General features: G+C 39.5%; 1 protein-coding gene and 2 long non-coding RNA genes across 3 annotated transcripts; 2 read left to right on the forward strand and 1 right to left on the reverse strand.

Annotated features, from left to right (window-relative positions):
• Positions 1 to 23088: 23088 nt before the first annotated feature.
• LOC122910344 lies at positions 23089 to 29545 on the reverse strand. Its single transcript, XR_006385212.1, has 3 exons — positions 29412 to 29545; positions 23764 to 23828; positions 23089 to 23212 (listed from the first exon to the last, which is right to left on the reverse strand). It is a non-coding gene; the product is annotated as an uncharacterized LOC122910344 (long non-coding RNA).
• LOC122910345 lies at positions 23525 to 29560 on the forward strand. Its single transcript, XR_006385213.1, has 3 exons — positions 23525 to 23588; positions 26010 to 26120; positions 29519 to 29560. It is a non-coding gene; the product is annotated as an uncharacterized LOC122910345 (long non-coding RNA).
• A 2495-nt stretch (positions 29561 to 32055) lies between these two features.
• ADAMTS1 (ADAM metallopeptidase with thrombospondin type 1 motif 1) lies at positions 32056 to 41096 on the forward strand. The gene is made up of 9 exons (XM_044251067.1): positions 32056 to 32920; positions 34539 to 34885; positions 35260 to 35392; positions 35790 to 35957; positions 36393 to 36679; positions 36898 to 37084; positions 37175 to 37350; positions 38463 to 38638; positions 39024 to 41096. Exons 1-9 carry the CDS (start codon positions 32233 to 32235, stop codon positions 39721 to 39723), a joined length of 2862 nt encoding a protein of 953 aa, XP_044107002.1. The 5' UTR covers positions 32056 to 32232; the 3' UTR covers positions 39724 to 41096.
• The last annotated feature ends 30993 nt before the right edge of the window (positions 41097 to 72089 follow it).

Raw genomic sequence — 72089 nt, forward strand, 5'->3', positions numbered from 1 at the left:
GCTGTCAGAGACCAAATTATAAGCAGCATGGGTAGGATCATAATCTTAAAATCTTAAACCTAACAGCCCAGGCATGTTAGTAGTTCCCTAGCCAAAGCAGCTCCTTACAAAAGACTGCCACTTACTGTTGGGGAGTTATGCTGACCAATAAAGATGGTCTTGAACAGATCTGATGCAATACAGTCAAATGGCCTCCAACTTCCAGAATTATATGGAAGATAGGAGTTAGCAATGGTTTTGTTTTACTGTTTCAAGTATCTATGTGTTCTCTGTATTTAGAGAGAATTCTGTGATCATAGAAATTTCTAAAGATAAATTCCACGTTGTGCTCCATTACCTTATGATCAAGAAGTACTGAAGGCTGCTTCATAGTGGACAAGAACCACTCCATTAGAAAGACCGTTTGAGGAGGGGCAAGAAAGATTTCTTCACGCCTTGTCTTCCCTTCTGTATGGAGAGGGTTCCATCAGCTCCCCTGACTTACGCTCCTTCCCACACAGCTTATCTAACTGGGGACTTCAGAAAAGGAGCCCAGGCTAGGAAACCAGCATCTTCTCTTTTTCTGTTGAGAAACAGCTGCCTGTATGTTCTACTTTACTTCTCAGTGGGTCAGCTGTATTTTTGGAGGTGGTGCCCAATCACGCATGTCCATGAGTAAGGTGAGTAAGGCTTCATATAACTCTATGTTGCTCCATATACAGAAGCCTACATCCTCTCAGATGCAAAAAAAACTAACATTCTCCAGTTTCAGCTTGAACTGTAATAAGGATGATATTTTTGTTCTCCATATGTTGGCTCATGCGTTGTATTTATTGTATTTATTAATTGATAAAGACGTTAAGTGGGAAGTAAGGTACACTTTGTTACATCCCCAAACAACCTCTAAAGGTAGCATATTGCTTTATATTATTCACTTAAATACATTTGTCATAAACATTTATAGTAGGCTTTTCTTCTACTGTTAACATACTACAACTACTACTTGAGAATACAGCGATACTGACACATCTTTGTCAGTTATTAGAATGTTCAGCTACCATAAATTTTTCATAGAAATTTATCATTGAATATTGAATAATATTTGAAATAAATATTTGCAAATTTAATTTGTAATATACATGCATTATATTCTTAATCTACTTGTATCATGACTTGGTTATTTATATAGAGGCAAAAAAGAGAAGCAAATAATAAAAATCAACTTTAACATAAAATTTTTTCCTGGCATTTTCTGTAACCCATAGACATGTAATAATGTATTCATTTGGATTCAGATAAGAGCATGTTCACTCGAAGTTTACGGTAGAGGCAAAACTTCAGAGAAAATCAAATTAGCCAGCAAATGTCAATGTTTTCTGATGGAAGAAAAAAAAAAACACTGGTCTTAAAAGATATTAAACACAGCTACAATTCAAATCAACTTCCAATGTCTCATGTTGGATGGAAAATAGAAGTCATTTCTTCAGTAAGTACAGTGTACAAGCTGCTAAGAAAATAATGTATACATTGAAACACAAAAATAACTGAAGTTTGTCAACCATCTCTCTCTCTTTTTTCCCCCCTCATTAAATTACATTTACTGGAAGGTCACGTAATGACTATCTGTTTTTTAGTGCCACCTTTTGGGAGGGTCTTGTTATTACATAACATCAAAGTCAAAAAACTAGAAATTCGTGTGTTAATTAAACTCTATCATATGAAGTTTACACTTTTTATTTTTTCCATTAACTGTACAGTTTATCAGTATAAGCAGATATGCAGTGTAATGAATATCGGCTCCGTTATATTCTGCAATGAAACAGGAACTGAAAGGTTTCCTTAGAGCCTTCTGACTGAAAGGGTTCAATCCCCATCTATCCCCGAAAACAAACCCGAGCACTTACATCCATATAAACTCTGATCCAAGCCATGTCTACTCTTCCCCTTGTAGGAAACTTAAAATTCAGTGGACAGCCGTGGACACTGAGGAACACTGTGTCATCAACTGACAGATACAGGCAGAGAAAACTCCATGACTTTTCTAGTGCCTCATGATTTGCAGGTGGTGGAGATAAAATCAAACCCAAGGCCATCACTGTACTTCTATGCATCACATTCACCCACTTCAAAGAAAATACTGACTCTAACAAACATCCTCTGGTACTCCTGTCCTGGTGGAGTGGGTTGAACTCCAAGAAAGGTGAGTAGACTGTTCTCAAAATTCCACAAACCAAATAACAGAAATGCTGGCTGACGTCTGGTATTTTTAAAATCACGGTTCTGAATCTGGCCAATGACAAAGACTGCTTTGCTCTAAGTTGGAAATGGGAAACATCGTTGACCGACCCAACCGTCCCTTCCACTGACTCCCCGAAGTAGTTCATGGAAGAGTCTGTTTGTTGTATTACCACCCATTCATCTAGACTCCCAGAGTCCTCTCCTATGACAAATTAGATCATTGAAAAATAAGAACCCTAAAAAATGTGAACTTAGTTGACATAGAAAATATTTCACAGATTTATAATATGATTTTCACAGCCTTCAGGTCAGTAAAAACCATGATCTCTTTACACGTGATTTTAGAGTGTGTTGTAAAATCATAGTAGTTTGCCACGTAAGTCTAACATTCTTTATACAAGTACTTCTTTTACATTTGACTCCTGGGGAGAAAAAAAAAAAAAACGGTTGCAAGTGCGTTTGTATCATTTAAATTATTATGACTTTAAAACAAAATTAGCCTAAATCTCTTTGCCTCCAGGCAAATGAAACTTTGTGCCCGATTATGGTAACTAAATAGTCTCAAGTACTGGATCCCATTTACTTGACCACTCTTTGCCGTTGACCTTTGTTCTGTTTTGTTTTCATTCCCAATTGTTCTACCTTATGCTAAGTTTACTTTTAGAAATTGTCTTAAATCTTGTCGGATGTAACTCAAGTGCAAAAATGAAGGAGTTAATTCAGGAATCCAACTCCAGCAAGGAGGTTGTTGTTACCAGAGCTTAGTATCATTTAGGAGAAGCATGGAAGAGCTAGCCGCTCCTGAGCCTTCCTAGACTTCATGGGTCTTAGCTGAGGCCATGGATAATCATGGCCCAGGGAGAGGTAAACCAAAAGAAAATGACAGCAAGTGCAAGCAAGGACCTGAGAGGTATGCACCCAACACAGTGGGATGATAGGCAAAAAGACTAGCAATCTGTTTAAACCGAGCTAAAGATTTTTAAGAGAAGGCTTATGAAGCCCCCTGAGTCTGAACAAAAAGCTGGGTTAGCAAGAGTTTAATTACCAATGAGAAGTCAGGGTGTCGTAGCAGAAGCAACACCGTGGTAGTCGAGTATTTACTTCATGATGAACTGCAGAGGTCGAGGTAACACTTGAGAAAGGGTCCAGTGCTTCCCTCCTGGACCCATCCCTTCTGAAAAATCACTGCCTCCGTGTGAGAAGTGAGGAATAAGATAAAGGAACAATATAAATCAATGAATTGTATAAATGAATATAATCGATGCAAGAAAGAGTACAGAATGGCATCATGTTCACTGGTTTTTCTAAACTTTGGATCTAGTTTCCATATGTCACATGGCATGAGGAGGCACAAATTTGCTTCGAAATGTAGCTTCAGGAAGTGTAGTCTTCACTACAGGAAGTGCAGTTTGTCTTCAGGAAGTGTAGTTTGTCTTCAGGAAGTGTAGTTTGCCCACTTTGGGTTTGTACATTGACAAAAATTAAAACCAATCAGCTATGTGCTATACACTAGAGTGGAGGAGAACATTGTTAAGGAATCCATGTAAGTGTCCACAAACATAGGAAAAACAAATTTTCAGATTTTTTTTTAAGATTTTTAAAATTTATTGGACAGACAGAGATCACAAGTAGGCAGAGAGGCAGGCAAAGAGAGAGAGGAGGGTTTGATCCCAGGACCCTGGGATTATGATCTGAGCCGAAGGCAGAGGCTTTAACCCACTGAGCCACCCTGGCGCCCCAACTTTTCAGATTCTAATTTGCTTTAAATTCAGTGTAGTATTTAAAAGTAAACACATTAGGGGCGCCTGGGTGGCTCAGTTCATTAAGTGAGGTCAGGATCTCAGGGTCCTGGGATCAAGCCCCAGGTCAGGCTCCCTGCTCAGCGGGTAGCCTGCTTCTCCCTCTTCCTCTGCCTGCTGCTCCCCTTGCTTGTCCTCTCTCTCCTCTGTCAAATAAATAAATAAAGAAATAAATTATATATATATATATATATATATATATATTTTATTTTTTAAAGATTTAATTTATTTATTTGGGAAAAAGCCAGAGATAGTGAGAGAGCATGGCGGGAAGGAAAGGGAGAAGAATGCTCCCCACTGAGCAGGGACACTGACAAGGGACTTGATTCTAGGACCATCATAAGCTTAGCCGAAGGCAGACACTTTACCAACTGAGCCACCGAGGTGCCCCCAAATAAAATATTTAAAATAAATAAATAAACACATTAGCCCATGCAAATCTCATTGTCTTCTCTTTGTTAGTACATCAAGAAACGATTGGTTCTAATAGTAGGAAAGAAATACAACAACTGTGATAAAGGATTATTTCTGTTCTATTTACAGATTCTACAAATCAGCTGGTTTGTTGTTTACTTAAGTAGAATCCTCATATAACGTTTACACACACCCCATAGATGTGTCTTCATATTTGAGAATTTCAATTTGTTGATTGTTCCTCTTTCACAAACTGGAAATATAGCCTCAGAAATTACTTGATTTTTACCAAGTTCATTCAAATTTGACTTGCTCATTGAACTCTAGGAAATTTATGAATTTAATGTTGCTTTTGTGTTTTATATATTTATATGTTAAAACCCTAAGGAATGTCCACAGTTATCTGTTCTGCCCATTTGACTCCCAGCAGAAGATCTGGTTGAAACTTAGAGACCTTTATCTGAAATTTATACCTGGACTCATCTAAAAGAAATGTTTTCTAATGTAGATTTATATCTTCTATAGGCAACTATATGTTTTATATTGCTCAAATAAGGAACATTTATGTTATATGACTTCTAATTATAAAATTACATGAAATGCAACCCGGTTTTCAGGAAACACAGTTTAAAACATTAGTTCAAAACTAAAAATGATATTCATTATTGTATACCACATATAATAAGCTTACATGATAGAAAAACTAAAAACTACCATCAGTCTATAAAAGCCTAAATATTAAATGAGGTACCTAGAAACTAAATTTCTAAGTGTTTTTTGATTTGTTTTGTTTTGTTTTTAGAGAGTGAGGGAGAGAGTGGGGAGGGGGAAAAGGAGAGGCAGAGGGCGAATCTTAAGCAGACTCTAATAGGTTTTATAAAACTTAGAAAAAAATTTAAAGTATGTCTCTGATTTTAGTCCTTTGGTACCTATAGTATAATTATTATTTTCATTTGCTCTCAGTTTTTATTAATTTACATGAGTCTATTGTAGAAGCATAAAATTATATGAAAATATTGAAATAATTTCTGAAAAAGTGGAATTTTTATTTTCACGTGTTTATTATGGTGTTTTTGCACACTATATAGAAGGAGGCAGTGAGATAGGGTAACTGGGTGATGGGCATTAAGGAGGGCAAATGATGGAATGCACACTGGGTGTTACACCTGATCCATCACTGAACTCTACCTGTGAAACTAATAATACATTATATTTAATTAATTATATTTAAATAAAATTAAATTTAAAGAAATAAAGATGGGTTTCCATGACCACAAACTATCTGGGTTAGGAAAAGGATGATTTATATAGAGATTATAGATGACATATCTGAGAAAGTGGAGAGAGAAAAAGAGGGAGAGAGAGAAAGACCTTAGCCATATAGCTTGGCTATATCTAAGGAATTGTGAATAGAGAGCTCTTAAAAAGACTTTCTGGAAACTGAATCTGGAACCACTACCTATGGACTTGTAACTGATGTCATAGTGGGTATAGCATGCAGGAATCAAGAGGTCATTAATCCATTGCACTCAGGAGTTGTCAATTATACCGAACAAGGTTTTCAAGCCAAAAAGTTTAGAAAAACTCAAAAACCAGAGGAATCATGCAAATACAGTTAAATGATTAGAAAACACGATCTTTATGATGTGAAATTATTTACTCTTAAGAAAGAATCAATCTTCAGTTTGAAGCTTGGCTACTACCCAAAGGACGCAATTACTACGTCCAATTCACCCATAACAGATGGAATTAATTGTAACAATGGAAAGATGTATGTGAGATAATAAAAGAATAACTCTTTCTGATTGTGGAAGTTATTAAACTGTTGAAAGTTCAACAGTGTTTTGGTCTTAGTAAATAAAATGAAATAGCAATTTTAACAGAATAGCATGTTTACCATGTCCTTGATTTTCTTTAGATTGCCACCACTCAACGCTTCCATCCTTTAACAATATGCCCACTTCTGGGTGTTTCTAAACTTCATACAAATAGAATGATACTGTATATATTCCACAATATTGTGGATATTGTGGGATATCCCACAATATCCACAATATTCCACAATATATGATATTGTATATATTCCACAATATATTTGTTTGATTGAAATTATATTTATAGAAACTAATCCATCTTATGGTGGGGTTTTTAGGTTTTGGCTTTTTGGGTTTTTTGTTTGTTTGCTTGTTTTTTCTTTTTTCTTTATAACAATCATATTTTCTGCCACCATAAGGTATTCCAAGCACATCTTATATTTCCCTTTCCTAGCCAACCACTTCACAAGGAGCCCTGGTTCCTTCTATTGCAAAATAATATTTAGGAATCAAGATCTGGGCTCCAAGTGTGCTTATTTCTAGTGGGTTGTCATTACTTTTAGACCTGCTTAGCATAGAATGCAAAGATATGTTTATGTGTACTAACCCATGCATACATACACATTCTATTTATTTTTATATCTACTTATTTGTGTATTGAAAACATAAGTAAAAATTTGATAGAAGATGAGATGTAAGTATACACATTGAGAATACTGAAAATATTAAGCATTATTCAAATATATATATCACAAGTTTATACAGATATTTCCAATTCCTATCCAACACCACAGGGTTCCCTCTTGCCTTTCCCCTTTGCCTGTTTGTAAGGTTTTCCTCAGACAATAAAAAAAAAAATGGGTTCCCATTTTCTACAATATACTTATTTATTCAATCATAATATAAATCATACTACATAAAGTGGTTTCATAATTACTAACCCATACCCCTATTAGAAACAAATTTACTCACTACAATGCATTATTTGTGTAATGCTTTTTTTTTTGTATTTTGTAATTTTTTTTGTATTTGTATTTTTTTTTTTGTATTTAGATTGTCTACTTATTTTTTGTGGTGTATAGTTCTATTGATTTTTAAAAAACGGGAAAAGTCATGTATCCACCATTATCATTGTGACACCAAACAGTTTCAACTCTCCCCAAATCCTCGAAGAGGATTGTTGTGAACATCTTCTTTCACTTCTTACCCTAGCAACTACGGATCTTGTTTTCCAGCCCTATAATTTTGCTTTTTCCGTAATAGCACGTAAATGGAATCAAGGAATACACAGTCTTTTGCAGTTGGCTTCTTCTACTTAGCAAAATACATGTAAGATTTACGTATATTAAATAAATTGATAGCTCTTTCCCTTATATTGCTAAATAAATATTCTATTTTATGATTGCACAACAGTGTCTTCATTCATTGGTTAAAGGACAGCAGAGTTGTTTTTAGTTTTGAGCAATAAAGAATAAGCTGTTGTCCACATTCATGGAAAGGTTTTTGTTACTCTAGGCTTTTATTTATCATGTGAAAATACTGAGGAAAAAGATTGTTGAGTTATGTGGTACATATATGTTTAAATTTATAAGAATAAAGAGTTCAGTGATAATCATTTAAATTATTAACACGGCATTAATGTAATTCAACGGGGAGAAGAATGCTCTTATCAGTGTGATGTCATGGTGGAGAAAGGATGGCTACAAATTTGTAGATATCCCTTCCACTGAGATAGTCAGTCTCCCTTCCCTTGAATCTGAGCTTCTTGTGACTTTTCTCCCCAAAAGAGTCTGAAGGAATTGACACTATACCGATTCTTAGACCATAAGTGGGCTAGCAGTTTTCACCTTGTTCTCTTGATGCCATGAGCTACCATGTAAGAAGGCCAACAACTCTGAGAATGAGACAATGAGAATCCCAAGGCACATTAAGAAGCCCTCATTGAGGACGAGCCACCATGTGAGGTAGAGAGCAAGAGAGAAAAAGGGTCAAGGAGACTGATCACCACACATTTGAGCAAAGAAGCCATTTTAGAAATAAATCCTTTAGCTCTGGTGCCTCGGCTAATAACAGAAATCAGAAATGAACCACCTTACCAAGGCCTCCCAGAATTCCTGATCCAAAAAGGTTTTAGGGGGAAAAATGTAAAAGTTGTCTCCTATTTCATTTTACATATTCAAACATTATTTTGAAATGGATTATGACTCTAAATGTAAAAGGCAAAGTTAGAAAACATGTAAGTAAAACGTTGGAGAAAATCTTTATGACCTAGGATTAGACAAAATTTCTTAAACAAGATTCAGAAAACACTAAACATAAAAGCAAAAGTTGATAAATAGTACTTCAATAAAATTATGAGTGCTTGGGTGGCTCACAATACAGGATTTGATACCAATACAGTATACAGGGACTTGACCCTGGGATCATGACCTGAGCTGAAGGCAAATGCTAAACTGACTTAGACATCTAGACATTCCTAACATGTATGTATATATTTTTAAAATTTTCATTACATATCTTTTTCCGATCTTCATTTTCAATCCATATATATTTTATGCTTCTTAATTAAGGCATAAAAACATGGAGATGTGTTTCAAAAAATATTTTAATTTTTATCCAGTTTTTGTGGTTAGTACAATGGAAACAATGGTCTTCTCTTACATTCTGTATCTTATCAGAAGCTCTCCATATTAATTTTTCTTATCAGATAAGATTTTCCTTTGCAGGCATGTGATATGTCCCTCTCTTCTTTCTTGTAAATTTTAGAATCAGTTTGTCAAATCCAATAGTAAACTTTTGAGGTTTTTATTTTAATTGCATTTCATTTATTGATCAATTCAAGTGCCAATTATTTTCTTTAAATAATGTTTTGCAATCCATAAATGTATTATATCTGTCCATTTGTCTTCTTTAACATCTTTCACTAAAATTTTATATTTGTAGGAGAATTGTTTGTTTGTTTGTTTGTTTGTTTACTTACTGGGGGAGAGAGATTGCAAGCAGGGGGAGGAACAGAGAGAGAGATACAAGACAAATCGGTGCTGAGCATGTAGCACAGAGCCTAATGAAGGGCTTGGTCCTATGACCTTGAGATCATGACCCTAGCAGAAACCAAGAGATGGTTGCTTTAACTGACTGAGCATCCAGGTGTCCCCAGACTTGAGAATCTCTTATGAAATTTACTCCTACATACATTTTGTTTCCAATATAATTAAAAATGGCGTATTTTATTTGATTTCATTCTGTTTATTAATATCAAAATGCAAATTAGTGTTGTATATTAACCTTATATGCAAAAATTTTACGTATTTTCTAGTTAAATCCAATTGCCTACAAATTATTTTTATTAGATCTTCTATAATGACCAACACATAATTTATGAGTAAGGATATCTTTCTTACTCTCCAAAAAGAATGTTTATTAAAAATGGCTATAGCAGTTCATATGTGTAATATTTCCAAATCTTCTGAATTAAGTATAATTGTTACTATAGAATTTTTATAGAAACCTTCGGTTAGGTCATAAAATTTCCTTCTATCCTTGGTTTCCTATGAATTTATTTACAGTGAATTGATGCTAAGTTATACTCACTATTTTCCTGTATCTTTTAATACAATTGTCACATTTTCCCCCTTCAAATTGTTAATGGTAGTAAATCGCATTCACTAGTTTTCTTGTATTAAACTTCTATTGCACTTGGACACCAGGGCAAACAGTATTTATCTTATTTTTTATACATTGCTCAGTCAGGTTCGCTAATTTTGGATAAACATTTTTGCATCATTGTCACAGAAAGATAGCCTGAAATCTTCCTCATTCACTCTTTTGGTCTAAAACTTACGCTATTCTTATTTAATGAGCTGGAATGTTGTCTCTTAGTATATACTCAAATCACAATTAAGTTGTTGACGAGCCTCCCAGTGCCCTCTCCCCAGAAAAAAATTCCATTTGGAATGATGTGCCTTTTTTCATGTACATATTTTAGATTTTCCTTAGAGTTTATTGCAGGCAAATTCTTTTAGGTTTTATCTTAAAATGTCACTATTTTGCCTCATTCTTGTCATATATCTAGTACACTATTCTGCACTGGTAGCTATTTTTTCTCTGTATATTAAAAGCATTATTGCATTTTCTCAGTATATTAAATATATTATTGTACTTTCTTTCACTGTTGCTGTTAATAAATCGTCTCGGAATAATTGTGGTTAACTCTAAAGGTTACTGTCTATCCTGTGGGCAGAGGTTTTTAAACTAGATCTTCTGGTCTTCTGAAGCTGTATTCTTCTGTTTTCTACCCTATGGGCTCTCATACATTCATGGAAATTTCTCCATTATTTCTCTCCAGTTCACAGATTTGCTCTTCATCTTTGTCTAATAAACTGATAAACTCATTTTATTTAAATTTCATGTGCATTTCTATGGACCCTTACTTATATCTTGTGTCTATTAATTCCAATATCTAATGTTTTTGCAGGTTTGATGCTGTAATTTGTTTGTCTGGTTTTTGTTTTAGTTTTGATTTGGTTTTTTTGTGTGTGTTTTTTTCCCCCTGCTGGTTCTCACTTAACATGGTTTGCTTAGTTTGTTTTATTTTGTTTTGCTTTGCATTGTTTTTATTTTTACTGTGAGCTCATATTACTGAAGATGTTATTTGAGCCCTGAGTTGAAATGTTTTTGTTTTTTGTTTTTTAATGAGAGAAGGCTTTTGTCCCACCAAGTCCCAAAGCCACGCTAATCAGGGACCACTGTACACTGAATATTTGTATGTTCAACATTGAGACCACCCAGGAAGTATGAATTCAGTCAGTAAAACTAAAGTCAGTTAGCTGTGGTTACTAAGTAGAAAAGAAAGATTTTATTCCTCTCCATATAGTATCAAAGTTCAAGGAATTAATTTTCTTATCCTCTTTCAACAGGTGAAGGTATGGTGTATAGAGATGCAGTTCCCTGTGAGCATCCCATCTTGTATATACTTAGGGTTTAGCTGTGTTGCCCACTTCCAAACAGTTGCAGAAAACAAACTTCATCCATACAGAAAACTCCTTTAAGGGAAACTGATACAGGGGTTTGTTTTCCTCTGTTCATTACCTGACTTCTAAGAATTCCTTACTTTCTTAACAATTCACAGATGCATTCATAAAGATTTTATTTTTAATATTTCCTCCCTCTCTCTTTAGTCGTTTTCAGCAGAAGGGGTCTTAAGGCAATCTAGTTCATAACACTGCCTGAAATAGAAATAAAATCCTGTTCACATTTAAATCCTATATTATAAATTGACACACCAACTCTCAGTTATTAACTCTTGTATTAAAAGTTCTTGTTAAAACTGAGGGTCACCGGGGGGAGCTGGGGAATAGGGAAAAATAGGTGATGAGGATTGAGGAACATACCTGAGATAGGCGTTGTATGGAAATGTTGAATCACTATATTGAACACCTGAAACTAATATTACCCTGTATGTTAACAACTGCAATTTAAATAAAAACTTAAAAAAAAAAGAACAGACCAACAATTCAAAAACTAAAAAAGTAAAGAGCTCTTGTCTACAACAATTGAACAGTAACTTAACAACTGTTGTTTTAAATTGTGAAAGATCAAGGAAAACATTAAAAAATCTGGCCCCAAGTAATTCCCTCATCATAAAAGAATTCATTTAAAATATCCCCCTCTTTGCCTCCCATCATGGGCAAGCATCATTTGTATATTAGTCTTAATAGTTTTCAGTTCAGTTCACCTGAAAGAAACATTTGTTGGCTAACTGTCTATAATTTTAAAGAAAGAAAGAAAAAGAAAGAAAGAAAGAAAGAAAGAGAAAGAAAGAAAGAAAGAAAGAAAGTTAGTTAGTTGCAGGGGAAGCTAATCCAATCCCTTCCTTTAAGGACTTTACCCTCCAGTGAGAAAATTGTGTAAGTAGCCAATTACCAAAATTTGATACATATAAAGAGTAACAAAAGAACTATGGATACAGTAACAAAAATAGAAGAAGGGTGCTTGTTATTACCTCAGTGTGTCTTTTGGGATGTGGGGGAAGAACTGGCATCATCCCGCATTTTTTCACCATGGAGTCGTCATAGAAGCATATTGAGAGTAAACAAAAATGCTCCAGCTCAGAAGAGGCTAAAGGGTGTTTGGGAATTCAGGAGCATCAAGTAGAACAGAGAAAGGTACAGAGATAGAAAGCAGCATTGTGTGTGCAGGAAACTACAAATAGTGTTTACCTTGGATTCAAATGGCAAGGAGGCCTGTGAGAGGTGAGATTGTACGCATTGCCATGGGTCATGGGAAGGAATGTGAATTTTATCTGCCACATGAGTAGGAAGCATTGTTTTAAGCAGCAAAGGAGCAAAACAATTTTGTAAAACAGGTATGTTAATTAGGAAATTTACAGAGGAAGGAATATGTGGGACATGCCTATGTGGTTTTTTCTTCATTCTTTATTGTATTTCTTTGTTTTTGGTTTAGCATTTTCTACAGATTCTTCTATGTATTTCTGTAGCATTTACTTATAATTATAATGGAAGTATATCATTTTATCACCTAGAAAATTGATTTTATACACACATACACATGCATACACACACACATACACCCATTAGAAGTTTTATATATATATGTATATCTACATACATATATATATATATATATATATATATATATATATATCCTATCTACCTATACATATCTATAGATGGATGGATAGACTGATATTTATATATAAAGTTTCTTTTATGCATGTGTACATATTTTTTTAAAGTATACAGTATAAACACACACACACTTCACAATGTTTTGTAAACTTTTTATTAGCTTAAAAAAGATACCATGAAAGGGACATCTGGGTGGCTCAGCTGGTTTAGTATCTGACCCTTAATTTCAGCTCAGGTCATGATCTTGGGGTTGACCACCACAGTGGGCTCCATGTTCAGTGGGGAGTCTGCTTGAGATTCGCTCTCTTCCTCTCTCACTGGCCTCTCCCCAACTCACACTCTCTTGAAAAAATAAATTAGTAAATAAGTAAATAAGATCTTTAAAAAAAGGTACCATAAAAATTTGCCAGATCTTTAAGATTTTTTTTTCCGCAATATTTTAATGCTACATAGCACGAACTCATATATCACTATTCTAATTTATTTAAAAGTACTTTTATTGGGATGCCTGGCTGGCTCAGTCAGTGGAGATTGTGACTCTCCATCTTGAGGTTGTGAGCTTGAGCCCCACATTGGTATATCTAAAAATAATTTTTTAATTGCTTCATCTAATTGTATTACTTAAAATAATTTTAAAATATTAAAACATAAAATAAAGTAAAAATAAAATTGCTTATATTGGAATACATTTTGATTTTTCATGATTGGTAAAAAAAAAAAAAACCACACAGGGAAACACTATTATATATAAATGCTTTAGCATACTTGTAGGTATCTCTTTAAATTACATAAATAAAAATAGAATATTTCCCAGCTAAAGGTAAAGAACATGTGGAAAACATTTGTGGCACTTTTCCAAATTGACCTCCAAAATGTTATGCACATTTCGCTACTCGAAGAGTGCCAGTTTCTTCATACTGTCTTCAGTACGGGAATGTAATTTGAGATTTAATTAACTTTATTTGGTTATTAATAAAGGGTTTCTTCATATTTATTCTGAGGTCAATTATGTTTCTTCTTTGGGTGAATTGCTTATGTCATTTTTTTCTAAAGATGTTATTTATTTATTTGACAGAGAGCACACAAGTAGGCAGAGAGGCAGGCAGAAAGAAAGGGGGAAGCAGGCTTCCCGCTAAGCAGAGAGCCCAAAGCGAGACTGGATCCCAGGACCCCTGGATCATGACCTGAGCTGAAGGCAGAGGTTTAACCCTCTGAGTCACCCAGGTACCCCTGTTTATGTCATTTTAATTTTTTTATTGCAACATCCAAATTTTAATAATCGTATATAAATGAGCTTTGTGTTCTAAAAACATGAATACTGGGACGCCTGGGTGGCGCAGTTGGTTGGACGACTGCCTCCGGCTCAGGGCATGATCCTGGAGTCCCGGGATCGAGTCCCACATCAGGCTCCCAGCTCCATGGGGAGTCTGCTTCGCTCTCTGACCTTCTCCTCGCTCATTCTCTCTCTCACTGTCTCTCTCTCTCAAATAAATAAAATAAAATCTTTAAAAAAAAAAAACATGAATACTTTGTCGTACATGGGTTAAAGAAAAAATATGATTCAGCTAATAAAGAATAGTGAGGCAGCCTTTATTCAGGTGACCATAGCGAGAAGTGTAGGGACCCCTGCAATCAGGTTTTGTGCTGGTGAGAGAGATGAGATTCTATTGCAAACACAGCAAGGAAAAGTAAGAATTAGCACCAAGCAGCCCTGTAGGGCTCCGTGGATGGAAAATTATCCAGAGGAAACAGCAGGGGTGAAAGGAGATTTGGCTTAACTGGCCCAGCAGGATTCATTGCTGAAGGCAGGGTGGTCAGACATCACCTAGGGCGTGGTGAGGAATGAGGAATCTGATCAGATATGGAGGATAGGGGATTTCTAGCTAAACTGACTTAGCAGGGTTCTTGCTAAAATTGGGCATTCCAGAGACAAACATGGAAGCCCCCAAATGAAAGATTAAATAGAATTCAGAGAAACTTGTGTAGAGTTTGGTCAAAGAGGGACCTTTGTCAATTTTTTTTTATATTATCTCAATTATGATCAATCTAATTTTTTCTTACATTTTTTGACATATGACAACTTTTTTTAAAGATATTATTTATTTTTTTGAGTGAGAGAGCACAAGCAGGGGAGGGGCAGAGAGAGAGGGGGAGGAGCAGACTACCCACTGAGCAGGGAGCCCAATGTGGGGCTGGATCCCAGGACCCTGGGATCATGACTGGAGCCAAAGGCAGACGCTTAAGCAACGGAGCCACCCAGGTGCTCCAACACATGGCAACTTTTAAGTTAAATCTATTGGTAAACAGGTATATATGTCCATGTTCTTATTCTCTTCTTATTTCAATTTTTAACTTTAGTTGTTAAAATTCCACTAGGATGTGCTTGGTATGTGGTATTAGAAAAACAACTTATTTCTTGACAATTTAGCAAATTTACTAAAGTGCAATAGTAATATAGTCTCTACTTGATCAAAATACCACTTTTGTCATAAACTGATTTTACAAGTAATCATAAGTTGTTCATAGACTTTTATTTTGTGGAATAACTATTCATGAACTAGTTGTTTGAACAAGAGTAGCATTATGACATTGAATGTCTACATTCTCCTTCATTGTTGTCAAAGACTACTTGCCTCTTCTTATCTATTAATTCTTATATACAAAATTCAAAATGATTTGTCATATTACAAAAGAAACATCATTTAGCCCCTTCCAAGGGTCAAAATGTTATTACTTTTTGTCCACATAATTAAAAAATAAAAGGGATGGGCACCAGGGTGGCCCAGTTGGTTAAGCATCTGCCTTCGGCTCCGGTCATGGTCCCAGGATCCTGGGATCAAGCCCCATATTGGACTCCTTGCTCAGCGGGAAGTCTGCTTCTCCCTCTGCCTCTGCCACTCCTCCTCCCATTGTGCTCTCTGTCTGGAACAGGTGTGTGCACTTGCTCTCTGTCTCTCTCTCAAATGAAAAAAAAAATCTTAAAAATAAGTAAATAAACAAATTAATAAATAAATAAAAATAAAAGGGGACAAAAGTCTATAGAGTGAAATATGTCTCCCATTTGCTCCCAAATATAGAAGTCTCCTCTGGAGAGACAATCAGTATTAATTGTTGTGTATCTTTAAGGTATATTTCACATATATATATTTCAAAATTCTAATCTATTTGCCTTTCTAGTGATGTGGGAAACAAAAGCAAAAGAAAAATCAAATTTTCTCACCTTTTACAGTCAGTCCATTGACAAGTCCTTGAAACAGGCAGAGTGACCCTCCTCTAGGAACTCAGCTGCCTCAGTGTTAATACTCTGCTAAGAACAAAAGGCAATCTTAGCCTATAAAGATCCTGAAAGTTTACTTTACCATATAAAATTCCTTTGGAAATGTCTTTTATCTCTATCCCCCAAGACACATGTTGGCAGTCATCCCCAAAACATAAGATTCACTGATATACATGTGAAGAGTCTCAAGACTAAGGTTTTATTAGACAGTAAGAAATGACCTTACTCAGCCAGTACCCAGCCCCCTCAAGGTCCTAGAAACCTTGCTTCCAAAATTACTTAGAGATTTACACTATCCCAAACCCCTCCCAACTTGAAAGTATATTAAGGGGCCACTCCTCAAGACTCCTTTTTCTGCCCACATGTCCTATCCTTGTGTTTTAATGAAACCACCTTTTTGCACCAAGGACATATCAATAATTATTTCTTGGCTGTCAGCTTTGAACCCCAACATCTTTTCTATATCACTACCATACAGGTTTTTTTTTTTCCTGTTTCTTAGAAAAGCATGGATTTCTGGGTTGAAATATTTATTTCCTTTTTCAGTCCAGGAAACGTGTCATTCAATTCTCTTCGGGAGTACATCGCTGCTGATGAGAATTTTGCTGTAACTTTGATATTTAATGCTCTGTATGTAATGTCTCTTTTTCATTATGTGCCTGCAGGATTTTCTCTCTCTCCCCCCCCCCTTTTTTTTTGGTGGTTTACGATGTATCTAGGGATTTTTTTTCATATTCTTATTATTTATCACTCTTGGAGTTTTCTGTGTTCCTTACATCCATGATTTTTTTTTTGTCTTTCATTAATTTGGGGAAATTCTTGGACATCTTTTTCTTCAAAGATGTCTTCTGCTTTATCCTCTTTCCCCTAATGGCAAGTGCACTTACTTGTATGTTAACAGTTAGAATATTATCCCACAGATCTTGGATGTTCTAGTGGTTTTTGTTTGTTATTTTAAAATATTTTCTTCCTATTTTAGTTTGAATAATTTATATTGGCCTATTTTCAATTTTAGGGACTCTCTCCTCAGCTCTTTCAGTTTACTGGTAAGTCCATCAATGAGTTTCTTTATATTGTTTTTTTATTTTTTTTTTAAGATTTTTTTTTTTTTTAAAATCAGAGAGAGAGGGGGGGAGAGAACGAGCACAGGCAGACAGAATGGCAGGCAGAGGCAGAGGGAGAAGCAGGCTCCCTGCTGAGCAAGGAGCCCGATGTGGGACTCGATCCCAGGACGCTGGGATCATGACCTGAGCCGAAGGCAGCGGCTTAACCAACTGAGCCACTCGGGCGTCCCAGAGTTTCTTTATATCTTATGCTGTGTTTTTATATCTTACATTTTCATTTTGCTTCTTTCCACATCTCTTTTGATGTGACACATAGTTTCATGCATGCTGCCTAGATTTATTCATAGTTGTTTTGAAGTCCTAGATACCTTAAAGAAGTGTCTTTCTGGGTCTGGCTCTGTTTACTCTTTTACCTCTTCATTTATTGCTCTTGTTTTTTTAGGGTGCATTTTCATTTTCCATTGAATGATGGTTATTGTGTACAGAAAAGTAGAAACCAAGGTAATTGGAATTTATTACAAGAAATGGATACACCTTTTTTTTTTTTTTGATTCAGTCATTGTATAGGGAAGAACAAGGGTCAAGCTACTTAGTTAGCTTCTGTTACCTTCAGTGCACCGTAGACTTCTACCTTGTGCTAAAAGTGGTGTGTAGGGTACTGAAGAGTTTCTATGTGTTAGGTCCATAATCAAAGGAGTGAGACTGATACAAAGCAAAGGTCAAGCAAAGCTTTATTTCATGCCAAGCATTGAGAATCAAACCAATTGTCAAACTGACCGGTGGGGGCTGCCTCTTACAGAGAGGAGACCCCTCCCTGTCTTACAGACTAACTTGTATAGAGGAAAGAGCATGTGGTTGGGCCTGGCCATACACAGGTGGCCAATGAGATTCCAGCACACAGAGAAAGCTGCATAGTCATGCTAGGTCACACATGGGTGGCCAATTGAATTACAATTTACCCTAGTAGATACTTGAACTATCCTATCACCTTGGTCAGAATTGGCGCCCAAAGGCGGGACACACACTCCTTGGTAGCTAGGGAGACAGTATGCACGCCCCACTGACTGGATGTCTCCACCTGGCCTGATCTGCCCTTGTATTTGGGCCTTGTTACTTGGGACTGGTTTCCCGAACTTGTTTTTAAGTAAGTTTCCTTGGGGGGTGGGCAGGGTCAGTTTAAGTTTTACTGCATAAACAACAAAATCACTGTTTAACCGGATGGAATTGTTCTGGCTAAATAGGCCCTTACGCTATAATGTTGCGCCTTCCATGGACACAGATATGATATTATTTGACCAAATCATTTTATATCTTTCAAGGGTTGTTCTAAATTTGTTACATTCCGGTGTGTCCGGGTGGCTCAGTTGGTTAAGTGTCTGCATTTGGCTCAGGTCATAATCTCAGGGTCCCAGGATCAAAACTCACACTGGGCTCCCTGCTCAGTGGGGAGCCTGCTTCTCCCCCTGTCCCTCCCCACTGCTTCTGCTCTCTCTCTCTCTCAAATAAATGAAATCTAAAGAAGAAGAAGAAGGAGGAGGAGGAGGAGGAGGAGGAGGAACACCAGAAATATTTCACGGACAACATCAATGATTACATAAACTCTGTCTTAGCTATGGAACACCAAGCAGGATGGTTAATCTCTCTGAGCTGTTGATAGTAATAGAATACCACATGGGGCTATTTTGAAGGCAGATGAGCTAATGCACAGGAAGTCTTTAGTGTAGTGCCTGGCAATCCAAAAGTTGTCTATACACATGAACTGTCTTCATTTCTACCACCACCACAATTGCTATCGTCATCATCGTCACATAGCCAAATCAATTTCATTCACTTATTTTTATATATGTTTATCTCGGATTATACAATATTTTGAATTATTTATGTCTTTGACTCCACCAAGGAGAAAAACTTACATTTGATCATGATTATTTTCTTAGTTATTTTTGATGATTTGGTGACTGTTCTGGGTCTGTACATGAATGTCTACTTCAGCATTTACCAGAGTGTGAAGGGAAAAAAAGAAGTCATGTTGAATAAGTGTTTGTTTATTTTCTTTAAAGATTTTACTTATTTATTTGAGAGACAGAGAGTTTGAGAGAGAGTAGGAGTGGGGTAAGGGGCAGAGGAAGAACCAGACTCCCCGCTGAGCAGGGAGCCTGATGTGGGGCTCAATCCCGGGATCCTGGGATCATGACCAGAGTTGAAGGCAGATGTTTAACTGACTGAGCCACTCAGGTGCTCCAGTAACTGTTTCATTTAAATGGCACTTAAGATACATGTTTAAAAATATAAAAGTGCCAATTCAGAAAATGGGCTCAAAACTGCAGTATTATCACAATTTATAAAAATAAGATTGAAGGCATATATTGATTTCTCTAATATATGTGTATATAATATCACACCAGGAATTAGTTGCAGGATAAAAATTAAATTATAGTTCACAAACTATTTTTGTTCCTTAGTAGAAGCATTTTCCTCTAATCTGAAAACAGATACAAAGGAATCTATTTTTCTTAGGAATATAAGATTCTCTTCATAGTTTCACTATTTTGTTCCACCATTAATAAGAATCATTAGGAAGGGGAGGAAATGCCATGTAAAGAACCCTAAAACTTATTCCTATTACTTTACCCAATCCTTTTTAAAAGAATAAATCACGTGTAAAGGAGAAAATATTAAAATATGAAAAATATTAAAAATTTTAATATTAAATTTAAGTCTTCAAGCTTAAAGGTTTGTTTTATTTTGTTTTACAGTGCTCCAGTCATTCTTTACACCAAATAATAACATTTTAGTATTTTAGTCTTATAGGCATCCATAATCTTTTTTGTTCAAAAAACAAAGAAACACTGATAACATTCCTAAATGATACCAAAGAAAAGTTTTGCAGAAATGCAGAAAGTTAAACAGTACAAATTACTCAGTAAACTTTCAAAATTAGATCTTAGCATAATTTTCTTTCTTTTTCCCTACTGCTAAATGAATCTAAACTGAATTTCTCAGTAACTAATCCCCTTTCTTCTGTGACTATCTGCGAGTTATCATACCAATTCTATGTTCCTTCTACACAAAATGATTAATAAGGATCATCTAGTGGAATGTAGAAACTAAGCCATACCAAACAAAACATGTTAGGCCAAAGGACAGAAAATAAATAGAGAAACTATTTCTAAAGTATATGACCCTTTTCATAAGAAGATAATTTTCCCATGTTCTTTACTTTAGAAGAGGCACAGCAGTGGTAGCACTATTCACATATGATGTATTTTTATGATGTTTCAAAACAATGAAAAGAAGAAAATTATATCGAAAACTCCTCTTTTGTGAAATCTTCACTGCCGCTGCCCCCTGCCCTTGGACAAGGCTATGCCTCCATCTTTATGCCATCCCCTCCACCTTATCTATATCTCCCGTGTAGCCCTAACTACACTGGGAGCAACATTCGTATAGGATACATTCGTATTTAAATTTAAAATAAATTGAATTAGCCAACATATAGCACATCGTTAGTTTCAGATGTAGAGTTCAACAATTCATCAGTTGCACAGAACACCCAGTGCTCATCACATTGTGCTCATCACATCACGTGGCCTCCTTGATGCCCATCCCCCAGAGAGCCCTCTCCCACCCACCCTCAGTTTGTTTCCTAGAGTTCAGAGTCTGTCATGGTTTTTCTCCCACTTTGATGACTTCCCATTCAGTTTTTCCTCCCTTCCCCTATGACCCCCTGTGCTGGTTCCTATATTCCACATATGAGTGAAACCATATAATTGTCTTTCTCTGATTGACTTACTTCACTCAGCATAATATCCTCAGTTCCATCCACATTGATGTAAATAGTAACGGCTGATAGTTGAGTAATACAGTCCATTGTATATCTACGCCACGTCTTTATCCATTCATCTGTTGATGAACATCTTGGCTCTTTCCATAGTTTGTCTATTATGGACATTGTTGCTATGAACACTGGGGGCAGGTACCCTCTCCAATCACTGCATTTGTATCTTGGGTTAAATACCCAGTAGTGCAATTACTGGGTATAGGGTAGCTTTAAAACAAACAAACAAACAAAAAAAAAAAAAAAAAGGAGGGCACTTCATGTAATGAGCACTGGGTGTTATATGCAACTGGTAAATCACGAAATTTTACCTCTGAAGCTAATTTTTTAAAAAGTGCTTTCTGTTGGGAATCACAAGTGAATCAACATTAAAATGTAACTTCCCACATTTACAAAATAATGGAGAAAACTTAGATGATTGCCTCAATAGGTTAATAAAATGCACAAAATAAATAAATGTATAAGATTCACAAAAGCAATCTTATACAGTCCTGTATAAGACTGAAATTTCAGGGTGCAGGGCAAATATCACAATGCCCGGTACAGCAACTGACACAGCAAATACGTGATAAACATTGTAAATTTAAAAAGGAGAACACAGAGAGAAAGATGGAAAAGTGGGAGGAGGGGAGGTAAGAAGATTGACAGAGTCGCACAGGAAAAACTTGATACAATTGTTAAAAAGCCATTTGAATTGGTAACAAAATTTCTTCTCCCATTTTTTTGGCCTGGATTTTATGCCTACAGAGAATGACTTGGAGCTTTCACCAGCCAATTAAAGCGAGTAATATTCCTGGAAATAGCAAGATGGCTATACTTGTTGTAATAGAATCAAACGTAAGATGTAAAAAGGGAACGAAAAGTACCAATATAAAATCCTAAATCTTCGGAAAGAAATGGCTGATGAGCTTAAGTGAGATTTTCACATTGTGCACTAACTTCTGATGTGCAAAGTACGTAAACAGAGAGATCTCTAATTTGACGCATTGCTGATGGGGGGAAAAGAATTTTTTTTTTTTTTTTCGGTCTTTTTGGCTTCATGATATGAGTTTTATACTGTCCCTAAAATCATCAAGTCTGTTCTTAGAATTCAGGTAAGAATTGCTTTACCTCATGGTACCTGGGCTCAAAAAGCAATGAGCGACAGTCTCAGTGTTCTGTCCATATCCAAAGACCCCAGCTACTCAGAAATGATATCTGGGTTAGAAGATTGATTCATTATGTTCTTTAAGGTTGTATGGTTTTGCCTTATACTTCCTGCTCATTCCATGTCATGTCACTAATCTCCTTGTGTTTTAATTTCTAATTTTCCAAAAGAGGAACAAACGCTTGACTTGTGCCTTCTCCCTCTCTGTAGGATGTTTCCGCATCACCCAGTGAGCTCGCCTGACCCGGGCACCTGTGTCTAACAGGTGTGTCTCTGCAGCTCTCTCGCAACGTTCTTTTGGGTTTCACCTACTTTCTTTTATTTGATTTCTAATTTTGAATGAGACATATATATAGTTTATGCAGTTTCCATGAGTGTGGATGAACATCAGTTTATCCATTAAATCCTCTGTCTTCAGCTCGGGTCATGATCCAAGGGTCCTGGGATGGAGCCCTGCATTGGGCTCTCTGCTTGGCGGGGAGCCTGCTTCCCCCTTTCTCTCTGCCTGCCTCTCTGCCTACTTGTGATCTCTGCGTGTCAAATAAATAAATAAATCTTAAAAAAAATTTAAAAATAAAATAAAATTAGGAAGGGCTGTTTGGCAGAGCTGTAGTAACATGGTTCAGTCTCTGTACCTGAGTATTCAATATATGTTAGAGATGAAGGTGGTGTGGATGGATTCCAGAAAACATTACATTTACCTACTCAGAATCCAGTGTGCTTATTTTAAAGTTACAAAGCCATAAAACTGAAGACTTTGTATTTCCTGACTTGGGGGTACAATATGGAAATTTGGAATCTATTTCTTCTTTCTGATATATAAATATATATATACAGATCCATACATAATATTTATATTTATACTTACATGATGCACATATACATATACGTCATTTTCAACCAGGTCATAGAATCTACAAGACGTAGCACTGAATCCTTTGGAAACTACATCCTTTTATGCCATCATATTCCCAAATTCTTTTATAGGTTTAATTCTGTAAGACAAAATCATCTTATTTGATGTCTTAATTCATTGCGTCCTCACACTGGTGACAAAAATACCATTAGCCCACAGTGGCTTCATAGAAAAAGAAAAAGCAGGTCTGGTTTTCTCATATGAACAACATTCTAATTATATCAAGATTTCATTGACCTAAAATTACTGAATAATTACCTCATCGAGGACACAACACATAATAAATTGCTTGCACGGCAGAGCTATACCATAAAACACATATACAGCAATTTGGATACCTACTGTCATTCTAAGTGCTAAAATTGCCTTTAAATTACAGAATAGTGGAGCTGGCACTGTCCAACCTGCCCATTTCACAGATTTAGAAGCTAAGTTCCAGAGAGTCTATGACTAAGGTGAGTGAGCAGGTGGTTGCACATCAGCAATCAGTTGCCCTGACTCCTCCTACCCAGTCCTCTTTCTTCTATACTCTCACCACCCTTAACAAGTTTTAACTAGAGTTGTCTGCATATTGTGCTTGTATTGATCAAGATTGTATCGATTGTATTAAAGGCTGAAAGAATAGATTACCTGACTCTGTCAGTCATTGGCTGTGTGAGCTTGGCCAAATCCCTTAACTTTTGCTGCCTCGGCATCTGTGAAGCAAAGATAATAAGAACAATGAAACTACATGTGAGGATTAATTAGCTTAAATATGTAAAATATACATGGCACACAGTGAACACTAAAGAAATGCCACACATTACTGTCAGGGAAAACCCAAGAAAATGGAATTCTTATATAATGTCATTCACAACTGGCTCCCTTCCCCTGCCTAGATTTTTTTGTTTTTTTTTTGTTTTGTTTTGTTTTGTTTTTTCTAGCATACTGGAGCTCTTGAGGAACAACATTAAAAAAAAAAAAAAAAGGCACAGCTTATCAAGGAACAGCAGGCAGCCCCTTTTCAGAAAACAGGGAATTGGAAATGGAATAGGAGTTAGCCAGGGGTGCCTGCGTGGCTCAGTGGGTTAAGCTTCCAACTTCTGATTTCAGCTCAGATCATGATCTCAGGGTAGTGAGATCAAGCCCCCGCATGGGACTCTGTCCTGGATGCAGAGCCCGCTTAAGATTCTCTCTTCCTCGCCCTCTGCCCCTCCCCCACCTCTAAAAAGAAAAAAAAAAAAAAAGAGTAGGGGTCACTTGTCTACACACGCATACACACAGCCCATTGGTGTTCTCCTAGCCCAATCTCCATAGATCTGATGGACAAAGACAAAGTTTCCTAGAATCATTACTATTAGCCTAGCCTAGAAATCTCAGACAGGCACCAGATGAGAGCCATCCCCACGGATAGGAATCCATTGTGGACAACCACCACCAATTCTCAGAGAGCAGGTGGGACTAATCTGTTTTTGGCTATCTCTTCTAGACCCCCAGGATTTCTTGTTAGCTAATTGCATATACTCCAACAGGCCACACCATTCACCTTAAAATAAATACAATTCTGCATTTGCACTGCAGATTTTGTGCATGATGGCAAAATTTTTCACAACGGTACAACAAACTCTTCCATAATGTCATACATATAACCAAATTGTCTTATAACTGTCTTAGCCAAATATAATTTGATAGTATTGCCGTTACTATTGCAGTGCTTTTGACTAGCATTGTTTCCACTTCTAGATTTTAGAAAAAAAAAAAATTGGGGACCATAATTTGTACAACCATCGTTTCTTCAAAAAAATTCCTCCAGGAAAGAAGAGCCTAGAAATGCAGGAGAGGGGGCAGATATTAATGAAGGAAAGCATCTTTCAGAGAAAGGCTGCTGAGAGCTTCAGGGTCTCTTGGCAACAAGAGGCTGCTCTGTGGTGTCAAAGAGGCGATACCTGCCTCTGACAATCTGGAGGGCTCAGGAGAATGTGGAGCGTCTAGATTCTCAGGCTCCATCTTAGGTCTTCATCTCGTGTCTCAGGGCCCCACATTTTTCTATGAGGACCCTGACTTCGGCATGAGGCAACTATCAGATGAGGCATTTCAGATTTTCAGCGGTGTCTGGGCTCTGGCTGCGGGCGATAAGGATGACTCAGGACATGCCTTAAACGTAAGAATCAGAAAAACAACCTCTCTTCTCAAAAACATTTTCAAGGCTTCTAGAGCAGGGGTTACCACTTTTTTTTTTTTTTTTTTGGTAAGGGGCCAGATAATGAAGATTTGGGGCTTGTGGGGGACATGGCCCCTTTCGCACTTGTTCAACTCCACCTTGTCATGCAGATGTAGGCAGAAACAACACCCAAACAAACAACGGTGGCTTCCTTCCAGTAAAATCTTATTTATAAAAATAGGTGGCCGGCCCACAGGCTAGAGTTGGCCAAACCCTGCTCTGAAGCAATTGTCAAAAGCCATCCAACCACATGCTCTTCTTAATTACTCTTTTCCTCATTCTCTCTAAAAGCCTGGCTCCAAAGACCTGCCACTTCAGACCACAGAGTCTTTGCCATTAGAATGCCACTGCCTGGCGCAGGCGACATCACCCCACCAATAGCAGCTGTCCCATCAGGGAGCAGGCCAGCTACAGCAGCTTCAGATACTCCTGGTTTGACATGAGTTGACATTCAGTGGAGCCCAGAAAGCAGCCTCAGGAAAGGGCTTGAGGGCATGTAGTCTTTGAGGAGGTCGGAAGGGCAGGTAAGCTAGCTTAGGAAGCAGGAGAAGGAGACAAGGAATAAGACGGAGAAGGGACAAAGCCAATGCAAGGGTGCATTAGGGACACTTGGAACTTGGTTCTATCAGGACCCTCTGAAGACACATGTACAATGGACCTTTATACTGTCTCCAAGGGAAAGAAGAGGACTACAGAGAGCAAGATAGAGTCGCTCATGTCAAGCAGAGACGCAAGCGCTGAAGCAGGTTCCAGCTAAGATCATTAATAGCGGAGACCCAGCGGCATGGTAAGACCATCCTTCCGCAGCTCAGACGGGCTCCAGATGAGAAACTGCCAGGACATGGGGTGCAGCTGGGAAATACCACCAGGTTACACCTGCCCAGAAGTGTTTAGAGCAGCAATGGCCAGAGTCGAGGGCTTGGAATAAAGGCCAGGAGAATGGGAGGTAGGCAGCAATCCTAGGACTTTGAAGATACGCAAATGTCAGTAATTGTGAGCTACTCGTTGCCATGGCAATGGTGAATTATCAGTAAACCACAGAACTTCATAATTAAGTCATTGGTAAAGGAACATTGGTAAGTCGTAAATCCTTCTTATAGGAAGGAAGATTATAAATCTTCAAATTTGCTCTTTGGAATCTCAAAAATTACTTCCAAAATATCTGGACAATTGATTTTCCAGTCTCTGCTTAAATAGCTTGGGGGGGGGGACAAAACAAAAAAGCTTCTATTTCATTGAGCTGATCAATAAATTATAAGCTAGGTGGGAATAGTTTAAATTTCTTATTCTGTGGTCTCATGTGCCTCCTACTGACTGAAATTGTCCACTTCTAGTTCCAGAATTTATTAAACTAGAGATACTACGCTAGTATTAATTGATTTTAAGTAATAAAATATTCTCGATACAATTTTAAGTTCCTGTGACATTTGGAAATCACTTATATTTGGGGAGGTCAAACATTTCATGAGGTACTGGCCCTTAGGAGTGATTTTAAATTTTATCCTTTGTCACCACCTGGTGGTAGAACATTTTCTCTTCTTCTTAGAATTTTGCGCTTGAAGTTCTTTTTTGTTGCCAAGGAAAATCTCTAAACCAAGAGTAAGTTTAGCAAGTATGAAACTTTAGCCTTGATAGTCAGGTATAAATGTATACTAACCATACTTACGCACTTAATAATAACATTTGCTTAGTGAATGATTTTTTGTCTTAGTAAGCTGCAATGTCTACGATTTTTCATTTGAATTGTAAAAAGCCCTTAAGTGTGACGAACGGAAGTTATCCACAGTATTATCTTATGACGTAGTTTCCCTTTTTTTTTTTTTCCTAAGCTTAATTGATTTTTGGTTTAAACTGATAGAGCTACATGATTAAGGACTTAGCTAAGGCATTTTATTACTGTTTTAAGTTTTATTAACTACACTTAAAGTTACAATATTTAAAGGATATTTTCCATGATACCAAAAGGCAAGAGGCAGTTGAGTAGAAATGTATTAAATAAGATTGCAAAGGTGTTAAAAACTTTAAGTTCCAGCCTTGAACTCTTTGGACAAACAGCTTGAACATCATTTGTTGTAGAACGTTGCCACCTCGTGGATAAAAAAAGAAGTACTGAAGGCCGTGGAGTTTTTAAGGTGGAAATTTTGTGTTGCCAGAAAGTTCCTAGTTAGAGTTTTAAATAAACTTAATCACTGGAAACAACAGTAATGACAGATCTGACAACATACTTACTTACCAAAGCAATTAATTGGTTAAAATTCCCAAAGGCATTTGATGAAAAAGTATGAGCCAGAGTTATTTCTAAGTCCCCAATTTGGCTACATCTTAGGCAAGAACTTAACCTCTGGGAGGCTCAATTCCACATCTGTCAAACAAGGCCAGTGGATTAGACAGGTCTTACTCTTTGGTTCTTGCAAATGCATGACTTTGAGGTCATAGCATTTAAGTCCAAATGCAATTTACAACAATTTTTCTGGTTTTTTTTCCTTAATATTTGTATTTCTGGGTATGTAACTGGCTTAAAATAAATGTTTTCTATCTATTTTCTCATTTACAATCAAATAAAATGTCCACTGGTCCAGTGTTACTTTGAGCCATATGTTTCCCCCCAAAAAACACTAATGTTAAACAGTTTTCTTTTTCTAATTGGTAAATCCTCCGGTTTGAAAATATGAAGAGCATTACATGTTTATGAAATATGTACATCGTTTCTGTACACAATGTTTACACTAGAACAACGCTAATAACTCATGTATTTTACCAGATTTCTTCATTTCATGGCCATTTCAATACTTAATTTGGTATAGACTTCTAGAGAATTATAAATTGAGTATTGTGTCTGTAGTATATAAATATATGAAACACATACAAACATGTAAAGTATAAATAAGAATGAATAACTTTATTTCTTGTACTTTAAAATGCACAAAACTTTTTCTTTTCTCTGTTAATAGAGGACACAGATGCTTTTAAAAGGCCAAACTATTAATTGTAAAAATATTTTTATGTCAAATATTTTAACTTTTATTAGGTCATCTCTACTAATAATAAAAACTGGTTAAGGTCTATAAATTAGAGCATATCAAGATTTATACTTCCATAAGCACATATGTATTCTATAAAGAGAAAACCAGAAATATGGTAGGGGGGAATTCAGCATGTGAGCACTGGGTACACGTTTAAATCGTTTAAATCAAGAAGGAAACTTTTTATGAGTGGGAGTACAAAACTGACTAACAAGGATCCAATATCATATGTCACTTTTTACTAGCACCATGTACAAATTTGATTCCTTTGGTCTTGTTTCTTCTCTAGTAAAGTATGTTTTTCAATTCACAATTTTGTTTATAAATATATGTACATATTCATGTCACTCCACAAACACCTAAACAGAGTGCTGGTCCTTAAAAACAAAGAAGTAAGTAGATTAAAAGTTCTACTGAGCATGGATGGACTTTTTCAAGCTTAGTAATTGGCAACTTCTACATCCATGCCTCTGTTGAAGCGATTAAAAAAGAATCATTTCCCAGAACTACAGGTGCACAACAGATTGGAGTCATTATGCAAAAGAACAGAAATCTGGAGAGAAACCCAGTGAATAAAAAAGCCATGTTCCTGGCCATTCTTTTGCCATTAGTTCTCTGTTTTTCTCAGCTCTATTTGTATATACAACATGAAATCTGCAAAAATTGTAACAGTTTTGAAGTAAACCATTCAAGATTAGAAATGTATGCCTTGAATTAAACAAACTTCCCATAAGAACCGCACTGGAGGCAGAAAGAGACTAAAGGCCCAACTTGCTCTAATATAATAACTAAATTTTACGTACGGGAGTTCAAAGTTGGGAATGTATTACATGATTTTTTTTTTTTTAACTACACTTTTTTCTGCTGGTTTTCTGAATTTCCCTGTCCCCATTCAAGCAAATCACATTGAACCTTACTGCTCTGGTAAGTTTTTCAGCCCCTAGACCACCGCAGGTATCTGAAATCTTCATCTCAAAACCAGTGGGATCACAATCTTCTGGTCACCATCTATTGTTTCCAGAACCCTCCTCTAAGCAAAGGGTTTGAAAACTTACCGATGGCTTTGCCCTCGTGTTTTCATGATTCCATAGTCAATATCTTGTAAGTGGAAAGTGATTATTTTCCCTCAAATGTTCTCCCAAGTGTCTTACCTTCTTTCTAGGTAAAATGAAAGAACAAATGAATTGAAATCATTAAAAGGCGGCACGTTTAAAAACTAAGAGGAGAGGAATGTAAAAATGAAGAAGGAGAAGGAAGAGGAAAAGGAGGAGGAAGAAGAGGAAGGGGGAGAAGGAGGGGAGGAGGGCGAGGAGGAGGAAGGAGACGAGAAGAAAGAACAAAGTCTGGAAATCAAACCTGGAGAAGCAGGGCTGATTGCGTAGGAAATGACCTTGGAAGCACAGGGAAGTGCATCGCTTATTTCCAAGATGAACAGAAACTTAGGTTGGACTTTGTAGAAATGAATGAGGCCACTCATGAGTGTAGGTTGATATGAAATTTGAAGGACAAAGGGAACCAAGTAAATGGGCTGGGAAGGGAGGCTGGATGGAAGGAGAGGGGCAGACACACAGCCTTAAAATGTTAGCTAGATGGTGGGAAAAGTGGAACAGCAAAGACAAGAGGGACACTGGTCATCGACACACTTTAAGCTGCTATTAAAATGTATTAAAACATCATTCTCGGGTTGATCATTCAGCATTTAACTATGACACTGACCTTAGCCAGAGAAAATTGCATTCAAGAACGTATCTGTCCCTCAGCGGGTGGGGCCCCTGGTTACTGCCTTAGCAAGTGTGAAGCCCGTGTGCTTCTCTGTGCCATTCTTTCCCACTGGATCTCTCCTAAAGAGAGGCAAGCAAGGCTTTTGTGTTTGTGTTTTCCAGCAGGCAATCTAGAACTCTGACAGGAGAGGAAGTTGGAAAGTATTCTGAAACCAAAAGTTGTAAGAGGGGCGTGTGGGAGGACTGGAGGGCCCTTCTGGCTGGGGCAGAATGAAGTTGCGAAGGTCTGGGGAGGGCAGAGGAAAGGGCTGACACAAAACTTGGTGCAAACGAAGGGGCGGGAGCGGCGAGACAGGACCCCGGGCAAGGAAGAGGGAGCCCGCGCGAAAGGGATACAGGTCCGTCCGCATTGAGGCGGCCGTTCTCACCATTGTCCCCTGGTTTTCCGCCTGTGGAAGCATTATGAAACATTTCCTTCCTCTGTGTCATTGAGCCCCTCCCTCCCTCTTTTTCGATGGAAGAGCGGCTCAGCTTTTGCTTAGGAACCTAAGAGGTGGAAAGGCTCATCTTTGCTCGCTTTCCTAACGCGGATGCAGATTTTCCCCTTCCTGGTGGGAAGAGGAGGGAGGGGTCAGGGAAGGAAGCGAAGCTCCCAATTTCCCCACTGCACACTTTCTAACCTCAGCGATCCCGCTGGTGTCTGGGTGGAAAAGTGGGGTTCCTTCACGTTTCGGCCAGCCTGGCCTACGTTCTGCGGCAGCTATTAGGTAGAGGAAGGCAGACTGGGCGGGAGTTGATTATTTCTGGAATGAACAAGGGAAAGCGCAAGTCCCTCCTTAGGCTCTAGGGAATTAAAACGCGTTCCAGATCACCTATTCCGGAAGCACGAGCCTGGTCTCCAAAGAGAAGTCTTTAAGTCAGGAGATAAGACGGGTGGAGGTAATAAAGGTCAACGAGAACGCAGTTTGGAAACCTAGAGCCCGGGAAGTGACCCCCAGACCCAGGCATGCTTTCTAGGGAGGCACTGACCAAACAAGCTTTCCCCCAGAACTGTTGGGGCGAAGAGAGAGCAAGCTGCACAAACCGGCCGGGGCAAGCCCGCGAGATGGAGAGGTGGGGTGAGGTATTTTTCTGGGAAGGCTCATCTCACAAAGTGGGGAGTGAGGGGCTGCGGGAGGGGGTGACATAGGCAAGGGGCATAGTGACAGCCTCCAGGCAGGGAAATCTTGGAGAAGGGACTCAGCTCTCCACCCCCACCGTCCCTTCTGGGAACTGCAGCCCAGCGCGCGAACTGCACTCCCGCACAGGGGCTGCGAGAAGGGAGGGTGGTCCGGAAAGCCCACGAAGAAGAAGGCGCAGTGGAAGGGAGTACCTTCTCCCCGCATCAGCCCCAGACGCACAAAGTGCTGGTCACAGCGCCCCTCCTGCGTCTTCCGCCCCCAGATTGACGAGGCCTTGGCGCCCTGCCAACGCGGAGGCCGTCCCCTCCCCCGCCCGCGCCCGCGGCGCTGAGCGCGGTTTAGCACCGACTGAGTTTGGGGGCGGTGTCTTTGGGATGGAAAGGAGGCCAAGAGGGAGAGAGAAGGGGGGAGGGAGGTGGAGATGCAGTCAAGACTATAAAAGGGCTGCCCCGGCTGCCTGGTGCTCGCACTCGCTGGAGAGCGGCTCCACGCCAGGGGCCACTGCAAAGCCGGCGCAGGAGTAGGGCCGAAAGGACCGAGTCTTGCGCAAAGCCAGCAGCCCTGCGGCCAAGGCGGAGACCGAAGAGGGGCTCCAGGCACGATCCTCGCGTTGCCCGTTGCCCGCTGCCCCGGAGGCGTTCCAGGGCACTTCTAGGCTCTGCAGCAGCCTCCCATCCAGCCCCTGCTGCGAGGTGCCTCCAACTCTGCGCCAGAAGAAAAACTTCCCGCGCTCCCGCAGAACTACAGCGCCTCCTTCCCAGTGACTCCGGAGTCCTGTACGCGGCCAGCTCTGCGCGCACTTTCAAAGAGTAACAGTAATTGTTAACATCCCAGAGCGAGGCCAGCGAGGCTCCGTGCTCCCGACCCGAACAATAGTCCCCTCGCCCGGTGCACTGGGGCGCGCGGTGCCTCCCGGGACTCGGGTGCAGCGACCGGTCCCCGTAGGGTTTCGAAGGCGCACAAGAGGCAGCGACATGGGGAACGCGGAGCCAGCGCGGCGGCCTCGGGGCTCACAGCCTGCGCCCGCGCTGCTGCTGCTCGCGGCGGCTACGACGCTGCTGCTTCTGCCGGGCGCGCGCGGGCGCCCCGCAGAGGAAGACGAAGAGTTGGTGCAGCCCGCACTGGAGCGCGCGCCGGGACACACCACCACGCACCTTCGCCTGGACGCCTTCGGCCGGCGGCTGCACCTGGAGCTGCAGCCCGACCGCGGCTTCCTGGCGCCGGGTTTCACACTGCAGACGGTGGGGCGCAGGCCCGGGCCCGACGCGCTCGGTCCGGACGCCGCCGGCGACCTGGCGCACTGCTTCTACTCCGGCACGGTGAACGGCGACTCCGGCTCGGCCGCAGCTCTCAGCCTCTGCGAGGGCGTGCGCGGCGCCTTCTACCTGCAGGGCGAGGAGTACTTCATCCAGCCCGCGCCGGTCGCCGCCGCCGTGCGTCTCGCCCCAGCTGCCGCCGTCGCCGCCGCCGCCGGGGAGGAGCCGCCGGAGAGGCCCCAGTTCCATCTCCTGCGGCGGAGGCGGCGGGGCGGCGGCGGCGCCAAGTGCGGGGTCACTGACGACGAGACCCGACTTGGGAGGGGCGAGGGGCCGGCGGGCGAGGACGCCGGAGAGCAGTGGCCGCGGCGGGACCCGGCGCCGCAGCGGGCGGGACAGCCGACAGGTATCGATCCCTGAAGAGTTGCTCTCACTTGTCTCTCCATTCATCCCACTTTGCCCACCGTCTCTGTGCGGCGCGTGCGGAGGGTAAACTGTTTGCAGGCAGAAACCGATGTCTGCGGACCGGATGGAGGCCTAATGTGGGTTGAGGTTTGGGTTGTTGAACTAATCCCATCCTTGCTAGAACAGAATCCCGTTTGCCCGAATAATGAATGGTCAAGGGAAGACAGACAAATCAACGATTTGCTGCTAAGGCGCAGCGTTTCGACAGGGAAGGGAAGAGTTGATAACCCTACTCCTTCCACCTTAGTGCAGTGTGAGCGCGTGTGACTTATTTCCGTCCTGCTAGTTTCTTTTTAACGCCGGTACATGTGTTCTTGGGTCGGGTTGCAACTTTGCGCCTAGCGTCCTAAGTGCCAGCGCGTACCCTGCGCCCAGAGGAGGGCGGAGATGGAGGGCGGAGGAGCGACGGCGACCTCGCGGCGCGCAGTCCGCGAGCCTGGACAGCTGCGCTAGAATCTCGGTTCCGCGGACCTCCGCCTTCTCCCCCTTCCCCCTTAAGAGGCTGACCCCGACCGGCTGGCGGCGGCGGGGCCCCTCTGCAGAACCTGCTTGGGAGGTCTTTGCGCAGCGGGCCCCGCCTCTCCACGCCTCCCACTCGGCCTCCCAGTTTGCGCTCCCTCTCGCGGCCAAAATTCTGCACTCAAGCACTGTTAGTCACTGCCGAACCTTCCTGCAACGCCTCACCCTCACTGAGTTGTGCGAGGTGATTACTGCCCTGTCCTCTTCATTCTATCGCTTGGGTGCCTCTTTTCGTCCTTAACTTTCTCACGTGTCTTGTTTTCGAATTTTCATGTTTTCCCCTGGACATCAGCTCCTGGAAGCCCGTGCACGGTCAGCGTCCAGTTTAGGACTTCCCTGGGGGCTGGTTTTCAGTAGAGAGTCAAAGGGCTCTTTTCTGAATAATCAAACGTGGCCCCATGGCTCAAGGCAGGAACTTAGTTCCCTGGGACAGTGGGAGTAGGGCAATAGGCTGCTGGGCAGAGTGTGTGGTCCTTGTGCCCGGATTTGGCAAGAGCAGAGCATCCCTAGGGACCCCTGGAATGAGAGAGCAGAGCAGGCCGAGATTCCTCCAGGCCCGGCCCCTTGGCAGAGGCCCCAGCCCTGCCCTGGGCCTTCCACGTGGAGTCGGATGATCTCATTCAGGATTTGAGTACTGGCCTGTGAAAGAGTGACTCAGGGGCTCTGCCTGCTGCCCTTGCTCCAAATTTTTACTACAGCTGGGCAGGGTAATGTGCACACTGCCTTGGTCAGCTTATAGGATTTCAAGGAGGACAAAAGAAATCCTGCTTTAAAAAAAAAAAAAAAGTCCGAAGCCTCAGTGACTCACATGGTTTTTTTATTTCTAGTAAAGGAGGGAGGAAAAAAAAATAATAAAGGAAAAAAACTTTAAAAATAACACTTTCAGTGAAAAGAGATGCAAATATTTTTGTTATTGTTGTTCCAGGCCTATTTTTGCCTTATTTGCTCTGACGGGTTAGGCTTTCCTTATATACTCTGGGAAGGTCACTATTCTTGGCAAGACTGTCCTTGAGCAAACTATCTTTTTTGTCTCTTCACAGGAACTGGAAGCATAAGAAAGAAGCGATTTGTGTCCAGCCACCGCTATGTGGAAACTATGCTGGTGGCCGACCAATCAATGGCAGAGTTTCACGGCAGTGGCCTGAAGCACTACCTCCTGACCCTGTTCTCCGTGGCAGCCAGGCTGTACAAACACCCCAGCATCCGGAATTCAGTGAGCCTGGTGGTAGTGAAGATCCTGGTCATCTACGAGGAACAGAAAGGGCCAGAAGTGACCTCCAACGCGGCCCTCACCTTACGGAACTTCTGCAACTGGCAAAAACAGCACAACCCACCCAGTGACCGGGATGGAGAACACTATGACACCGCGATTCTCTTCACCAGACAGGTAGGAGCAGGACCCTGCGGATTAGGACTGTCCTCAAGGGAGTCCGCTTTGTCACAAGCAAACGTGTTCAAGGCATTTCCCCAGTGTTTTTGCACTTACCTTTTTTCTTTTTTTTTTTAATTGGCTAGGCTAGTCCCCCTTATTTAGGTCTTCCTTAATTTTAGTATCTCAAGTCTCACAGTCCTATTTGAATAGCATCACAGAAAAATCTTCATTAAAGTCACCCACAGTGGTCCCAAAAGCACAGCTCAGCAGCAGGGAATGTAAATACTCCCACACAAAGGTGGAGATACACGTTGCCAGAAAGTTAGGTCTCTGCCAAAAGGTTTCGCGCTCTGTCCTTCTGAGTCAGGACCCACGTCTGTTCCTTTCAGGACCTGTGTGGGGCCCAGACCTGTGACACTCTTGGGATGGCTGACGTTGGCACTATATGTGACCCCAGCCGAAGCTGCTCAGTCATAGAAGATGACGGTTTGCAAGCCGCCTTCACCACAGCTCATGAACTAGGTGAGTCCATTTCACATGAGGAGTGGAGTCCGCTGCACGAGTTTCCAAAGGGATAAACCATGTGCTCACTGAAGGGGGAAGTGTCGGCAGGTTTATTGCTATTTTAGGTTCTGGAGCTTTCTAGAAACTGCAGGAAGTATTTTTTCCCCCCACTATTCTAAACAAAGGCCAGCCTTATTTGGATTCAAAATAACATAGAAGGAGCTCTGGACCTTTGGAAATTTGCATATTTGTTTGCACCTTTTACAAGACTGGCACGCTGTGTCCGAACTAGATGGTTGCCAAAGTACATTTCTTCTTCTAGAAACCCCACTTTGAGACAAACAGAATCCCCGATGGGAAAAACAAATGCTGCGAGTGATCTATTTTTTGATGTGGGTTTTGGATTGCTTCTTAGGCCACGTGTTTAACATGCCCCATGATGATGCAAAGCAGTGTGCCGGCATTAATGGCATCGACCAGAATTCCCACATGATGGCGTCAATGCTTTCCAACCTGAACCACAGCCAGCCTTGGTCTCCCTGCAGTGCCTACATGATTACGTCATTTCTGGATAATGGTCACGGTAAGAAGCTTGAGTTACTCTTTCTAGGTGGACTCCAGCTTCCACATGGAAGGTTCTAGTTAAACCACCTCATTCTCTCTTTTTTTGTTCTTTTTATTTCTCCTCCTTCCACGTTACCTTCATTGTCAAGAACATACATTGTTAGGCCTTCATTTGTAATAACAGATCATTCTTCTGGCTGGGTAGCTCCTAATGTACGTTAATTTGATACTTTTTCAGCGAGCACTAGCTTCCCATCACTGTTAACGCAGAAACCCCTTTGAGGACAAAATACTACAAATCATGTAAACATCTCTGGCATTTTCCCCAGAAGCTCTGGTGTTCAAGTCACTCTGCTATCTATGATGTCTTATAAGATACATATTTTTTGAAACCGATCGGCCTTCCGTGTGTTTTCCTCTCCTGTTTTGTAATGACTGGGCATTTCCTTTGCAGGGGAATGTTTGATGGACAAGCCCCAGAGCCCCATCCAGCTCCCCTCAGATCTCCCCGGGACCTTGTATGATGCCAACCGGCAATGCCAATTTACGTTCGGGGAGGAGTCCAAACACTGCCTAGATGCGGCCAGCACTTGCACGACCCTCTGGTGCACAGGCACCTCCGGCGGCTTGCTGGTGTGCCAAACCAAACACTTCCCTTGGGCAGACGGCACCAGCTGTGCAGAAGGGAGATGGTGTATCAACGGCAAGTGTGTGAACAAGACGGACAAGATGCACTTCCATGTGAGTTTTCCGATCGCCACGTGTGCATGCTCCTTTAAAATTCACAGCTGGGAAGGAACAAAGTGATACCAAAGCATCAGGTATCACCATAAACATCCCTGCCTGTGGCTTTGATGGTTGCTTTTACAGCTGATTCTTTGGTTCTTACTTTTCTCTTTTGTTTCCTAAGAAGACCTCTGTAAAGAGTTCTAATGCTGACCCCTTGTGTTCCCATTTAGACTCCTGTTCATGGAAGCTGGGGGCCATGGGGACCCTGGGGAGAATGTTCGAGAACGTGTGGTGGAGGAGTTCAGTACACAATGAGGGAATGTGACAACCCCGTCCCCAAAAACGGAGGGAAGTACTGTGAAGGCAAGCGTGTGCGCTACAGGTCATGTAACATTGAAGACTGTCCAGACAACAATGGTGAGTAGAAATGGGGCGAAAGCCATGTGGCCGCAGGCCAGCAGGTAAGGGTTGAAAACTGGTGATGTCATTATATCCTTTTCTTTCTAGGAAAAACCTTTAGAGAGGAACAATGTGAGGCACACAATGAGTTTTCTAAAGTTTCCTTTGGGAGCGGGCCCGCGGTGGAGTGGACACCCAAGTACGCCGGAGTCTCCCCCAAGGACAGGTGCAAGCTCATCTGCCAAGCCAAAGGCATTGGCTTCTTCTTCGTTTTGCAGCCCAAGGTACTTCTTTCATTCGTACTCTTGTCTAAGAAACAAGGGCTTGAACTGTGACCTTTTCACACAACCTCTGACGCAGTTTCATTAGTTTATACATTTTTTAAAAAATATTTTTAAATTATTTATTTGACAGAGAGAGAGAGATCACAAGTAGGCAAAGAGCAGACAGGGGAAGGGGGGAGCAGGCTCCCTGCTGAGCAGAGAGCCCGATGCCGGGCTCGATCCCAGAACCCTGAGATCATAACCCCAGCCGAAGGCAGAGGCTTAACCCACTGAGCTACCCATGCACCCCTTCATTAGTTTATATATTAACGCTTTCCATTTCAAATTAGACCTCCTTGTCTTCCAGATACATCGGCAACTGCCCGCTTTGCGTGTGGTGTTGCTTTCAGTGATGAATAAAGCTTGAATCTAGCACTCGGGATTCTTATCGTTGCTTGTTATTCCTCTGATATACAAAGAAAAACTCTTTATCGTTAAATTCGCATGGCAACCAGCCAGTGGCTTTGGAGAATAACGTAGGCATGGACCAAACTAGTAAATGGTGATTAGCAGTAACACGTGCAAACGGACTTATTAAAATGAAGTCTGAGCATCGATAACTCTTGTGTTTGAGGACTTCTCTTGAAACTGTAGAAGCATCATTTTGCTCTCTGCTGAGGGGGTAAATCTGATTCTGAGGTTAAAAAAAAATAGGAAAGGAAATGAATTTTGTTTGAGTTATCATGTGCTGTTATCACTGTAGTCTATGAAAATACTTCCCAGTTGCAGATTCAACACACAACTGACTAATTTAGCGTGTGCGATTGTTGAGTATTATTCTAGGCATGGAGCAGACCACAGTAAACACATTAACAAGCTCTGCTTTTGTTGACCTTACCTGGAAGTGATATAGCTCAATAAATAAATAATCAAAAAGAAATTATAATTTTTTCAGACATCTACATCTACTGTGGAGAAAAAGCCACCAGGAAGGGTAGTATGTGACATGCGTTGAGTTCTGTTTTAATTGCGATGATCGGAAGACGATGTTGAGAGAAACTTTCCTAATTATCAGAGCATCCTCTCTTTCCCGCGGTAACCTGTGACACAAATATATTTCTCTTTTTCTTCAGGTGGTGGACGGTACCCCATGTAGCCCAGATTCCACCTCCGTCTGCGTGCAAGGACAGTGTGTAAAAGCTGGCTGTGATCGCATCATAGATTCCAAAAAGAAGTTTGATAAATGTGGCGTCTGTGGAGGAAATGGATCCACGTGCAAGAAAACCTCAGGATCGGTGACCAGTGCAAAGTGAGTTTTAAAACGTCGTACTCCCAAAGATCTTATTATTTACATGTAATTTCATGGCTCTAGGAATTGTTTCATGCTCCGTTGATGGACGAGCGTGGTTTCAAGGTAATTCAGAGAATTAGCCAAAGGACTGAGAGATTCTTTTTTTTTTTTTTTAAAGATTTTATTTATTTATTTGACAGAGAGAGATCACAGGTAGGCAGAGAGGCAGGCAGAGAGAGAGGAGGAAGCAGGCTCCCTGCTGAGCAGAGAGCCCGATGCGGGACTCGATCCCAGGACCCTGAGATCATGACCCGAGCCGAAGGCAGCGGCTTAACCCACTGAGCCACCCAGGCGCCCCAGGACTGAGAGATTCTTACATCTGTTTTTTTTTTCTGGCCCGCAGACCTGGCTATCACGATATCGTCACAATTCCGGCTGGAGCGACAAACATTGAAGTGAAGCAACGGAATCACCGGGGATCCAGAAACAACGGGAGCTATCTCGCCATCAAAGCTGCGGACGGCACCTATATCCTGAACGGCGACTTCACTCTGTCCACCTTAGAGCAGGACATTTCCTACAAAGGGACCGTCCTAAGGTACAGCGGGTCCTCCGCCTCGCTGGAACGAATCCGCAGCTTCAGTCCGCTCAAAGAGCCCATAACCATCCAGGTCCTCACGGTGGGCAACGCCTTCCGTCCCAAAATCAAATACACCTACTTTGTGAAGAAGAAGAAGGAGTCTTTCAACGCCATCCCTACTTTCTCCGAATGGGTCATCGAGGAGTGGAGCGAATGCTCCAAGTCGTGCGGACTGGGCTGGCAGCGGAGACTGGTGGAGTGCCGGGACATCAACGGGCAGCCCGCCTCGGAGTGTGCCAAGGAAGTGAAGCCGGCCAGCACCAGACCCTGCGCCGACCTGCCCTGCCCCCACTGGCAGCTAGGGGATTGGTCCCCATGTTCCAAGACTTGCGGGAAGGGTTACAAAAAGAGAACCTTGCAGTGTCTGTCTCAGGACGGGGCGGTGCTGTCTCACGAGAGCTGTGATCCTTTAAAGAAACCGAAGCATTACATAGATTTTTGCACGATGGCAGAATGTAGTTAAGCAGCGTCCGTGTAGGGGGAAGGACGAGGTATGGAAGGGCTGAGGTGCTGACATCAAGAAGTTTCTCGATGTCAGCACCTGGAGGGACCCAGTGTACCTTGGGGATCCAGTGTACCTTGCCCGTGAGCAACAAGGCCTGTCAGGGAGTTGGGAGGGTAGAGGTAGGTAGAAAAGAAGTTAGATCGTCAGAATATCCTGCCAGTTACAAATCTGATAGGCTAGTTAATGAGGGTTATTAATCTCTGAGCAATGATATAGCATGATAAAGCCCCAGGGCATTATTATTATTCCTTTTGTTACATCTATGACAAGTTAAAAAGAAAATAGAAACAATTGTCCAACTTAGTTTAAGGAGTATACAGTCCCTGTGTTGTGGTACTGATGGAATACTTTGTATATTTAAATTGTGTGTTGGGGAATGAAAAGCGGGAGAGATAAGAGATTTGTTTAGCTTCAGACAGGGCTTACTTTACCTCACTAACAGCAGAGGGAGAAAGGGGGTACAAGAAGCATCTTGAACCAGCACTGATACGGCTGCTACCATTTCAGAGAATGTTCCTGCGGTCTTTTCTACCAAGAGATCAGAGTTCAAGACTGTCCACCACGACAGAAATGCTTAACAACCTAACATGACCCAAATGAACTCTTTCCTTTCTTACGCCCTTGTTATGTCTTTATTCATGATTTTATTTTGACCAAGAAACAATCCCACGTGTCTGTAAAAATGCAGGAAGTATACAAGGGTTAAAAAAGCAGCAACGAATCCGATGCTCGGAAAAACCAGAAGGCAGGGTGGGCTCAGTACCTCCTACTTTTCTTTCCTCTGTGTGTAAGCCTACTTTAAGAATGTGGATGTCAAAAAACAAAAAAAACAAAACAAAACAAAAACAACAACAAAAAACCGTTCCTGTCTCAAGAAAGACTGGGTGATCACAGGAAAAGGATGTAATGCCGGTATAAGAATAGGGTGTGTAGAAAGGGATCCCCAGGGTTTGGGGACATGGAGATCACTTGTCTCACAGTGGGGAGGCTACTGAGGGGTAGCAGGTCCATCCCCAGCAGCTGGTCCAGCAGTCATATCCTGGTGAATGTCTGTTCAGCTCTTCTACTATGATAGAGAATATGACTTTTTTTTTCCATATGTATATAGTAAAATATGTTACTATAAATTCTACATACTTTATAAGTATTTGTGTGTTCCTTCTAAGAAGGACTATAGTTTGTAATAAATGCCTATAATAACATATTTATTTTTATACATTTCTTCCTAATGATAAAACTTTTAAGTTATATCGCTTTTGTAAAAGGGCATATAAAAATAGAGTATTTATACAATATATGTTACTAGAAATAATAAAAGAACACTTTTTGAATGTGTGTGTCTATTTTTTTTTAATGGGAATTAATTCCTGGGAAGGAAATCTGAGACACAAATACTGAGTTTGAAGACTAAATAACTTTCTTAAATTCTATAGAAATAAGGTTTCATTCTAATGAAATGTATTTTATGTATCCTTAATGTATGTGATTGTTACCAAAAAAAGAAATCTATCATATCTTCAGTAACAGATTTTTGTTAAACATACACCAATGGTTGGCAAATGTTTTCCATGAAGAGTCAGATGATAAATATTTGTGGTTTTATGGGCCAGATCATCTCTGTCACAACTACTTACCTATGCTCTTGTTGCGTGAAAACAGCCATAGACAATACATCAGTGAATGGGCACGATGGTGTTCTAATAAAACTTTATTTACAAGAACTGGGCCAAATTCGTTCTGTGGGTAGTTTGCCCACCTCAGGAATATAACACAAATGAGAAAAGGTGGGATTCTGGATGCATTTTGTATCTCTTCAATTATATCATGTGAGTAAAATTTGTGACAGCACTGAAGCCACTGACTAGAAAATGACACCTCAAAAATTACATTTGGGGATAGAGCCACATGGAGAGCCCAACCGTCCAAATGTTCCATTTGCTCTTCAGGAACAAGAGGTGTTTTGAAGAAACCCTGGAGCCCTCCAGGTGGCCTCGCATAAATCACTGTAATTTACTAAATGGTGCATCAATGACTCTGAATGTTGAGACTGCTTCCAAAGTAACTACATTTCTCTCAGGAAATAACTTATTTACTCAGAGACTCGGATTATGTGGTTAACCACAGACAGCTCCCATGTTACATTTTCATCCTTTTTTTTTCACCCTCCTTCGTTTTCTCAAATAAGTTCTCTATAACATGCTAATTTCAGATTGACATGATCATTTTTAATTTGCCCTCAGAATTACCCAAAGCCTTCTTTCCCTGAGCAGTTGAATGTGAGATGATCAGGAGCCCGGTGCATAGGTCAGAAAGCAGGGCAGGGGAGGGGTCAGCCGTGTTAGTCTCTGGTGGGGTTTGTTCCAACCTACTGGCCGCTGAACTGAAAGGCGAAAGTCAAGGAAGTCTTCTTCCCCTGGGAACAAGTCCTGGTCTCAGAACACGGTTAAACATGGAATTTGGCTGGAGCGCCTGGGTGGCTCAGTGGGTTAAAGCCTCTGCCTTTGGCTCAGGTCATGGTCTCAGGGTCCTGGGATGGAGCCCTGCATCAGGCTCTCTGCTCAGCAGGGACCTGCTTCCTCCTCTCTGCCTGCTGCCTCTCTGCCTACTGGTGATCTCTCTCTCTCTGTCAAATAAATTAGAAAAACAAACAAACAAAATAAAACCATGGAATTTGGCCAATGCAATTCAGTGGCCAAAAGTGTTCTTTGTACCAACTACTATCATTATTTACTTGCCTGGATTACTGTGTACAAATTCCCATGATAAGTAATACTGAGGACACACACACACAAGAAATGTCCTTATCCTCAATTACTATACAAGCTACTTACTAAAAAAAAGATAAATAAACCAAAAATGGTCATCTATAATACAAACAAATCATTTGTAGATCTCACATAATTCACCAATGAAAATATTTTCCCTTTCTTTTTCTTTCTTCTTTTCCTTTTTCCTTTTCCTTTTCCTTCCTTCCTTCCTTCTTTCTTTTTTCTTTCTTTCTCTTTGAAAAGGCTTCTATTGATTGGACATGATGAGCAGGAGGATGAAATTTAAGACACAAAGATAAAAGCAGCAAAAAGACTTTCCACCATCCTCTTTTTTCTCCATCCAAGTAATGCCAACTTTCTAAGTTACATCATTATTTTTTTCAGCCCTCTGTTGATAAGATTTTCTTTTTGTCAATAAACTGAGTAGTTGCCAACTCCATTTTTTTAAAAGATTTTTATTTATTTATTGGACAGAGGGAGAGATCACAAGTAGGCAGAGAGGCAGGCAGAGAGAGAGAGGAGGAAGCAGGCTCCCCGTGGAACAGAGAGCCCGATACAGGGCTTGATCCCAGGACCCTGGGATCATGACCTGAGCAGAAGGCAGAGGCTTAACCCACTGAGCCACCCAGGCGCCCGGCCAACTCCATTTTTTGCTACCCAAACCAACTGCATTTGGTTAGCAAAGAGAGTTTAAGTCCAAACACACTTCTAGTTCTGTGAGCTTGACCAGGCGCCTGCTCAGGAGGGAACTCTGTGCTTACTCATGTTGCCGGTACCAGTGATGAGCAGACATGATGAGCTGAGTACTACGCCAGACACCTAATTTCCAAAGCATGCAGTGGGCATTCTCTAGCATTTCAATAACCACCATCAAAGCACAACTTTTGGACCACAGCATTCACTTAAAAATGGGCAAAAAAAAAAAAAAATCATTTCCAACTTTGCTCTCTGTTCAGTTTGTCCTCTGGAAGAGGGCACTACAGATCACAATATGACTGACGGGCAATAGACAACTGTTAATCTCATTGGTTTTCCAAAAGAAAGAAAAAAAAAATTATTCATGGAAGGGTTGGTGGTGCTAGATGCATCAAGGAAATTGACCAAAGCTTCCTTATTATAGAAGTGTGGCCTGTTCTGCTTTCCACATACTTCTGTGACATGAATCAGCTCATATGACAGGCAGAAATGGAAAAAGGAAAACCTGGAATATGCTTTGGTTCATCAACAAAACTTCCCAGCTAATAAGTGTTCTGTACCTTCTCTTAAGAGCAACAGAACTGAAAATATACTAAGCCATAAACATGACAAGTCACAGAAGAATAGAGAGCTACACCCAGTGCCCGCTCCCCCTACTTACCTCCATTTGGTCTCAGTCTGGGAAGACTGCGAGGGCCTAATGCAATTTTTTTTTTTTTAACATATAAGGTATTATTTGCTTCAGGGGTACAGGTCTGTGAATCATCAGTCTTACACAATTCACAGCGCTTACCATAGCACATACCTCCCCAATGTCCATCACTCAGTCACCCCATTCCTCCCACCCACCTCCAGCAACCCTTGGTTTGTTTCCTGAGACTAAGAGTGTCTTATGGTTTGTCTCCCTCCTCGGTCCGAGACGGGAGTTAAAGGATCTTTGTTTAGTTTTTTCTTGGCTCCATAACTCAGAAGACTGAACCTTTCCTTACAGCTGCCTTCTATTAATCACACTGCCTTTATATAAGGGTAAGTTTCTATAATTACTATACAATTATTTGTTTCCAGTTTAGCACATTTTTGTTAGCTGTGGTCACTTCTTTTTCTTAAGATTACTATCATTTTATGTTCTTAAGAGAAGGTATGAAACATTTACTTGCCAGGGCGGGAAGGAGGTGGAGTATAATTTTATGCCAATTAATCCAGGAAAGCTTTCTTGATAAGGAGATATGTGGGAGGAAACCAAAAGGTTGTGAGGGGACAATTCTCTGAGGGATGAGATTACACAAAGGTGAGGTGGCCACCACAGGTGAGAGTGAGCTCAACTTCTTGGAGGGAACAGTGGCTAGAACAATGAGCAAAGGGGAAAGAGAAGAAGTCAGTGGAGAAAAGAGAGGGGATTAAAAAGAGGTCAAATTCTGCACTTCAAGACTTTGATATTTGCAGATGGATATAAACGTGAAAGCAAAAAAAAAAAAAAATACATCATGGATGAGTCCAAGTTTTTGTTTCTTTTCCTATGCTTTTTGTTTGGGGTGGGTGGGTGGATATTCTGTGCAACATCAATGTATACTATAAAGACAAACAGAAATTAAAAATACAAGATTTTTAGTTAAGTATTGAAACTAGTTTTAAATATATAGCTAAATATAAATAATTGTTAAAAATATGGTTTCAAAATTAACTGGAAATATAAAAATAATAATTAAAACAGATGGTATATAATGTAGAACATGTTAATAATAATAATTCAAGTTTAAAACCATATGTCATATTGGCCAAATGGAGAAAGAGGATGTATGTAGAACATAACTCATAAAGAAAAGAATGGGAGGGAGAAGGGTTGAAAGAAGGGGGGTGGGGTTATGGACATTGGGGAGGGTATGTGCTTTGGTGAGTGCTGTGAAGTGTGTAAACCTGATTCACAGACCTGTACCCCTGGGGATAAAAATATATGTTTATAAACAATAAAAAATTTAAAAAAAAAAAAGAAAAAGAAAAGAATGGGAAGCAAAAAATTAGGTGTCAGAATACCAGCAACATTATCATGACAATACATTGTTTAAGCTGTCCTATTAAAAGACAGACATCTTCAGAATGTGTTTAAAAATAAAATTCAATGACATAATAACTTAAAGGGAGCTATCTAAGCCAAAATGGCATTTCTTCAAAAATGTCCAAAGATTTATCAGGCAAACAGTAGGAAAAAAAATAAGAATAGAATAATATATGAGCCAAAATGATATTTCAGATGGAGAAAAACACTAAGCAAAATAAAGAATAATATTTCTTACAGATTAAAGATAGAATCTATAATAAAATATGTGTCCCAAATAATAGATCATCTATATAGATTTTAACAATTAAATACTGTTAAAAGTATAAAGGATAATCAGGTAAGAACTATTCTGTTTGTCTTTAAAACCTCTCTCTAGGTAAAAGTAGACATTTTTTTCTATGTAAGAAAAAAATCTATAAAACTTTAGAAAGACATGGAAGAAGACTTGTATACAGCAAGAGACATAGATTTCTTTTATTCTAAATCATAAACCTTTCATTTTTCCCCAAATAATGAGTAGATTTAATAATAATCTAATCATTAGCCATCGATTAATTTTTTAGAAATCAACTGCATGATTCTAAAGTTCATCTGAAGAAATACATTTACTGAAGATAAAGAGAAACACAACAGAAAAACGAAGTGTAATATAAGATATTTGTTACACTTGGCTTGAAAAGGCACCACATGTTGTAGAGTGACAGGTGTGAGCTTCACCTTGTGAGCACAAGAGAATTCACAGAGTTGTAGACTCACTATGCTGTACATCTGAAACTCATGTAACATTAGGTATCAAGTATACTTCAAAAAATATATGTATATTACTGCAGGGCTTCCGGATGCCTCCGAAGGTTAAACATCTGCCTTTGGCTCAGGTCATGATCCCAGGGTCCCGGAATCAAGCCTCGCATTGGGCTCCCCACTCAGCTGGGAGTCTGCTTCTCCCTCCACATCTCCCCCTGGCCCTTGTGATCTCTTTCACTCTCTCTCAAATAAATGAGTAAAATCTTTTTTTAAAGACTTTATCTTTTAAAATCTTTTTTTTTTAATCTTTAAAAAATTTATTTATTTATTTATTTGAGTGAGAGAGAGCGAGAGCAGGAACACAAGCAGGGGGAGTGGGAGAGGAAGAAGCAGGCTTCCCGTCCAGCACGGAGCCTGATGCCAGGCTCAATCCCAGGACTCTGGGATCATGACCTGAGCTGAAGGCAGACGCTTAATGACTGAGCCACCCATACACCCCAACAAATAAAATATTTAAAAAATGTATTACAACATTAAAACTATACTTAGAAAATAATGATACTTGCGGAATTATTGACAAGGATATCCATGGATGAGAAAGATAGCTCAGAAATACACCTTAGTAACCATAACCATAAAACATTACTATATGATGAAGTCAGCAACATAAATCTGTGAGAAAAAAGAATCATTCCAAACATAGCCTTAAAAAAATAGAAAACAAATGAACTAAAAAAAGAGAGAGAGAGAGACCAAAAAAAAAAAAATTAAAAAAAAACACCCACACTTAAAAGAGAGAACAAACAGATGGTACCAGAGGGGAGGTGTGTGGAAGGATGGGTGAAACAGGTATAGGGGGCCAAAAAAAAAAAAAAAGAAATTCACTTGGAAAAAAAAAAATGTAGACCCTTCAGACCATTCATCAACTTAAATTCCAGATGTATAAAAAGTTAAAACATTTAAATGAAATTCTAAGAAGTACTAGCAAATATAGAAAAATATTTATCTGATATCTCAACATAGAAACTATGAAAGACATCACACAGCCAAGACACACACACACACACACACACACACACACAGAGACTGACGCGACTGGCTTAAAAACTTTAAACTGTGTTTCAGAAGGATCCTTGAAAAAAATGTAAGTGTATTTTCATTAAACACAAAAGACAATGAAGTTTGCATCTGAGCTTTCCCATGGGCCCCATGATTCCAAACGGCCACCCAATTAACAGCTAATCATGCTTCAGATCTCAAACTCAATATGACTTTTCCAGGGAAACCCTCCTAGAACCCTTAGGCTAGGTGAACCTCTAAACACACTCTGCACTTTCCCTTCTTGTCACTTTTCACAAAAATTCTCTACTCTTCTAGCTCTGGGCCTCTTTTGCTCACTCTTATGTCCATAGTTCCTAGAATTTTGCCCATGGGATATTTTTATTCAATGAATGACGCTTAGAAATAGTCAAGCTACTGGACATAGAAATTTTCACTCCGAAGAATCTGTGCTAATTAATCAAAAATATTCACAAAGATTTATATACAAATATTACATAAATCTGAGTACAGGCATCAAAGGAATACGATGCTGAAGACTATGACATAACAAAATGTGAATCACAGACAGTAATAATGATGATCATCATCCCTAGAAGTGAAGTGTGTGTTTTACATAAGTTAATTCCATTAATAAACACCTCCCCCAAAATAACCTTTGATGTAGATATTATTATTATTTATATCTTATAGAAAAGGAAACAAGCAAAGAGATATTTAATTACCTGACTGAGATAGAACAGTTAGCAGGCAGCTGAGTAAGGTTTCCAATCCAGTTAGCCAACATTAAGAGCCTCTCCACTCTTCAGCATTAAACCATATTAGGGGCTCCTGGGTGGTTCACTCATTTAAGCATCTGACTCTTGATTTTGGTTTCGGTGATGATTTCAAGGTCCTGGAATAAAGAAATAGCATGGGGCTCCATGCTCCATATGGCATCTGCTTGAGGAATCTTGCTGTCCCTCTTCCTCTACCCCTCCCAAAATAAACAAATAAATCTTAAAAAAAATTATTTTTACTAGTTTGTATATATGAACACACACACACACTTAAAAATGCATATACACAAAAATAACACACTTGGCTATTTTTATTTTCTTCTTTGTACTTTTATGCATTTTGCAAATTTTCTACCAAAACCACAACTGTATCTTTTTAGAATCAGAAAAAAGTTATTTTTAAAAGATAGGAAAACCCTAAGTAGAATGGTTTTCATTGTGTGAATTCATTCTAGCCAGTAATTTAGAGACAAATTTACGTGTTTTTGTTTTGTTTGCCCCCAATAAGAACCCTTTAAAAGCTGAAGCTTTTTTTCAATACCATAACATTAAGGAAAGTCAGTTTTGTTGATACATAGATGATGATGGTCATTCTCAGTAGAGAAGCAAAAATCAAGAGAGAGAAATTCGTCAGTTTGTTTCTAAGTGATTTTATATTATAATTTCAGTATATATGTTACTTTCCAAAGAGATATATACTGTATATCACTAAAAATTATTTAAAAATTGACTTCAGGGTCACCTGATTGGCTCAGTGGGTTAAAGCCTCTGCCTTCGGCTCAGGTCATGATCTCAGGGTCCTGGGATCGAGCCCCACATCAGACTCTGCTCAGCAGGGAGCCTGCTTCCCCCTCTCTCTCTCTGCCTGCCTCTCTGCCTACTTGTGAGCCCTGTCGGTCGAATGGATAAATAAAATCATTGAAGGAAAAAAATAAAATAACATAAAATAAAAATTGATTTCAAATTCAAGTATGTTTGTGTTTTCCACCTCTCTGTCCTTATCTGTCAGTGAAGAGATGAATGAGCAGTAAATCCCCAAGAATTTAGAGTTACTAACTCTAAGAAAAATAATAATAATAATAATGTGTACCTAGCAACTGGAGGAGATCCAGGTGAATGAAACTCATGTATTCCCATTAGGCAGAAAATCCACAAGGCTCATGTATCTATGTATGTGCTTTTCGTTGTGTTAGGAAGAAGTGCTTTAGTTCCCAATCTGTGCATGGTGCAAAAGTAGCCAAGTGTTAACGGTAAGGGAAAAGCTGGGCTCAAGTTCCACACTGACATTCTCAATTATCCTAGATTATCTATGAAACAGAAGGATTCATCAAAAGCCAAGAGCAAAGGAATAAACTGCAATTTTCCATATAGACATATGCATAAAGAATGAAGCCAAGATGTGACAACGATATTCTTCTTTATTTACAAAAATTTGTGAAAGTAACTTTCACATTGCTTAAATTGTCCTTTTCAGTTGTGTTCATTTTCCTTATGGAACTGTCAGAGGGGCAGGGAATTTTTTTTTCTTTTAGCCATAGACAAAAAGATATCCAAAAAGCACTGACAGTAACACGTTAAGATGGAATAATGGTCTTTTAATTCAGTGGTGTTTATTGCCTTGAACAACACACCAGTGGAAAGGTCCTATCATCTCATAACTGAGGAGATACTTCCAAATTGTCTCTTGTTTCAAAAACTAAAGCTAGATTCTGAAGTAAAATGATATGCCTGGAATTTTCTTTAAAAATTTCAACCAAAAACAGAAAACATGGGGATAGATGAAACAAGATCAGCGAAGTGATAATTGCTAATGCTGAGTGATGTAGAGAGTCTCATTACACTTTGTTCTCTACTTTTGGGTAATTAATTTTTTCTTTACTTTTTTATGAAAAGTAAAATAAAAAGAAAAACCAACCAAAAAACTAAAGAGAAGTTAGACTTCTTTTGTCCAATTTACAAATCAAGTCAGTCTTGAAGTAACTGAAGATACAACATATATTAGTCTGCTTTTCTACTCTCTCATGTGTTTGGGGGGGAAGAATAAATGTATTTAAAGTACATACACCTAAAAGCACAGAAACAATCTCTAAAACAGGTTGGTGTGAAGGGTAAGAGGCAATCACGTGGTAGCAGAGAGAAAGAAAGGAAAGGAAGGAAGGAAGGGGGAGGGAGAAAGACATGCTTTTTACTTGTAGCATTGCAAAATGTAGAGTGATTCAGGGAGTTAGTTCTCTGTTCTGATTGGTTGTGAATTTTATCACTTTTCTTCTGAGGCCTGATTTACATATCATCAGAGTTTGTAAAAAAAAAAATTCACTATTATGTTACAGATTTTGCATCAAGAGGAAGAGAAGCAAGTAAAGAGAATGAAAATGGAGAGTCCCTTTTATTCATAAAAAAATATAAAAGGCAAGCTGAGTGGGGGACTATGAAGAGACTTAGAGGGATTCTCAGTCCTGGAAGGTGAGGGAGGTGAGGCCATCACTGGTGAAACAGGGACACAATGCTGGGCACAGACAAAAGACACATTTGGTGACCTTGAAGTTGCAGATGAGGGAACTGGGCTGAAAGAGTTAAGAAATGGGCAAGGATCAAAGATCTGTGATTTCTATCTGAAGCTCTTCACCAGATGTATTAAATTAGCGGTGTGCAGAATTTCTTTCCTTTTTTTTCTTTAAAGTGGACTAAGCTTTTACAAGTTCGTGCTGCATCGTGCATAGAAGCAGGGAAGGGCATCAAAGAAAGAACACCAGAGCCAAGCAGCCTCCTGCAACAAGGGACATTATAATATTGTCCTGGTTTTTCACTTATTTCAAGTTGGTTTACTCAGTTCTGAATGTTCCAGAACATTTCACCTTCAAAATTTTCACCAAAGTTGTTAACTAGAGTAGAAGCAACAGGCTTGGCTTTCATCCCCTCTCTTCTCAGAGCATGCCAGAGGTAATGAGAACAATGCGACTCACTCCAAAGGATGCTGGAGAGGAAAGGGAAGAAGAGTTGGCTTGATAAACAAATTTTGAATAAAAAGGTTACAGATTCTCAAATGGTAGATCGTCAAATCTATAGGCAGGCTCCTCCCCTCTGGCAGATACAGAGAGATGATAACTAGTCCTCAAAGTACAAGATATTCTGGAATGTTCCCTAAAATATTAGTACAATTTCTTTTAGAAGTTGGACAACAGTGAAACCCTGTGTTTTTCTAATTAAAATACTCTTACACCAATGCTGACATTCCAATAGCGTGCCTTGTTAATATCCTACAAGTAGTAGCAATGATAATAGAATTTTCTTTCATAGACCTTGAGCATGACTTTAGACTGGAGCTCCACCTTTGAGAAACAGCTGTCCAAGATTGTTAAAGAAATTTGTTTTCCATCTAGACTCTCTTTTCTTTTCTTAAAACAAAGGCCATTGGTTTTTCTACCAAAAGTCATGATAGTAATTCATTTTATTTTCTTTAACAACTGTGTGCCTGTGAGACATTTAAAAGATCAAAATGTAAACAAAGGCTGAACACCAGGAAAAGTTGTGATCCCATACATGGTAAACATGTCTAAAATCCTCACTTTGGATTATACAAAAAATTGCAGGCACAGTTGAAACACAGGAATATTTAGTTCTTAATGTGACTGGGACAAGGCAAATATATAATTTTACAAAAACAAAAAACCCAAAAGGCATTAACTGGGAGTCCAGAATCAGAGAACTGAGCATTTATTTTTTTAAGGGATTTTGCCATATATAACTGTGGGACTTTAGGGGGAAAAGTATCATACCATTAGTTCTGCCTAACATAACCCACTTAAATTACCAATAACCACCAAAAAGATACAATCTAAAATATGAAGTTTTGTTAATTACAGAGCACGAATCACAATCACGTTGCTTTTGTGCAAACTGCTGGATATCATACTTATTTGATTTACAACCTACGGAAAACTAACAAAAACAAATGCTTACTTTTAAGTAATATTTTGGCAGAGAGTGCTGAAAAAATCAAATTGTCAATCCTGAAGGTTTAATGGAGCAAGAAGAATCATTCCATTTAACAACCTAAAGAAAAAAAGTCACTTGTTAAGAAAGGATGCCTTTCCCTAAAATATAATTATATGTCTTTCTAGGGGTACATGCTCAAGACACACACACACACACACAAGTGAAAGAAAAAAAATCAACTCAATATTTTCTTAAGAAAATTATAATAAAGAGGGTAAATCTGTAGGGCAGGCCATTAGATCATCATTCCACAGACACAACAAATATCAGTAAGAATCAGTGTGTATCACTGAGCCCCTATTTTGTCGGAAGTACTATCCTAGGAACTGAGGAGCCCAAGAGAAAAAGAAAGTGAAGGAGAAAGATAAGAGGATGGAAGACATGGAGAAAGACAACCTTGTCTTTAGTCTTACAATACAGCTGGATAAATAAAATGTATATGCAAATGAAAAGTTAATTAACAATACAAGGAAGTGAGTCTGATGATTTCTATGCTTAACGTGAGCTCAGTGATATGGAAAGGAGAAATCACTACAGGTCAAAGAGTCAAGTATAATTTCACAGAAGGAGCACAGATATAAAAATGACATTTCACACACATTGAATGGAATCAAAAAATAAGCAGGGGATGATGTCTTAGCTTCGGCTGATAATCAAGTATGTAGACTAAGTGGCTTATAACCAAAAGGAATTTATTTTCCACAGTTCTGGAGTCTGGAAATCTTAGGTCAGGGTGTCAGCCTGGTCAGGTTCTGGTGAGAGCTCTCTTTGGGGTTACAGACTGCCAACTTCTTGTATTTTCACGTGGTGGAAAGAAAGCAAGAGTCCTGTCTAGAATCCCTTTCATACAGGCACTAATCCCATTCCTGAGGATTCCCCTCTTGTAACCTAATCACCTCCCACAGGCCTCCACCTCTTAATACCACACAGAGGTTTCAACTTACGAATTTTATGGGGACACAAACTTTCAGTCCATTTCAGACATCTTCCGGATATTAGGAGAGGAATAATAGTAGCCAAAGGGACTGATTCATGTGATCCATCCTTTCCCAGCTCCTCATAATGACAAGTGGAATGCATAGATGATGCCACCAGTTGAAGAAACAGGGTAAAGAATACAAACTATGTGTAAGAGAACCAGAAAGATACTTTCTGCTTTGCTGGCTTCATCCCAACTCACTCCCCTAGGTAGGCTAACTTAATCTGCTGAAAAGTTACCTAGAGAAAATATTGAATATTTGGATATTATAATTTTTAAATAAATAAACAGAAACTGCAGAAGCAAGTAATGTGACAATTGAAGACAAATATGCCAAAACTCCCAAATCTAAATGAATAACCCCCTACCCCCCACTGCCCCTCACTCCAGATTTATCATTTTGGACTGTAGGTCATGAAACCAAGAGTGGCCAGTCAGAGAAGCAACCTGTATCACTGCCTCACGGCCGTGTTCCATTTTTGACCAAAAATGGCTTCATCCAGCTTAGATACCCACCTTAGTCATCATACTTGGCTGCAAAGACCCTTAGTTGGATCCAGAATAAAATCCTCCTTCAAAGAGCAGTTAGCCACCACAGGAGATATTCGAATAATGAACTGTAGCCTCCAAAGGCAAATTCAATGGATCCATTCCAGAAATACTGAAGCCGTGGCAGCATGACCAGGAGAGGGGTATGTACTTCCTTCCCAAATGACAACCTTAAAAGGGCCAAAGTGTTGTTGAATGTGGGCTTTGGTTTGCCCATTGTAATTAATTCTATCCCAATAATAGAATTCAACTCACAAAGCTGCACATAGAGGCTAACATCATGCAGGCATTTTCTTTTAAAATGTTTTATTATTTTTTTCATTTCCCTCCCATTATACTGTCATTTTAATTGTTTGCTTAAAAAAGACATACCAGATTTGGTTTAAATGACTTTTTTTTTTTTTTTAAAGCCCAGAATCACTTGAAGGTTTTCACTTTTAACTGTATCATTTTTCATGTGCTAAGCTCTCCGGCAAGCATGCATTTCCCATAAAAGTGCTCATCCGGATTTTATGCTCTTTTGCTATCTCTCTCTGAGTGGATTTTATGTTTCTTAATAATAGAACCACATTTTTTATTTTTTTATAGCTCTCCCTCCTGTTGAGTTCCTAGAATTGTAGTTCACACGGAGTAGAAACTCAATAAAAGTTGTACTCATGATAAATATGGACATCCGGCAAAGAGCAACTGTGGGTTCGAACTTCAACAGTTACTAGGGATGAAGTGATTGCAAGGCAATCTGCCTTCTTGCAGCTCCTGAAGCTGACAGATCTGTGCTTGCATATTTCTTGGGTAGCTTGCAAATTGCTTCATCTCTTTTGAGTTCCAGGCTCCTCTTTTGTAAAGAAAGATCTACCTAAAGAATTGTTCTAAACTAAGGAACATTCCAGGTGGAGCTTCTGACACACCCGAGTAATGTTACTGTTATTATAGAGATTAATTTCTGGTGCACGTGACACTCAATCCCACAGCAACATATGGACTTAGCAGATCAGATGCTTTAGAAGGTTTCTCAGTAAGAGGAACTGATCCGAATTAAATTAGCCTACGGAAGCTTCTAGAAACTGACAAGTTTATCCACTCCAACAAAAGCATGGACAAGCTAGAGTTATCCATGCCCTGGAGGGTGCTACAATAGAACAAGTCTTCCGGTGGTAAATTCTACTCCACAAGATCAACCTATTTTTCCAAGTATTGAGTTAAGGGTAGAAATATTTTTTTGATGATGAAATTTAATCGATTCCCAATTTTATGAGTGTCCTTTTGAGAAATTTAATTTTCATTATAATTGAGACCAGATGATGAGGGCAGTGGCTATCTTAGATGACCCAGGTCTTGGACTACTCCTTTACTGTCTCAGTGCTTGAAATAAAAATTCCATGTTCCCCTTTTCCTGGGTTTACATTTCAGAATAAATTACAAAATAAATGGCATACATTTTTGATCAATCAATTTCCATGAGAAGTCAGAGCTTCTAGAAATATCAAATCATAATAAATAAGAAAGGATAAATTTTTGGGTGTTTTTTTTCCCCTAAGTTCACTAGAAATGACACAAACTGTATTTCTCCTTTATTGTGATTTTTTTTTTTCATGTAAAGAAACACATTGTCATAGCTATTCAGATACACAGGGTATTGTGACTTCCTAAAAAGATTTTTTTTTTAATGATGAATGTTATTACCATAAAAGGAAATGTAGAACAAACGTTTAAACATTGGATAAAGGTACTAGGACTTTTTTTTATTTATGGTGGAATCTCATAGGTACTGTTAGTTTTGTGGCTATGACACTTTTTAGCAATATTTTGTTATCAGAGAATCCACAATAGCAATATCTTAACTTGCCTGGGAAAAAGGTGATATAAACTGAGACCTCTAGTGGGCCGAGGTGGGAATGTCCCACTTGCTTCCACCTCACACAGTAAGAGATTTTCCCCTGAAATACGTAGGGGTCTCAGTAGCTTTTAAAACCTGTCTTCTTACCTCTTGAACAGTTAGTAGTAACATTTTACTATATATTTAAATAGTTAAGAGTGAAAATGATGATATATAAAGTTTGAAAAGCCAGTTTTGGGGCGGCTGGATGTCTTAGTCGGTTAAGTGTCTAACTCCTGGTTTCAGCTCCGGCCATGATCTCAGGGTGGTGAGATGTGACCCTGCCTCAGGTTCTGCGCTCAACATGAAGTCTGCTCGAGCTTCTTTATCTCCTCATCTCCCTGCCCCTTCCTCCTGCACAAGCTCTCCAAATAAATAAGTCTTTTAAAAAAAAACACACACACAAAAAAACAGTTGTTACGATTGTAAACGTTTCTGGGAATTTAACATACAGTCTGAAAGCGAAAACATCATTTGGATGGAAAGCTCTTTCATTCCCTAGTGAAATGACTCACTGTGATTTTGTGCCCTGGGGATGAAGGGCACACTGGGAGTCTGGAATCCTGTCGAAACGATGATGCAGAGACTAAAAATACTTGACATTTCTACACTGTTTGACATACTGTGACATGAAAGCAGATTGCAGTGCTGTATCACTATCCTAAGCCCAAACCAAATGATAAGCACTTCAATGTACCTCCTGAAATAGGAGACCAACTTGAGAAGGAGAAATGGCAAAAAGGAGGTCATACAAAATATTAATAGTGGGACTGTGAACAAAACCTAAACGTCTGCACAGATTTAAACAGCTGTACATAAGTTTGCTGACAAAGCAGTTTAGATCATATGTTTTCCATGTTCTTAAATTTATGGTTTTATTTGTTTGCAATTGTAAAACAAAAACCAGATTGAGTCTGAAAAGAGGATCCCTAAGGTATCATTTATAGATAACTCTGGTTGGAGATTATCCAAGAGGAATGAGACGATTCATCTTGGTAAACACTGTGTTCAAGTGGAATAGCTCTAAATTCAGTAGGAAAAAAAAAATGCTCAAAAGATAAGGTTTTAACATGACCATTAAAATGCCAGTGCTTCAGAATGAAAAATGTAGTTCCCAAAGTCATACATAAACACAATGTCAAAAACATTTGCCCAACACACATACACTTAATTACAAACCCAACATAAAGTTTAGAAATATACAGGAATGATCTTATACAGAGCAGGATTGTGGTATGTTTTGTTGAATCCTTTTTGAAGGAGGGGAGAAATAGTTACTAATTATCTCTCTGTATAGAGAAGGGTAAGGCAGATAAAAGAATAAATTTCTCCATGCTTGAACTCTTCTTTGGGAAGTCAAAGTCAGATGAAACTACTAAACTACAACAAGAAACAATAACTGTGTAGTATGCTTTGCTACCAACAGTTAAGTTACAGATAAAATGGACCATTGAGTGAGCAGAGAGTAATATAGATTTGGATACTTGGGAAAGGAAGACTTTGTGGAGGAAAAGGAATGTGAACTATTCCCTAAACAATGGGTGGGATTGGGATAGGCCAAAAAAGGCATTCCAGGATGTATGACAGGAACTGAAGCAAAATCTTAGCGGTGGAAATGAGGTTAGGACAAGAGTTTTTGGGGGGGAAATCATGGAGGAAAAAGTCTACAAAAGAAAGAAAGAAAGAAAAAAAAGAAAGAAAGACCCACTGAACCATTTTGGATTTGGGATAAAATAGGGGTAATAGCTATAAGCCACACGGATTCCAAGGAAACCTATGGGAGGGATACTGGTGATTCCAGGAAGGAAGTCAGTGATAACTTGAGGCTTCAGAGGCTCCATATCAGTATTTGCTAAACAGTGAATTTCCTCTTAGTGTCTTAATAGGTGGTATTAGTAGGATATTTAAAAAATATAAATCTTTATCCAAGCTTTAAGGAAAATGTAGGTCAATTATCAAGACAAAATTTGTCCTCAAAAATACCTGGAAACACATACTAATAACTTATGTGTAATATGAAACCTGATGAATGGCTAAGATAAGTCAGAGGCTAAGAATTGATGAACCAAAGAAGTTACAGAATTTTAACTTTCTATACCTTTCATCCTGTTTTTAAAGGAAGTATATTATTATTATGATGGCTTAGTTTGTGTTCAAGTGAAATAGCTCTAAATTCAGTAGGAAAAAGAACTTGGGTAGGCTGAAGTCTTCAGATAGTGGACCAAACATGCTTTATATATTGCTGTGTAACAATTTTCTAGATTAACATTTGAATTAATAGACTTTTGAGTAAATTATTCACCATAATATGGTGAGCCTCATCCAATCAGTTGAAGGCCTTAAGAAAAAGACTGACCTCTCCCAAGGAGGAGGGTAGTCTAGCTACAGACTGCCTTTGGACTTGAACTACATTATCAGCTCTTTGTTGGGTCTCCAGCATGCTGGCCTCCTCTGTAGATTTGTGATTTGCCAAGTTCCACAATCCCATGAACCAATTCCTTAAAACAAATTTTTGTCTCTGTCTCTCTTTACACACACACACACAACAATGAAAGCGCTGAACAAATCCCTGCATGTAGAGAACTTCATCAGATGTTCAAATGTGTTTTATTGGCCTGTTTTCTGTTTTGTCTTCTTTTCCTTGGAATGGAGGATTCATTTCAAAGCATGATCAGAAATAAAGTTAATTAGAAGAGGAAACCAGTGAAGAAATGGTCTACCCTAACACAGGTAGTGGTGAATTGGCCTAGAGTCATATGATTAATGTGAAGCATTAACATAACATGAATGAAATGTAGCTATTAGAAAAAATGAAAAATCACGTATTTTTTTATATCACCAAATAACATATTTACTAGGAGAATGGTCCTCTTTCAAAGTATAACTTCACCAGTATGGCAGTTCCTCAAAAATTTAAACATAGCATTGTCATATGATCCAACAATTCTACCTTTGAGTATATATCCAAAAGAATTGAAAGCAGGTACTCAAACAGATATTTGTGTACCAATATTCGTAACAGTGTTATGTGTAATAGCCAAAAAGTGGAAACGACTCAAATGTCCATCAGTGAATGAATGAATGAACAAAATGGGACATATAGGTATGATAGAATATTACTCAACCTCAAAACAGGAATTAAATTCTGATATACACTACAATATGGGTGAATTTAGAAACATTACGCTAAGAGGAGTGTCCAGTTGGCTCAGTTGGTTAAGCATCTGACTCTTGATTTTGGCTCAGGTCATGATCTCAGGATTGTGAGATCCAGCCCCACAGTGGGCTCTACACTGGGTATGGAGCCTGCTTAAGGTTCTCTCTCTCCCTTTTTCTTGGACCCTACCCTCCTCCCTCTCCTCCTCTCCCCGTCCCTTTCTAAAACAAACAAAGAAAGAAAGAAGCCAACATTATGCTAAGAGAAATAAACCAGAGACCAAAGGTCAAATGTTGAATGATTCTACCTACATGAGGTACTCAGAATGGTCAAATTCATAGAGAGAGAAAGTAGAATGTAGTTAGTATGGGCTGAGAGTAGGAGGGAAAGGGGAGCTTCTGTTTAGAGAGTACAGCGTTTCTATTTGAGATGACGAAAAAGTTCTGGAGATGGATGATGGTGAAGATTGCACAACAATGTTAATGTTTCTGAATTGTGTACTTAAATATGGTTAAAGTGGTAAATTTCGTCTTGTACAATTTACCACAATAAAAAAAATACCTCTTTTCTGGGCAGGCAAGTGAACCTACAGATGGGCTGAAAAAAAATAGGAGCTATCAGAGTTTGGCAGAGACATCCTGAGTTTAGGAAGAGAAAGATAATTAGACTGGGACTAACACTGGCAGAGATAAAGAAATCTGCTGAACGTGAACTTGAGGGTCCCAAGACAATGATAGTGTCTGTATCCTGTGCCAGTAAGAATTGAATGAGCCAAAATACACATAGTAGTGAGTAGCATAAGCCCCTCAGAGGATACGCCCCCACACAAAAACACACACAAGAACTTTCCATCTAAATATTTATTCATGAATAATAGTGGCGATTGCAAACAATCCTGAACTTGTTCTTGAAACAGTCCTATAATTAAAGTAAAAAAAAAAAAATCATTGAGCTCCAACTGAACACAGAAAGAAACGGGCTATATGGGTTTCCCATTTGTCCCTGTTTCTCATTCCGTATGAACAAGTTTAATTTAATATATTATGGTCCTTTCTACTTCTTTACTAGAGGAATTTTAATTCATTAGAAATACTCAAAATGCAAATTTCCAAGGCCAGATATAACAAGACATCTTGGTTGTCTATTACTACAAACAAAAGTCCTAAAAAAATGTAGTGACTTCAAACAACCATCAGTGAGTTAGCTCACAAATTTGTAGTTTGAGCGTGACTTTGTAGAACAGCCTCTTCTCCGCTCTCTGAGGCGTCAGCTGGAACAACTCCGCACAGAACCTGAGTTGCCCCTTCCCAAAGGGTTCATCCCCGACTGGGAAGGTGATGCTTGCTGACAGCACGGAGCTCACCTGTCCTGTGGTTGATTCCTCTCCACATGTGACTTCCATGGGGCCCTAATCCCAAACTGCCTGGGCTTCCTCACAACATGGGAGTGGGATTCCAAGAGTAATTGTCCCAAGAGAAGGTCTTTTAGAGGGTAGCCTTGGAAGTCCTACCAGCTGTAAGTAAGCTGGCTCTGGTCTTAGCATACCTAGTTCAGATTCAAAGAGGGAGGACGGGACTTAACTATCCCCTCACTGCCCAAACGGGATGAATGTCAACAACACCACGTAAGCACGGCATGTGGGGTAGATATTATTGCAGCCATTTAGGGAAAATACCGTCTGCCACCCTGGAAATGATAAAGGAGAAATACAGCCAAATACCAATTTTAAAATTTTAGTTTAGTTAAATTTAAACTGAATATCAGACTTAAACACATGGGGTCTCCTAAAAGTGACATCCTGAAGTTGAGTCTACTTTTGGCAACTTGCCAATTTACCAGTTCCTCCTTCTACTCCACTACTCTCCTCGGGGCCCTGAATTTTCCACAGGCCACTTCTAGAAGCTTCATTATCTCTGCCCCTGAAGGTGGCCTTATGATCATCATGGCTGATAGTATTATGTTATTCTTCCCTTATCTTTAGCTTCCTGATACTTATTTTGAACCTCATCTTGAACTTTTCAAATAATTGTTATAGCAGGGGTGCCTGGGTCACTCAGTGGGTTAAGCCTCTGCCTTCTGCTAAGGTCACAATCTAGGGGTCCTGGGATCGAGACCCGCATCCGGCTCTCTGCTCAGCGGGGAGCCGGCTTCCTCCTCTCTCTCTGCCTGCCTCTCTGCCTACTTGTGATCTCTCTGTCTCTATCAAATAAATAAATAAAATGTTTAAAAATTGTTATAGTAAATTAATATCTGATATAGAAAACTGATAGCTTGAGTTATACATGTATGTATACGCACACATACACACATATCTATCTTTTGATTGGTGAATTTTAAAATAAGATAAAATCATGATTCCCATACCAATATAAAATGAATATGTGTCAAAGGTTTTCTATAACTCATTAATTAGTGAGTGAACCAATGAAGTGGGATGACAGGTTCCAAGAACGCAAAGGACTGCACACCTATGGTAGAAATGTTGAAGTGAACTTACAGATGCCTGCCAAACTGGCAAAACTGCTCAGTACCCACAGGGTGATGATCTTCAGTTATGGTTCCCAAGGGACACAATGTATACTTGTACAGACAGAACTATTTCCATTTCTATGGATTGCTACAAGTTAGCTTTTCTCTCTATGGAGATGTAAAAGAATGTAACTGAAGATAAAGGCACACCCCCCTGTAGGACAACTTGATCTCCAAAGCCTCTTGCATTTTCACCAAAAGGATATTCAATAATCTCTCCCGCCCATTTCTAAGTCTAACCTGATCCTCCCTCAATCTTTAAGTATCATCATTATTGACTTCTAATATTTTAGTGTAAAAGTAGTAAGAACTCAAGATCAGATAGAAGGAACAGAAGGAGCACGCAACAAGGTGTACGTTGGTGGATGGCTCATTTCCAGATCCTTTCATCTCAACTTCCTGACTGATATGCACATATGTGATGTGCATTGGCTTTCCTGACATACACAGACTTTTCCACCAAGACCGTACTCTAGAAGATGCGTGGCTACTACGGACAGGCCAATGGACGCAGTGCAAAGAGAATTCCCAACAGAGGAACTTCCAGATGGCTATTAGGCCTTATGGGTGACCATGTTTCCACTCGTGCCCGGCGGCAAACAGGAGACCATTGTGGAAGTCCCAATCAGCTGTTCAGGACTTATGATGACCTCTGCAGAAGCCAAGTCCTACATAAACAGGATTTCTGGGTGGTCATCCTGGCAGAATGAAGTATGATTCACTGAGGTAGGGAGTATTAGAGATGACAGAGGCACCGATGACCCCTACAAGGTTCAAATTAAAGAGAATCCAGGAGCAATAACAAATCCAAAGAGAAATTGAAGCTGAGTATTATTTTGTCCAAATTCAAACTACTCTGTCAGCAGGGAACATAGCCCATCAACAAACATCTCTTCATTTTATTGGGCTTGACACCAAACCAGATTTCCTCATTCAACTCTCTGTTATGCTCAGGCTCCACGCCGGAATTAACATGCAGTGTTTGTCTTATTTATTCCTGACTCTTTCACTGGGAACTAAAATATTTGGATTACGGTACCCAGGACAGTGAGAGTTCTGATGGTAAAAACATGGTCACAGTCGCCAAGCTCATCAGATACAGTGTTGCATGCCATACGTACACATTTGCTTAATGAGTTAGTGTTGTGTTTTAAGTTCTCTCCACATGTTTCCTCTTTAAAAAAAAATCCTTTTATCCTTGCCATAAGTTCTAAGATAACTGAAGCAAGCACTGTCATCATAGATGATAGAAAAAGAAGCTGAGTTATAGCAACTTTGAATTTATTTTTCATATCATACACGATCGTGTGGGGTGAATACGTCGGCAAAAATCACATGCACACAAGACAGGAGATAGAAGTAAACATTCTGACACTGAACCTGGTTCACCATGTGTATGAATAACAAATGACAAGGTTAGAGCACCCCTGGGGAGAAGAAATCATGTCAGCCAGATGTTTTCAACTCCAATTTCAGGCTCCTGAAATGGTTTATTTAGGTTGGTTGGCGTTTTGGTCACCAGTTTTGGAGTTTCAAAGGGGCTCTGACCTCGGACATAAAGGTAAGGGGAAATGAAAGGCAGTTTCTACAGCAGAAAAATAACACTGATGAGTTTGCTGACTTCTTATCATATTTTGCCTTTTAAAGAACTTAGAAATGGAAGAGCGGTCTGTGAACATTTGAAAAATGTACTTGAGGAGCGAAGGAAATACCTGTATGCTGAATGTTTGTCACAGAAAGTTCCTTATGACTTCCTAAGCAAAGCGCAAGTATTAGAGCTTAGCAACTTACATGTTGGAGAGAGCAAAATGGAGTCTCTAATGTCAAACAATGACGCAGGCAGTTAAGGTCCTGCAGCTGGGAGATAGCGCCTGGACCAACGTCAGCTGACACCCCAGATCTGAGGATTAGCAGAAACAGAGGAGGTCTGAGGAGACCCCAAACCAACTAATTCCCTTTAAAAAGGTGAGGATTTGAGCAGCAAACTGTCAGACTCTTCAGATGTGACCCTTTTTTTTAGGTGACACTTAAAGGCAACCGCCACGGAGGGCTCTGCCTGATTGATCTCTGAGCAGAATCAAATCCTTCACTGCTGGAACATAAGAAGTGCCAAGAGCTGATCCCGACCAGACCGAGGCCTCATTTCAACTGCAAACCCAAGGACTGACTTCGTGGGGTTTTTTGGTTTGTTTGTTTTAAAAATCTCATTTATTTATTTGACAGAGAGATATCACACGTAGGCAGAGAGGCAGGCAGAGAGAGGGAAGCAGGTTCCCTGCTGAGCAGAGAGCTTGACTCGAGGCTCGATCCCAGGACCCTGAGATCATGACCTGAGCGGAAGGCAGAGGCTTCAACCCACTGAGCCACCCAGGCGCCCCTGACTTCGTGTTTTGTTTCCTAACTACCTACACCCTTCTGTTGCCTCGTCTGTTGTGTGGTTTGTCTTCTGCCCTGCAGTGTGTGCTGTGTAAGAAGCCACGTTTCATCACGTGGTGAAACCTTATTGAGTTTAGAGTCCTAAACCTGCTTTATAATTGTGATTTAACTTTGCTTTATGATTGAAGAAAGCGGACACTGCGGAAAGACACAGTTTGTGTGTACGCCTCCATTGTGTGTTAATGACAGAAGGAAGAGCAACGGCTCTATCAGATAAATATTTCTTGTTCTCCTATCTCAGATTGTGTCACTATAGGATGCAAGGACAGGAATAAAATCAGGGGTCCTTAACACTCGCTCCTTTACAGCACAGTGTGAGCAAGGGACTTTCAGTATCTTGGATGACTGAACCGGTCAAAGAAACACTGCTCCTTCTAGGTATATTTTTAACTTCAGTTTAGAAGGTGAAAGTGGGGCACCTGGGTGGCTAAGTTGGTTAAGCCACTGCCTTCAGCTCAGGTCATGATCCCAGGGTCCTGGGATCGAGTCCCACATTGGGCTCCCTGCTCAATGGCGAGCCTGCTTCTCCCTCTCCTTCTGCTTGCTGTTCTGCCTACTTGTGTTCTCTGTGTTTCTGTCAAATAAATAAATAAATAAAATCTTTTAAAAAAAGTTTTTTTGAAAGAAAGTGAAGGTGTATGGAAGTAAGGTTGTTTTCCAATTTAACATCTAATACAGGTTAAAAAAATATATGAACACAAATATGGTTTTTGCTTGTGTGTTTGGCTTTTGAACTAAGTGGGACTTTCCAACAGGCTCAAAGGTACCTAGGCTCAGATCCTGAATTGTTATGGCTAGAACAACACTGTCCTTATAACAAAGCTTATGACAGATGAGTTTCAGGCACTGTTTTCATCACTTAAAAAAAAAAAAGAAAGAAAAAACGAACTATTGTAATTTTCCTCTCAGTTCTAAAATCTGGAGATTAATGAATCTTTCATAAATAGATTTGGACAGGAAAAGCCTGTCAGGACAGCATCGTCTAGGTAAGTTCGAGAAAGTTTTATTTCTGATGTAGATGATGTATTTTTCCATCTTACTTTGACTGTCTCAAGATTGACTATTGAAAAAAAAAAAGTGGAAGAAACGTCTAGTCAAAAGCAGGAATTGTAACCAAGCTGTTTAGAATTTGACAGTAGTTTTGCAAAGTAAGAATATTCTCTACTACCAAATCGGGAATTGATGATCCCTCCAAATGCATAAAAGCCCTTTGATGATGAAAGCAAACTCCCAGGACAATTTGAGTCCTTTTTTCCAAAGTGAGCCTCCACCCTAAATTTCCAACCATAATACTTAATTTGGCAAGGGGACAGTAGCATAAAAATGCATTTTGTTCATGAATTATTTTTTTTCCTGTTCTCTATGACATTTATGCACGCCAAATATAAATGACCACGCATGTATTAAGTAACAAAGGTGTCTTTCCTTTCCAGTAGCACACATTTTATTAATAAGGATTTGACCCAATAGTCAGAGTAAAGAAAAGCTTTAAACCAGTTTCTGGAAATAAATAGCATAGCCCATCTGAGGTAAATTATCTATTTTGAAGTTCCAGTTCCTTTTAGCATCTCAGAAGGTTACTTGCCCAAAAAATAAAAGTCATTTCTTGGAAGAAATGATTTACCTCAGGTGAAAAAGCAGCAAAGGTATAGCCCTCAACTTAACAAGATCTCCAACCAAAGGTTTGGGATCACAATTATTGAATGGATCTCAAGAGTCTAATATTGAACTTACGTTGTAAGGTCTGACTGAAGCCATTGGCTTTTATTTATAATGTTATATTTGAAGGATCTTCTGATTTTAAAAGGGGTACTTAAAATGTGTTACCACAAAACCCACACCCTCACAAAACTCAGTACTAGTACTTTGCCAGATTACATACATTTTCTGACCTTTCTGGAGGAAATCACTCATAGAGATGAGATGCTAAGCTTGGTCTGGGGTATTTATTGGTACAGTAAGTTTTAAAATATTATCTCATTCCTTCTTGTTCTAGATATATATTCTTCCCAAGTAGCTTCCTTTGTGCCAGGAAACCTGAAAATCTGATTTACACATGGATGTGGGTACATTCTGAATTCTGTGTTCATAATTTACTTTGTTTTACTTGAATTCGGTTTGCTCCATATGTGTATTTTAACTTCATTCTAGATTCTCACACCAGGGTTTAATGAGCTCTATGACATTCATTTCTCAACATTAATCTTCAGCAGCTGTTTTGTAGTTACGTTCTAGGGGGCCTTAGGAAGCGTAGCGTTCTAGGTTCTATTTGCCTTTCTTTCTTTCTTTTTTTTTTAAGATTTTATTTATTTATTTGTCGGAGAGAGAGAGAGCATGACCAGGGAGGAGGGGGCAGATGAGAGGGAGAAGCAGACTCCCCGCTGAGTGGGGACCCTGATGCAGGACTCAGTTCCAGAGTGCTGGGATCATGATCTGAGCCAAAGGCAGACACCTAACTGACTGAGCTACCCAGGCGCCCTCTGCTTGCCTTTCTTTCTCATCTTGGAAGGTCACGCTTTGCTTCTATAACACTCCCAGCTTTATCATCCTCACCCTGCACAAATGAATGTCATAGAGCTCGTTAAACACTGGTGTGTCATCTGGGAACTTCAAATTCCAGATTGGGAGATAGGAGAGGAAACAAAGACATAGTTTCTCTCTGTCACAAATATTCCCTAGTGACAGTTCCTTGGGCTGGCTTGAAGAAGGTTTTCAGAAGTGAAGATGATCTATCTAAGGAACTCGTCAAATTTCTTCTCCATGCAGAGAGGCATAAACAGATCAAAAACAGTAAACCATGATTTCCTGTGTAAGTGAACCCTCCGTGACCGGTCGGGCGCATAATTTCAAGAGTATAAGTGCACTGTCTTGACATAGGCGGTGGAGAGCAGAAGTGCAAATGCACATGTAAGCTGGAGTTTGAAGAGAAAAATCATTCTGACAACCTGCAGTAGGTATGGGTGTGGACTGCAATGGGCAATGAAGGTAAGAGACGGAAAGACATATTGCACTTAGCATTTCCTGAATAGTAACATTTTTTTTTACATAAATAAAAAGTATTTGTTCAAGGTAATAAATCCCAGCTTAGCAATTTAAACTGAATTTACCCCTTGATTTAGATAATTCAGAGGGTACTCAGTATCTGTGGGAGGTTGGCATGAAGCTTGGGAAAGATCCCTAAGATGAAAAATCACACACAGGGAAAAAAGTTAAGGCAGATGAAGTTGGACCAAGAAAAGCACCCTGAGAATTGAAAGGAGGATAAACGTGAATATGGCAGGTTTCCCGCTTCTCGCAGGGTCCCCTGGCCAGGTTATGTGATTCTACTTGAGCGCTATGGAGTGAACCAAACTAGAAACAGAAAGAATTTTTCCAGTTAACACTTGCAGAAAATTAAGAGCACAGAGGATGGCATGAACAGGGAACTCACAGGTCATGAGAAGGAAACTCATCCCTACTGAAGTTTGCATGTCTTTTCTACACGGCATCTCAAGGACAGTCACTATTAGCTGGATTATGGGTGCTGAATGCTGGGGGACAGTTTCTGCAGAGAAGCTGTACAGGACAATCTTGCCAATGACTGCAGTGATAAGAAACAATAGGTTATGGTGGTCTTGACTTTGGCTTGTAGCACTTTTAGAAACATCAGACCCCTCAACAACTGATTACTACGTGAAGCCAATATAATACAAGAGGAAAATGGACATGCACGGTATATTTCAGAGCTGAGTTTGTGTACTCACAAAACATCCTCGGGAGATATCCAGAAATATTTAGGAGGATTGACGCATGTTCCTATAGGTCTGGGATAACACATGGGTGAGAAATCTGAGAACACTCAGGGAGACTTAGGATGACATATATTTTCCACCCGAAAACCTGTGTGGTCTGAGGAAACCCATGTTATACCCATAAAGAGCTGTTGGTGTTGGTCAGAAAAATATGAAGCCAACATTGTGAGCTGGCGTGTTCAACTTCTGTTCATTCCTGCCGACAGAAATTTAAAATAAAATTCTCATTCTGGCTTGCTGTTAAGAAGTAACAGTGTAAAATGGTGTAGCGCAATGAGTCTCACAGAATTCTTCTCAAATGATAATGACAAGATCCTGTGAGAAGAAAGCGTTGGCCATTTATACTTGCCCTCTTCTTTCTGTCTGGAATGAGGGTTGTGATGGCTGGAGTTGTGAAAATCCTTTTGTGAACATGAGGTCAAAGGTAGTACAAGACAACCTAGGGTTCCTCAGTGGCATTGTTGAAATCTGCAAAAGCACTAGACTGTCTATTCCCAGACTTTCTGGCATATGAGAAAATAAACCATTTATTTAAGCCACTATTTGGTTGCCTGTTCACATGTAGTCTACTGGCTTCTAAATTGTTTTGTTTGGTACACATTCTACTATTCTAAATAAGCTGTTCCTTAGCTGATAACAAATTTAAATTTACTCTTTTTCAGTTAGTCAGAATGACATAAAAAAAAAAAACCAACATTTGTTTGATCATTACTGTTTGATCATTGTTCTGTACCCCCAACATTTATTGGTACAGAACAAAGAGGATCCCCTGAAGGGAAACTGTTCATTTGAAAGATAGAACACCATATCTGCATTTATTGTCTTTTCTTTCTTTTCATTTTTATAGCAGGGCAATAGAAATGGAAATAAAAATATCCTAAGATATTACCTGATTGACAATTGATAAATGTTAGCTTTCATCTTTTATCTAAGTTATAAATAAGAGAGTCAAAATTCCAGGGCCTTAGTGATATTAAATTTAAAACACCAAAAAGGAAGTATTTTAATATTCCAGTTTTTAGTTCCTGTTGTCCTGTAACGTTGTACTTTCATATGTATTATATATTGTTAATCAAAGTGGTTTATTCCATATGAACACACAAAAATCGGCAGGTATCTGTGTAACAATTCCTGAGAATCAAGCTTCGAGAAAAGTTGTAAGCTAAATGTGGGGGCCTGTTCTGCATTTTGGCAAATAGACCTCAACCAAGCTTGACCTGAAGCTTTTCTAGATTATAGAATTATCTCCAAAAGGGAAGGTTTTTGTGGTATATTTTAGTCCCACCTCCTCCCCAGACCTAATGTGTAGAAATGGGGGCAGAAGTTTTAAGCCGTTTGTGTCATGCAGACAAAATAAAATTTATTGTAGTTTTATTTTTTAATATCAGTAAAACCATCAAATATCCATTCAGAGGAGATAAAAGAAAGGGGTTAAAGGAAAGGAAAAGGCACATCCAAGAGTTAGTGAGCCCGACTCTCCAGTGGAAATAGTGTCGGCACCTTGTATGCTCCACACACATACTGATTAGGATAATATGATCCAGATGGCCACGGCAAGAAGATTCCTTTCATGAGGAAAGTTCTGGGTGGGGTGGATTATTGTGATCAATGGAATAAACTGCAGCTGGATGAACTCTGGGTTACCTTTGAGAATTGCTAAATTAATGATGATTACATAGATTCTGACAAATTCCCCTGGAATTTTTCAAAGATGGCTGGTTGAAAAAAGAAGAAGAAGAAAGAAAGAAAGGAAAGAAAAAAGAAAATGTATTTAGGGGCTAGGTTCTTCTCATGGCAAGGAAAGGCAGCCTCCTAGAGACAGCTGAGTCTCCAGAAGGATTTGAGGTTATAGGATTGGTGAGCACAGCTGAGTTTAGTGGGCAAGCCCCCCACCAGAGTGTAGTAGGTAAGCACCAATGCTGACTGATTGGGGCACTCCCTGTGCCAAATGAAAAATATTTTGAATATTACCCCTGCTTTTTGGCAGGGGTTATTGGATTCAATTTCCAGGGCAAACCAAAGGTGGGTCAATTCGATAAACCTTAAACATGTACGTAGGGGTGGGAATAGAAATTAGTTTCGTCCATCAAGTGCTCTGGAGTGCTCCCCACACACACAGGTTTGTAGGAGATGCTAGATGTTCAGTTAATAATTCTTCATTTTGTGTCACACAATAGCTTAGGCTCCCTAGTGCTGGAACTCCTTAGATGTACCCCCAAATTATCTTCTTGAGTGATTCTGAATCAGTTCACTCCATTGGTATTCATGTATTGAGTCCTTCCTAGTGGTTTGATAGGGACTAAAGTTAAATGAATTAGGTGGGCCATGATTGGATACATTAATTATTTTAAACCATTATATTTCAGAATACTTAGCAGTAATATGCTTAACTAAGTAAACATCTTAACTGCATGACCCAGGAGCTCGGCTTCCTACCATAAAGGAAGGAAGGAAGGAAGGCAGGCAGGCAGGCAAAAACCTGGAAGCCTAATTTCCCAACTTAGGGTTTATGAAGAGACTGTTGGGCAGCATCCAATGTCCACAAGGTTACTCTTGATTTGGTCATTTTGGATAAAAATTTCAATAGACACCATCTTTGAAATAAAAGAAAAGAATGGATTCTTAAATTTGGAGGAAAAAAATCTCAGAAATTATGTTTACAGATAAAAAGAGTATTTGACCAACACATACTCCTCCAAAACTCATTATTCTCCTCTGCCTTTATGGTTTTTTTCCTTATGAGATATTCTTTGCTATGTTGGGGGAAGATTTTTGTGGGAAAGCATGAAACATGATGAGGCGGGGTGGGGAAAGAATTGAGAGAGAGGCCATGCCCTATTACAGAAGCAACTTCTCAAACACATTCACAGATGAGTAAGGGCAGGTGTACAACACTTTCTACTGCTACTAAGCCCAACAGTGCCCTATTGAATTAAGAAGTGTTAATTGGCTGCCGAAGAAAACCAAAAGATTTCCCCAATTCACAAAGCCACAAGAGAGCAGGTTATGCTAAAACTGGATGGAAGAAGAGAGGGACAAGGAGAGAAGACAAAAATAAAGGAAGGAGTAGTAGAGGTGGGCAGAGCTGAAGGACAGTTCTCTTAACTGTATGATTGTTAATGTAATTATTGAGTTTTACAAATATTTATTTAAAGACATTGCTTGAATTACAGAATTAAAGTTGTGCTGTGCCAAGTAGAGAACTGTATGAAATATTTTCCAAATGAGCACATATTTGTTTCATTCAACATGGATAGCAATGTTAATAGTAAATTAAAAACCACATGACTATATTATCACGAGCTGAGTAATGTGGAGGATTGTTGAATCAGTATCTGAAACTAAGACAACATTGTATGTTAATTCAACAAATAAATAATTAAAAATAATAAAAGAAATAAAATCACAAAAAATAATAAAACACACAAGTATAATATCAAAATTCAAATTCCATTGCCAATTTTATGTTACATAATATGTCATTTCTACAAGGAAATGATAACCCCTCAAGAAGAATTTTCAAAGTTAATGGCTACATACCCACAAATCTCTAGTCTAGTTTCCCACAAAAACATGCCTTCGATCCATAAGGAGCTAGGATTGGGTCTTCATGGTACCCAAGACATGGCCGATTGGTAACTGACAATTTTTCAGTGTTGGTTCTAATGGTTAGCATGTTAAGTATAGCCTAATTTGGAAAGCAAAAATTAAATGTACCAAAGAGACTAAAATCTATAGCATATTCACCAAAAGTAAGTCATGTGGGTCCACCACATAGTTCTGACCAAATCTGGCATGCAGTGTTAACAGATGAATTCTTTTTGGAGATATTGGCACTTCAGGATATTCAGTTGATGAGTAAATATCAATGAACAAATAAAAGGAAATAGCAACACTTGTGATGATGATTATCTACAAGAAATGATTATGAAAAACAGGTTTGAGATCCTGGTGAAATCATTATAAAACCAAAGTTCCTATGATCCCATAAAATTAACTGCCTGGGTATGGAAAGGACCAAAAACCAGAAACAAAAACATAAGCAAACAAACACACACACACACTCTCTTTAAGGTATTCATCTAGCCACTTAGAAATGCAAATGTGGTAAAGATATCTAACAATGTCATTTGAAATACGATCCTTTTTCTGACCTACTTAAATAAGCCCAGATCCCCACTTAATGTCTATGAATTTGGGGATATTGCTCTTTCAGCTTATTTGCTGCAGGGAACAATGGATACAAATAAGAAAAACCACGTAACTTTTTAGGCGGTATTTCTAGCCTAAGGATACATTATTCATTCGCTTGATTTAAGCAAGTCTTTGACTTCTTAGGTTTAGCTAACTAGCATGAAATCTACAGCATACACCCAGCAAATGAAGACAGATGTGAGTGAAGGGAAAGCCCCTTCACGGTTCTCATAAAACCTCTCAAGTTGAAGGCTGATGGCATTTTCTCCTTAAAAGGTATCAAAAGTTACAATTACAAAAGTTTGCATGGTGGGAAATTGCATAATTCTCCCCACCAGCGCCTGTAAAAATTCTCATCATTTTCTCTCTTTTTTGATAATCGTTGGTTTGCCAAGGAGTTCGGTTTCCCTTGAGATCTTTTTTTTACTTTTACTCTTTCACATCAAGAAGTGAACATGTAGGGGAAAAAGTATTTTAAAATTTAAGGCTGTAACATTTTCTTTTGAAAAGTTTTGTCTCTCGGATGGAACGTGTGAATGGTAATGAATCACTGGAGCTTTCCATGATGTTCTGAGGCTGTGGTACACAGGACACTAAATTAATCATTGTAACTGCTTTTAATTTGAGATAATTGCATCCTTGCTTCACAGCAGTTTTCTCCTGAAGTCTCTCTCTGGCTCGTAGCAGATGTTGTGATGCTTGAAACTTGCTCAAA

This window comes from Neovison vison, chromosome 6, assembly GCF_020171115.1.
Source record: "Neovison vison isolate M4711 chromosome 6, ASM_NN_V1, whole genome shotgun sequence".
NCBI lineage: Eukaryota > Metazoa > Chordata > Mammalia > Carnivora > Mustelidae > Neogale > Neogale vison.

What these genes read in the sequence shown, in the direction of transcription:
- ADAMTS1 (XM_044251067.1), top strand. Translation starts at nt 32,233, where the DNA reads ATGGGGAACGCGGAGCCAGCGCGGCGGCCTCGGGGCTCACAGCCTGCG. An exon ending in GCGGGCGGGACAGCCGACAG is followed by an intron (nt 32,921 to 34,538) that starts GTATCGATCCCT and finishes GTCTCTTCACAG; the next exon opens with GAACTGGAAGCATAAGAAAG. An exon ending in CACCACAGCTCATGAACTAG is followed by an intron (nt 35,393 to 35,789) that starts GTGAGTCCATTT and finishes ATTGCTTCTTAG; the next exon opens with GCCACGTGTTTAACATGCCC.